Below are 72089 nucleotides of genomic sequence, written 5' to 3'. Positions count from 1 at the left end.
TCTTTGTCTTTGGCCCTCATTACGACCCAGGCGGAGGACCATGGTGCTAATAGCACCATGGTCCATGCCGGTAACTTACCGACTCCGCCATGGAGAAAGGGGGATTTACCACCCCATTACAAGGTTGGCGGGGCGGTAATTCCCCCTTCCTCCAATGCCCTTCCCCATTCCCATTTTTGCCCCATAGGGCTCAATAGGAATGGGGAAGGCGCTAAGTACGGTGCCGCAAATTTCGGCACCGTACTTAGCACCAAGGTCCCTTTGCGGGTCCCTACTTTAACGGCTGGTAAAACCAGCCGTTAAGGTCGGTTTCCGCAAAGGGACCTCGTAATTAGGCGCTAATAGATTAACGGCGCTGCAGCCTTTTACGGCGCCGTTAACCCATTAGCGCCTGGGTCGTAATGAGGCCCTTTGCCTTGGTCTCGGTTTTCCTCTTTGCCTTGTGTCTGTGTCTTCCTCTTTTCCTTGGTCTGTGCCTTCCTCTTTGCCCTGGTCTATAGGCCCGCATTACGAGGTTGCTGGTAACCCGCCTGTGCTACCTGCAGGTTGCCGGCAACCTTGCATTACCGTTACCATCACCTGATATCCCTGTGCTATCAAGATATCACCGGCGGAAGCGGTAAAGTAAGTTGCCATATCCATGGAGTCCCATAGGATTCTATATGAATAGGGACACTGAAGCACCAGCACCATTTTTAACGGTGGTGGTGCCTCAGTGTAAAACCTGCCGTTAGGGCCCTGAACTACCGCATCTCAGGACGTTCGGTTGTTCAGTGCCCCTACCGGCAGATTCGCAGTGAGTCTGTCTGGGAAAGGTGACCACAAAAGTGATGGGTGGAAGGTTTCGAATGAATCTAAACCACTGGCAATTGCTCTGGGCCAACCTTCCACACCACCGTTTTTTAGCCCGTCTGCGCCATTGCAAAAGGGGACCAGCCATGTGCAAATCAGTCAGCAGCTGCCGCCACCGAAGGTTTCGGTTTCCGCAAAGGGACCTCGTAATTAGGCGCTAATAGATTAACGGCGCTGCAGCCTTTTACGGCGCCGTTAACCCATTAGCGCCTGGGTCGTAATGAGGCCCTTTGCCTTGGTCTCGGTTTTCCTCTTTGCCTTGTGTCTGTGTCTTCCTCTTTTCCTTGGTCTGTGCCTTCCTCTTTGCCCTGGTCTATAGGCCCGCATTACGAGGTTGCTGGTAACCCGCCTGTGCTACCTGCAGGTTGCCGGCAACCTTGCATTACCGTTACCATCACCTGATATCCCTGTGCTATCAAGATATCACCGGCGGAAGCGGTAAAGTAAGTTGCCATATCCATGGAGTCCCATAGGATTCTATATGAATAGGGACACTGAAGCACCAGCACCATTTTTAACGGTGGTGGTGCCTCAGTGTAAAACCTGCCGTTAGGGCCCTGAACTACCGCATCTCAGGACGTTCGGTTGTTCAGTGCCCCTACCGGCAGATTCGCAGTGAGTCTGTCTGGGAAAGGTGACCACAAAAGTGATGGGTGGAAGGTTTCGAATGAATCTAAACCACTGGCAATTGCTCTGGGCCAACCTTCCACACCACCGTTTTTTAGCCCGTCTGCGCCATTGCAAAAGGGGACCAGCCATGTGCAAATCAGTCAGCAGCTGCCGCCACCGAAGGTAGCAGCCCAGCCCGAACTGCTAGGCCAGGTCCCCTCTGCACAGAAAACCAAGCAACCCCAGACATGTTTTGGCCTTGTTGGACCTCCTCAGTGAGGTGCAGCCTGGTTCCCTGTGGCACAGCGAGCAAGGGACCCACGTCTGGGCATACCCTCTCTCACAAGGAGAAACAAACTGAGCTGCTACCTTTGGTGGCGGCAGCTGCTGACTGATTTGCACATGGGTGGTCCCCTTTTGCAATGGCGCAGACGGGCTAAAACACGGTGGTGTGGAAGGTTGCCCAGAGCAATTGCCAGTGGTTTAGATTCATTTGAAACCTTCCACCCATCACTTTTGTGGTCAGTTTGTTTCTCCTTGTGAGAGAGGGTATGCCCAGACGTGGGTCCCTTGCTCGCTGCGCCACAGGGAACCAGGCTGCACCTCACTGAGGAGGTCCAACAAGGCCGAAACATGTCTGGGGTTACTTGGTTTTCTGTGCAGAGGGGACCTGGCCTAGCAGTTCGGGCTGGGCTGCTACCTTCGGTGGCGGCAGCTGCTGACTGATTTGCACATGGATGGTCCCCTTTTGCAATGGCGCAGACGGGCTAAAAACGGTGGTGTGGAAGGTTGCCCAGAGCAATTGCCAGTGGTTTAGATTCATTTGAAACCTTCCACCCATCACTTTTGTTTTCAGTTTGTTTCTCCTTGTGAGAGAGGGTATGCCCAGACGTGGGTCCCTTGCTCGCTGTGCCACAGGGAACCAGGCTGCACCTCACTGAGGAGGTCCAACAAGGCCGAAACATGTCTGGGGTTGCTTGGTTTTCTGTGCAGAGGGGACCTGGCCTAGCAGTTCGAGCTGGGCTGCTACCTTCGGTGGCGGCAGCCGCTGACTGATTTGCACATGGCTGGTCCCCTTCTGCAATGGCGCAGACGGGCTAAAAAACGGTGGTGTGGAAGGATGCCCAGAGCAATTGCCAGTGGTTTAGATTCATTTGAAACCTTCCACCCATCACTTTTGTGGTCAGTTTGTTTCTCCTTGTGAGAGAGGGTATGCCCAGACGTGGGTCCCTTGCTCGCTGCGCCACAGGGAACCAGGCTGCACCTCACTGAGGAGGTCCAACAAGGCCGAAACATGTCTGGGGTTGCTTGGTTTTCTGTGCAGAGGGGACCTGGCCTAGCAGTTCGGGCTGGGCTGCTACCTTCGGTGGCGGCAGCTGCTGACTGATTTGCACATGGCTGGTCCCCTTTTGCAATGGCGCAGACAGGCTAAAAAACGGTGGTGTGGAAGGTTGCCCAGAGCAATTGCCAGTGGTTTAGATTCATTTGAAACCTTCCACCCATCACTTTTGTGGTCAGTTTGTTTCTCCTTGTGAGAGAGGGTATGCCCAGACGTGGGTCCCTTGCTCGCTGCGCCACAGGGAACCAGGCTGCACCTCACTGAGGAGGTCCAACAAGGCTGAAACATGTCTGGGGTTGCTTGGTTTTCTGTGCAGACGGGACCTGGCCTAGCAGTTCCGGCTGGGCTGCTACCTTCGGTGGCGGCAGCTGCTGACTGATTTGCACATGGTGGTCCCCTTTTGCAATGGCGCAGACGGGCTAAAAAACGGTGGTGTGGAAAGTTGCCCAGAGCAATTGCCAGCGGTTTAGATTCATTTGAAACCTTCCACCCATCACTTTTGTGGTCAGTTTGTTTCTCCTTGTGAGAGAGGGTATGCCCAGACGTGAGTCCCTTGCTCGCTGTGGCACAGGGAACCAGGCTGCACCTCACTGAGGAGGTCCAACAAGGCCTAAACATGTCTGGGGTTGCTTGGTTTTCTGTGCAGAGGGGACCTTGCCTAGCAGTTTGGATTGGGCTGCTACCTTCGGTGGCGGCAGCTGCTGACTGATTTGCACATGGCTGGTCCCCTTTTGCAATGCAGCAGACGGCTAAAAAACGGTGGTGTGGAAGGTTGTCCAGAGCAATTGCCAGTGGTTTAGATTCATTTGAAACCTTCCACCCATCACTTTTGTGGTCCGTTTGTTTCTCCTTGTGAGAGAGGGTATGCCCAGACCTGTGTCCCTTGCTCGCTGCACCACTGGGAACCAGGCTGTACCTCACTGAGGAGGTCCAACAAGGCCGAAACATGTCTGGGGTTGCTTGGTTTTCTGTGCAGAGGGGACCTGGCCTAGCAGTTCGGGCTGGGCTGCTACCTTCGGTGGCGGCAGCTGCTGACTGATTTGCACATGGTTGGTCCCCTTTTGCAATGGCGCAGACGGGCTAAAAAACGGTGGTGTGGACGGTTGCCCAGAGCATTTGCCAGTGGTTTAGATTCATTTGAAACCTTCCACCCATCACTTTTGTGGTCAGTTTGTTTCTCCTTGTGAGAGAGGGTATGCCCAGACGTGGGTCCCTTGCTCGCTGCGCCACAGGGAACCAGGCTGCACCTCACAGAGGAGGTCCAACAAGGCCGAAACATGTCTGGGGTTGCTTGGTTTTCTGTGCAGAGGGGACCTGGCCTAGCAGTTCGGGCTGGGCTGCTACCTTTGGTGGCGGCAGCTGCTGACTGATTTGCACATGGCTGGTCCCCTTTTGCAATGGCGCAGACAGGCTAAAAAACGGTGGTGTGGAAGGTTGCCCAGAGCAATTGCCAGTGGTTTAGATTCATTTGAAACCTTCCACCCATCACTTTTGTGGTCAGTTTGTTTCTCCTTGTGAGAGAGGGTATGCCCAGACGTGGGTCCCTTGCTCGCTGCGCCACAGGGAACCAGGCTGCACCTCACTGAGGAGGTCCAACAAGGCTGAAACATGTCTGGGGTTGCTTGGTTTTCTGTGCAGAGGGGACCTGGCCTAGCAGTTCGGGCTGGGCTGCTACCTTCGGTGGCGGCAGCTGCTGACTGATTTGCACATGGCTGGTCCCCTTTTGCAATGGCGCAGACGGGCTAAAAAACGGTGGTGTGGAAGGTTGCCCAGAGCAATTGCCAGTGGTTTAGATTCATTTGAAACCTTCCACCCGTCACTTTTGTGGTCAGTTTGTTTCTCCTTGTGAGAGAGGGTATGCCCAGACGTGGGTCCCTTGCTCGCTGCGCCACAGGGAACCAGGCTGCACCTCACTGAGGAGGTCCAACAAGGCCGAAACATGTCTGGGGTTACTTGGTTTTCTGTGCAGAGGGGACCTGGCCTAGCAGTTCGGGCTGGGCTGCTACCTTCGGTGGCGGCAGCTGCTGACTGATTTGCACATGGATGGTGCCCTTTTGCAATGGCGCAGACGGGCTAAAAACGGTGGTGTGGAAGGTTGCCCAGAGCAATTGCCAGTGGTTTAGATTCATTTGAAACCTTCCACCCATCACTTTTGTTTTCAGTTTGTTTCTCCTTGTGAGAGAGGGTATGCCCAGACGTGGGTCCCTTGCTCGCTGCGCCACAGGGAACCAGGCTGCACCTCACTGAGGAGGTCCAACAAGGCCGAAACATGTCTGGGGTTGCTTGGTTTTCTGTGCAGAGGGGACCTGGCCTAGCAGTTCGAGCTGGGCTGCTACCTTCGGTGGCGGCAGCCGCTGACTGATTTGCACATGGCTGGTCCCCTTCTGCAATGGCGCAGACGGGCTAAAAAACGGTGGTGTGGAAGGATGCCCAGAGCAATTGCCAGTGGTTTAGATTCATCTGAAACCTTCCACCCATCACTTTTGTGGTCAGTTTGTTTCTCCTTGTGAGAGAGGGTATGCCCAGACGTGGGTCCCTTGCTCGCTGCGCCACAGGGAACCAGGCTGCACCTCACTGAGGAGGTCCAACAAGGCCGAAACATGTCTGGGGTTACTTGGTTTTCTGTGCAGAGGGGACCTGGCCTAGCAGTTCGGGCTGGGCTGCTACCTTCGGTGGCGGCAGCTGCTGACTGATTTGCACATGGATGGTCCCCTTTTGCAATGGCGCAGACGGGCTAAAAACGGTGGTGTGGAAGGTTGCCCAGAGCAATTGCCAGTGGTTTAGATTCATTTGAAACCTTCCACCCATCACTTTTGTTTTCAGTTTGTTTCTCCTTGTGAGAGAGGGTATGCCCAGACGTGGGTCCCTTGCTCGCTGCGCCACAGGGAACCAGGCTGCACCTCACTGAGGAGGTCCAACAAGGCCGAAACATGTCTGGGGTTGCTTGGTTTTCTGTGCAGAGGGGACCTGGCCTAGCAGTTCGAGCTGGGCTGCTACCTTCGGTGGCGGCAGCCGCTGACTGATTTGCACATGGCTGGTCCCCTTCTGCAATATCGCAGACGGGCTAAAAAACGGTGGTGTGGAAGGATGCCCAGAGCAATTGCCAGTGGTTTAGATTCATTTGAAACCTTCCACCCATCACTTTTGTGGTCAGTTTGTTTCTCCTTGTGAGAGAGGGTATGCCCAGACGTGGGTCCCTTGCTCGCTGCGCCACAGGGAACCAGGCTGCACCTCACTGAGGAGGTCCAACAAGGCCGAAACATGTCTGGGGTTGCTTGGTTTTCTGTGCAGAGGGGACCTGGCCTAGCAGTTCGGGCTGGGCTGCTACCTTCGGTGGCGGCAGCTGCTGACTGATTTGCACATGGCTGGTCCCCTTTTGCAATGGCGCAGACAGGCTAAAAAACGGTGGTGTGGAAGGTTGCCCAGAGCAATTGCCAGTGGTTTAGATTCATTTGAAACCTTCCACCCATCACTTTTGTGGTCAGTTTGTTTCTCCTTGTGAGAGAGGGTATGCCCAGACGTGGGTCCCTTGCTCGCTGCGCCACAGGGAACCAGGCTGCACCTCACTGAGGAGGTCCAACAAGGCTGAAACATGTCTGGGGTTGCTTGGTTATCTGTGCAGAGGGGACCTGGCCTAGCAGTTCGGGCTGGGCTGCTACCTTCGGTGGCGGCAGCTGCTGACTGATTTGCACATGGATGGTCCCCTTTTGCAATGGCGCAGACGGGCTAAAAAACGGTGGTGTGGAAGGTTGCCCAGAGCAATTGCCAGTGGTTTAGATTCATTTGAAACCTTCCACCCATCACTTTTGTGGTCAGTTTGTTTCTCCTTGTGAGAGAGGGTATGCCCAGACGTGGGTCCCTTGCTCGCTGCGCCACAGGGAACCAGGCTGCACCTCACTGAGGAGGTCCAACAAGGCCGAAACATGTCTGGGGTTGCTTGGTTTTCTGTGCAGAGGGGACCTGGCCTAGCAGTTCGGGCTGGGCTGCTACCTTCGGTGGCGGCAGCTGCTGACTGATTTGCACATGGCTGGTCCCCTTTTGCAATGGCGCAGACAGGCTAAAAAACGGTGGTGTGGAAGGTTGCCCAGAGCAATTGCCAGTGGTTTAGATTCATTTGAAACCTTCCACCCATCACTTTTGTGGTCAGTTTGTTTCTCCTTGTGAGAGAGGGTATGCCCAGACGTGGGTCCCTTGCTCGCTGCGCCACAGGGAACCAGGCTGCACCTCACTGAGGAGGTCCAACAAGGCTGAAACATGTCTGGGGTTGCTTGGTTATCTGTGCAGAGGGGACCTGGCCTAGCAGTTCGGGCTGGGCTGCTACCTTCGGTGGCGGCAGCTGCTGACTGATTTGCACATGGATGGTCCCCTTTTGCAATGGCGCAGACGGGCTAAAAAACGGTGGTGTGGAAGGTTGCCCAGAGCAATTGCCAGTGGTTTAGATTCATTTGAAACCTTCCACCCATCACTTTTGTGGTCAGTTTGTTTCTCCTTGTGAGAGAGGGTATGCCCAGACGTGGGTCCCTTGCTCGCTGCGCCACAGGGAACCAGGCTGCACCTCACTGAGGAGGTCCAACAAGGCCGAAACATGTCTGGGGTTGCTTGGTTTTCTGTGCAGAGGGGACCTGGCCTAGCAGTTCGAGCTGGGCTGCTACCTTCAGTGGCGGCAGCCGCTGACTGATTTGCACATGGCTGGTCCCCTTTTGCAATGGCACAGACGGGCTAAAAAACGGTGGTGTGGAAGGTTGCCCAGAGCAATTGCCAGTGGTTTAGATTCATTTGAAACCTTCCACCCATCACTTTTGTGGTCAGTTTGTTTCTCCTTGTGAGAGAGGGTATGCCCAGACGTGGGTCCCTTGCTCGCTGCGCCACAGGGAACCAGGCTGCACCTCACTGAGGAGGTCCAACAAGGCCGAAACATGTCTGGGGTTGCTTGGTTTTCTGTGCAGAGGGGACCTGGCCTAGCAGTTCGGGCTGGGCTGCTACCTTCGGTGGCTGCAGCTGCTGACTGATTTGCACATGGCTGGTCCCCTTTTGCAATGGCACAGACGGGCTAAAAAACGGTGGTGTGGAAGGTTGCCCAGAGCAATTGCCAGTGGTTTAGATTCATTTGAAACCTTCCACCCATCACTTTTGTGGTCAGTTTGTTTCTCCTTGTGAGAGAGGGTATGCCCAGACGTGGGTCCCTTGCTCGCTGCGCCACAGGGAACCAGGCTGCACCTCACTGAGGAGGTCCAACAAGGCCGAAACATGTCTGGGGTTGCTTGGTTTTCTGTGCAGAGGGGACCTGGCCTAGCAGTTCGGGCTGGGCTGCTACCTTCGGTGGCTGCAGCTGCTGACTGATTTGCACATGGCTGGTCCCCTTTTGCAATGGCGCAGACAGGCTAAAAAACGGTGGTGTGGAAGGTTGCCCAGAGCAATTGCCAGTGGTTTAGATTCATTTGAAACCTTCCACCCATCACTTTTGTGGTCTGTCTGGGAAAGGTGCCAGGGACATGTCACTGGCACCTTTATTTCTGGACCGGCTCACTTACAATGAGGCCCATGTATGTTGTCCTCTTTAATTTGGTTGATGTTTTTCCCTCTGCAATGGCCATTGCATTTGCCTTGGCTTTCCTCTTTGTCTTCTTCTTTTGCTTTGTCTTGGTCTTTCTTTTTGTCATAATCTTGCACTGTGACTTGGTCTTTGTCTTTCGCTTCGCCTTTGCCATTTCTTTGCCTGTGTAATTGCTACCGGGGAAATCACTGTACTCAATCTCAGTTGGATTAAGAGTAACTACTTCGAAATTACCGAAAGGAATGCCCACCCTCCGTAAGTACTTGAGGTTAGGATTTTCTCTTCCCAGTCTAGGATTTTAGATGATGCAATATTCTTTAGTTGGGATGTGATCCTGCCGCTCTCGTAGGATCAAGGCTTGCACCCTAAACTGTCTTCTCCTTACAACATCTTTCAAAGCCTGACTCCTGCCATCATGTGGTCCATATACCAAGAAGCCTCTCTATTCTAGCCTTTCTATTCAACCTGCCCTGGCATAACTAGCATAGTCATTACAAAGTCTTGGCAACTCTATCCAGTTGGGTTTCCTGCGTTTGCCAAAACACAGGTTATGACTATGTTCTGCTCCTTCAGTTTCTGCACCCCAACGTTCTCTCTTGAACATCTTGATTCTACACACCAAGTCAAGAAACTTAAGTTACTCATTATATAGAGGTTAATTGAGATACACCCCAACTTTCTCTCTTGAACATCTTGGTGCTAGGCACGCAGTCAGGAAACTCATGTCACTCATCATATAGAGGTTAATTGAAATATGGATTTAAATAGTGTTCTGGTTTGTGTGTTCATCTTTCCCCATCATTACACGCATTCACATTTTAATGGGGGTACCTCCGTCTCATGTGTTTGGCTTTGGAATGCCTTTGTTCTCAGGTATTGTGTCTTTTTCAATAATTGTAGTTTCCATGCACCCTACGCCCTAGAAAATGTGCTTCCATGTCCCCTCATCCCACTGCAGGAATTCAGCAAACTGTTAAGCCCTGGCAAAGAGATCGGCATCTTTAGGCGTAACCCCAAAGATGCTAATAAGGGCCACTAGCCATCAATAGGCCTGACCATGAATGAAGTGCAGTCTGAACAGAATAGAGTTCATGTTCTCTTGGGTTAGCTGAGGAGAATCTTGAGAAAAGGTTAGTGCCTCTGCTTTGATCTTTAACAAAGGACATGTTATTTAAGGCTGTGCAGGACACAGTGAAAGACTAAAGGAGAAGATGAGTCACAGTGGGGACAAAAGACCACATTTCGATGGTTTAGGAACACATGTGTAAATAGGTTTGGGTAGGACACACCTTTCCATATAGAAGGGTTTTTAAAGCAATTGCAGAGACATTACATTATAGGTAAAGAACGTTTTTATGAATATATTAGGGACTAAAAAACATACTTCAGTAGACATAGCTAACAGAAGTAGCCATTAGAGGCAAACAGTATAGACCAAGGTTGTCCAACTGAAGGTTTAGAATGAATCTTACCCAATGGCATTGCTCTGAGCAACCCTCCAGAACATTGTTCTTCGTTGCCAAGCCATTACAAAAGTGGAAAGACAATATGCATATCAGGCTTGGTCCCACCCCCAAAGGGCTTCTCCAACCCAAACTGCTAGATCACATCCCTTCTGCACGAGACCACAAGCATCCCCAGACATGTTTCAGCCTTGTTGGGCCTCATCAGTGAGGAGTAGCTTGGGTCTATAGGCCCAGCAGGCACGGAACCCACGTGTGGGCATACCTGTCCCACTCGGTTTGACAATAGCAAAATAAAAGAGGTGATGGTTGGAAGGTTTAGAATAAATTTAAACCTCTGGCATTGCTCTGGGCAACCCTGCAGACCATAGTTCTTTGTTGCCAAGCCATTACAAAAGGGGAAAGACAATATGCAAATCAAACTTGGACCCACCCCCAAAGGGGTAGTGCAGCCCGAACTGCTAGATCACATTTAGAATCGTTGCATGCAAATTTATCTCACAAATATGAATGAGAACCATCCTGAAAAGCTGTCAGGATACTGACCAGCCAGGCATGGAGATGGACACCCCTGGTAAAGACATTGGGCCTCATTCCGAGTACGGCGCTAACCAATGGCGCTATTAACGCCTTGGTTGACGCCGTACCCGGACCGGCAGCGCCTTGGTGGTTGGCGGAATTACCGCCCCATTCCAAGGTTGGCGGGGCGGTAATTCCCCAATCCCCATTTACCCTTCCCCATTCCCATTCTTGCCCCATAGGGCATAATGGGAGTGGGGAAGGCGTCAATTACGCCACCGTAAATTACGGTGGCGTAATTAACATCAAGGTCCCTTAGCGCCATGGTATTTAACGCCTGCTAAAAGCAGGTGTTAAAAGCACCATGGCGCTAAGGGAACTCGGAGTATGGCGGTAAGGGATTACCGCCACCGCTCTCGTTAGCGGTGGCCGCTATCCCTTACCGCCATACTCGGAATGAGGCCCATTGTGTACATGTTGTGGTCAGCGACTTATTACCTCTTGAAGAGATTCCACTTAGACATACCTTAACTCAGTACTTACGAAGGAAAATCAGGAACCTAATGTCCAGATGGACCTTTCAAGGCTTCCAAATGTGTATAAGAAGTCCAGAGTTTGGGTTGGCCCCTCAATCAACCACAGACCACATGACCAATTAGCAAGTGTCAGGATAGTAATTAAAGAGCTAAAAGGTAAAGAAAAACAACCTCTCGTTAAACATAGAGGAAAGAGCATGTGGCATGCAGAAAGGAGAGAATTCAGAGAGAAGAAGGTTCAGACTTGAGCTCTCGGTCTGTCCCAGCCCTTGTCCACCTAGACATAGCAGCGGGATTTGCTTTTCATATATCTCCTCTTTATTTCCAAGAGCAAAGCCCATTTAGTCGAGAGAATCTGACTGTAGGAGGTGTAGGTTTCTAGGAATCTGAGGGGCAAAGTAGCTCCAATGGATCGGGCCGAGTCAAGGCCTGAAAAAAGACAGAAGTCTCTCTTTCACTCACCAAGAACAGCACAGCTTACATAGGCCTCATCAGGAGTTGTGTCTTACCGCTAAATGCATTGGTAATGCTATTAACACTATGTTTAAGGGTTGGCCCAATCATGAGCTGGGTCATAAGTGGGAGTTTTACCATCAGCTTTTTGCTGGAGGTAAAAATGTCCCCTTACTGCACGCTTTTGGCCATTTTTGGTGCTATTATCACTGCCACAATTACCACCAGTGGTAACAGTGCCCCCCAATTCCATTGGGTCCAATGGACCCAATGAAGGATGGGAACTTACTGCTGTACTGCTACTTGTGATCCGGCGCTAATTGCTCAAGGCCGAGTAGCGGTAACTATATTTGTGCTGGCCGTATCCCACTGGTATTACGGTCGGGATACCGCCAGACTCCTGATGAGGCCTGCACAATCCTCTGCAAAAGAAAGCCTTTCCTCCATACCTATGACTTCAGAACTACATCCAAGGTCTGTTTCTATCCTAACTTGAAGGCATCTTTTCCCACCTTACAGGCAGCCCAGCGTTCAGCCTTGCACCCAGGAATTCCTCCCACCCTCCCACAAAGAGACGAATCACATAATAAAGAAGTTCAACATTGCAATCGAAGAAACTCAAGGTATCTGGTGTCCAGCATGAGAAATCAGGGCCTCGTCAAATTGGAAGCCAAGAACTGAGGTATAGATACAACAGCGAAACAAGTCTTTTCCTGAGAAGATCCAGTCTTATGGAGAAGCCTGTCGACCTCAGGCAAGCCCCTGCATCCTACACTTTAAGAAGGCACACCTTGTCAAATGCTAGCTAGGCAAGCCTCAGTCCCACCCAATCCTCTTTAGCTACTCTGCTGCTAGGTCCATGCTGAATAGCCACTGTAGATGAATAGCTATGTTTCAGATACAGTCTAGAGGTGTGTGTTTATATAGAAAACAATCACACAGATGGCTTGTTACTTTGACACACATTATAGCCAGCTGCGTCCCATTCATTTCTGCCATCTTAACTGATTTCACAGTGAAACCCTGCAGGATATGGCACCAAAGGTGAGTTTACGAGAAGCTCCCCTCTCTACACGAATGTACACACATACCTCCGAAGATGAAGCAGGAGTGCAGATCTGCCCCCCCCCCTGACCCTGGAACACCTTCTGCCAATCTGCTTTGCTTTGTCCAATTTGTTCAGTTTAAGTTGCTGAATTGAGAGCCATCAAGGTTATGCACGCCCCTCTGCCTTTCTCATTTTCGAACCCTGCCATCATCCTTCCCAAGTCAAATATGTGTGTACTATTAAATAGGTGTATATCGACTTGCATTACATAAGTTGTACGTGGATGTAATCTGACATGAAGCATTATATCCACGCACAGGTTATGCAATAAACTTCGTTATTCACCAATTATTATATGACTTTGCTTTTAGCCAAACTAAAAATAAAATCACTATTAAATCAGTTGTGTGACAACTTCTATTGTAATACTCTGTTTCTGTTAAGTGGTCCATCCCACCACATGATAGGTTATTTATAACACGCTTAATACCCAGAGGTTTATAAGCGCGGACCCGGGGTTCGAACCAGTGTTGTTCTGTGTCGTTTTGCTTCCAAGGCGAGCACATTGCCCCTGAGCTATCCTCCCGAATATCCAATCGCAGGTACAGTCATATGTTCCATGTAACATCATTGCCAGTCCTTTGACATCACTAAAAGTTGGGATAGACCTGCCCATTTATTATCATCTGATATTAATGGGCTGCACTACTACTGTTTTCTTTCTGTATCATAGCAAAATTGCAATGTCCATCTTTTCTGCCCATTTTCCCAAGAGCGGGAATAAAAACGGTTCCATTGCCCAGATTCACAAAGGTTTGCACTGCAGCAAATGATGAGCTTTCCATGGACATATTGTGGGTATAGTTTATACCCGATTCACAATGCTCAAAAGTGTATCAAGCTTGCAGCTGCTTTGAGATGCTCACATGCAAATGTGATTCGCAATGATTTGCTAAAAGGAATCTCAGTGATGATCAAGGCATGTCCAGATTTGTTCCAGTTTCATGCTCACTGAATCTGATCAGATGTAGGGTAGCAGGTGCAAATCTGGTGCAGTAACTGACATGACTAAAATGTAAATATTTTTGAATCAGGCCCAACATGTTTCAGTCCATTTTCACTTCCATCGGTGGCCATTCACCCTTCAAGGCACTCAATATATGACCTGGGCAAGAGAGTTAAAAATGTCTTCAGGATCACAAAACTGTGCCTTCCGTCAGCACCGTTGGGCGCTGATAGCGACATTAAAGTTAATCGCCTCCTCGCCAGGTTCATGATTCATGGAACCTTCCTTCCCGCGGGAAGCCGCTGTATTTCATGCGAAAAATTGTGACACGTTTGCAATAAAAGTTTACGGCGTCTTGTTCGTATAATTTAGAGCGTGTTTCAGCGGGAGAACATGAGCTCGAGAAGAAAGAGAAGAAAAATAAACTCAGCTTGTTTCACAGTGTTCCTAATGCATTTATTTAACAAATATACCACCTAGAGAGTTATGGCTAACCGGCGTGCATAAATCGGGGATTACCACAGCTTTCGTTCTGAGCTCACACCTGGGTGGAAACAAGCTCATGAATTCCTATATCTCTGAGATTACATAATGTGCAGGTGTTCTGTTATGAGGTATATATACTGCAATGATTAATCACTTAGGGGAATTATGGTGCTGGGTTTTGTCCTAAATGGATCGTATTGTTCCACCCTCTACAGTGAAATGAGACTGTAATCTGTGAACTTAACAGTGAAGTAGAGGTATGGTAGAGGTAAGAGAAGAGGTTGTGGTTGAAGCGGGGGTAAACAATGTCGTATAAATTGAGCGAGACATTGCGCCTCATTACAAGGCTGGCAGTAGCCGTGCCTGTAATACAGGCACAGCTGGCGCAGGTATTCATTTTTTTCCCGGCGCCCAGAAATGGGCAATTACTGGGTCGTTACGGCCTTGCCGGACACGGTATTTGCCCATTCCTGGGTGCTGGAAAAAATTCTTCCCCATTCCCATTTGAGCCCCATAGAGCTTGATGGGAATGGGGAGGTCGGATATAAACGGTGCCGGTGCATCCGACATGCTGTGCTCGTGGGTGCCTTTCTGCCTGCCAGATCAGACCTGGCGGAATGAAAGGCATCCGCGAGCACAACTTGGAGTTTGCTGGTCCGGATACAACGGTGCAGGAATGCTTACCGGTACTATTGTATCTGGACTGGCAAGCTCGTAATGAGGCCCATTGAAAATTAATGGAAAGGGTATTGTGGGTGTGTTAGCGGTTTGGGTATGTCGGACCGAATTCAAACTAGTTGTGGCAAACTAATCGTAAATCAATTCGGTCGGCGCACATTTTAAATGCATATGTGTTTTTTTTTTGTTTTTTTTTTTCCCCTCACCTCCAATTTTAAGGAACCGGGGGACAACCCTGCACCACCAATATTGCTGAATACCAACCATGGATAGCGCGGGACACCCGCAACCCACGCTCTCCAGGTTTGGTATGTACCAATATATGCGATCTAATTGGCCCAAAGGCCAAATAACCCATATCATATTCGACCAAATTGGTCGTTCGGTCAGTTTGCCACGGTCAGATAGGCTAATAGCTGTGTGCTAGTAGGACCATTTGTGTCATCATTGCTGTTGAATCAGACAACCTGCTGATCAGAATCGAGGACATACAAGGCCTGCTCATAGAGCCACACGATTTCTGTGATGGAAAGATCGAGTGCAGTGTTGTGCTACGCAGCACACTGTTCCTCAAACACTGGTGCAGCATGGCGAAAGGGCTTTGCTAAAGTATCACAATACGTTTTTTACAGAATTAGGTTTAATTGACATTTCATGAATGAAGAAAATCGTTTGGAGACACTCAATGCGTTACCAACAGAAACATGTAATGCTTATTTTAAATGTGTGTTGTAATCGGTAGCTGTGTGGTTATTTACTGTTGTGATGCTAACCGATATGGCTGATGCCGAATAAAGGTTATTTTGACTGACTGACCGTAATCGGTCGCTTTGGTGCATTCGGACGTAGTTCCGCATTTATGGTGGGCTGCTGGGAATGTCTGGACTAGAAACAAAAGAAGGATTCTGTTAAGTGCTTCTATCCACCACCGCCTGTGACTAAATAAAGGATCGCTCAGAGCACCTGTCCCGTCATCACTGGCTTCTTTAGGAATGCATCTGATGCTTAGCTAAAGGTCAACTCTGCCTGTGCTTTTGCCGCTTATTTTTCAGTGAACATTTTAGATTTTTTTTGGTAATGGTCACAATTTTAAATCAGTGTATCAGCAAAATACGGGGATCCCCCCAAGTGCCTCCACCCCTGCAAACCCCCACCCTAATTAATCCACTAAATCCCTTTTTCGTATTTGATATGTGTAGCTTTTTTTAACGAACACGGAGCTTCCAATGGAGTTCCATTGGAAGTGGAGCGTTCCATGACGGGCTGACTTGGATTCTAGCTCCTAGCTTGCATAAGCTTGCCGATGGGCTGCCCTTTTTCCTCTCACTGCAGCTAACACGCACCTTCACTGAGCTCCTCACTATGGGGGCGTGACATTTTCACCCATGAAGTGAACAGTGCAGAATCCCCACTGGACTCCGATTCCGCCGGCTCAGTGCACTCCACATTACTTTCTGCTGCCACTGAGATGTCACCCGGTTTCACGTGCAGTGTGGTGCCTCGTTCCCATGTAGGTTTTGTGTAGAGAGACGAGAATCTTTGGCGCAGTTTTTTTTTTTTCATCCAAGCTAGTTTCCTGCGGCGACACGAGAAACTTCACACGTTTTTTTTTGGTTTGTGACGGGTGCATGCAGCGACATAAGAAACTTTGTGCAAGTCTTTCATCGATCAGTGCTGGGTTCATGACAAGGTAATCTATTTGTGGGTCCTTTTTCGATCTGTGCCAGTTTCGCACAACAACATGAGAAACTTCACACAGGCTTATTTTCAATCTGTACTAGTTTTGCATTGCAGCACAAGAAACGTTGCTGTGCTCTTTTCGATCTGTGCTATTTTTGCGCAGTAGCACAAGAACATTTGCACAGATTATTTGAACTGTGCTAGGTACTTGCATTGGCAAGAAAAACTTTGTGCTGCTCTTTTCGATTCACGCCAGGTTCACATAATGGCACAAGGAACTTTGCACAGTTTTTTGTACTATTTGTACTAGGTTCCCACTCTTTTCCATTCATACTAAGTTTGCGCAGCAGCACAGACAACTGTGTGCTGCTCTTTTCGATTCATGCTAGGTTCACGCAGCGGCATGATAAACTTGGTGCCACCCTTTTTGGTTTGCGCAGCAACCCAGGAAACTTTGCACCGCTCGTTTTGTGCCCCGAGACTTACGAGAAACATGGTGCCCACTTTTCGATATGCAAGAGAGGCAGACCGCACATTTTGGTGAAACTGATCAAAATCTTTCAGATTTTGCTTCCGCAGCAGGCAGAACAGAATTTTTAACATTTTGCCAAGACCTTCACCTCACTGGTTTAGGCGTGCGTGCCATTAAACCTGAATTCGTATTCTAATCTGCTTCCAGTTTTCAAAAGGGTGTCTCTCATGTCTCCAGGTCAATATATGGATTCCTCTCGGATTCAAGCTGGGAAGGAACGCCAGTCCTCCTAAATGGACACAGAGGCAGAGCCCTGTGTATTTTCCTATCCCCTACACTCCCTGCTTGAAGCTGTGATTTAAGGATAGGACGCAAGCCCCTTACAGCGTACGGTCTGCCTTCTAAGTGCAATTTAAATTCATATTTCAATCCTAATTGGACTCCTTTCACCCCTTTGTTAATAGATACTGTGCCACACGTGTCTCAACTTTTGAATCCTGCGTATCTGAGGGTATTTCTTTCCTCTGTTTAATTTTTCTAGCGCCTAGAGACCCCTTCTGGTGTACAATAAGGAGTGTTCTTTAAACCAATAAGACGATCTTAATCATTACATGGAAGACGGTGCATAACATTTGTACAACACGGTCCTGCCAAGTCCTACTGTAGCACAGTCAAATTGACTAAACATTCCATGTGAACAGCCAGAGAAAAGTCCCACAAACAGGATTATGGGATCAAAGCCCTAGTGTTTTCATGCAATATCCCCAAAGGAAGGGTTGTAATTTCCTCCACAGAAGCATCCCAAGGGCTGGAAGGCTTCTCATCCACACTCAAGCCCAACATCCTCCAAGAATAAGAGAAATTCAGATGTGTTTGAAATCTGTGAAAATAATGGGTTTGTTGTTCCTCTCCTCGGGTGGTTCCCTTTAAACCCAACATGCCCAGACGCTCTCCATTTCCAAAATGTGATACAGGAGAAGCCGGCGCGGCGCGACCGGCTACTGTTTCCACAATAGTCAGCAGTCGCGCAGTCTTGTCTGAATTTTTGAACGGTGTTTGGTTCTTTCATGATTTATTTCTAAAACAACAAATGTTGAAAGTTAATAAAGTCGGCCCAGGCGAATTTATGCTCCCTTAATCCACATCTGCAATTCACCTAATCTGACAGCAACCTTCTACTGCCTTTCAACATATATGTGAAAGTTTCTGAAACAATTTATATGGTAACAACAGCAAGGGAACAACCGGTTCTGTCTATAACAAGACATGGGTTGGATTTACATCATGGCTGGCCCTTCAGCAAGCAGGGAGACAAGAAATCCATCCTTTTATCCTGGTTCTAAGCTTTGTGAGAATAGGTCAAGCTCCCTTTCACAAGAGACCTGGGTAGTTAGAACCACAATGACATCTTTATGACAGAGTTGGTACACATGGTCGGAAGTGGTTTCACCATCCTGGTGTCTGTAGTAATTGTTTTGTCAGGGAGATTTGATCAACACAACATAATATAGACTGAAAGATAGATGTGTAGATCGATAGATAGATCGATAGATAGACATGGTATTAGGGGCGAGACAAGGGAAGGGCTGGGGACATGGGGCGGCCCCCATTATATGATAAAAGAAAGCAATTATATGGCAAAGCTAAATTGCCACAACCCAACAGTTCACTATAGAAATTGAGAACAAACCACATGGAACTACTGCACCCATCACAGTCCCATTATGGTGTCATGCTTGTTTGCTCACCTATGCGTACAACTTGCCAGCGATGGTTTCAAAGTTCCTTAGAAGGTAGTATGAGTGGCACTTCAAAGCAGCCTATGGGAAGAGGGGAGAGGTAAGAAGGCTACAAGGCAAAGGAATGAGAGGATGGGGTGAAGCAAAGAGAATGTGAGGTTAGAAAGCTTAAGAATTAATCTGGGCAGTGGAAAAGCGTCAACCTTAGTCAAACGGGATCAAGCCGCATGTTAAGATGGATTTCTGAACTCTGTCCTGGCGGCGCAGAAGTTCAGAAGGCCAATCTAATTACTTGGAACAGGGTAACCTCTGGACAAGCCAGACCAATCAGGGTAGCGATCGCGGCGGTCAAGACTAGGTCTCAAGAGGGGTGAGGGTGACTGAAAGCCTGCAATGAGCACACAAAGCAAGGACAACTACAAACGACTCCAAACAGGTGTTATATTAAAAATATATACACATTTATTCCAAGGCCTTTAAAACAATGACCGTAGCGAGAAATCACAATACAACTCTAGTAAACCAACACATACCATACCAATACAATATATATACAAATACAACAAGTCTCAAGCGTTATATGCACGAAATGTGTAGTCCACCTAAAGGGGAAGGAAAACAGGCAGTGCGAAATAATGCTTAGACCCAGTCCGCCTTCAGAGGCACCTAACTAAAAGGAAGTCCGAGCCCTACGAAGAGTGGAGCCTTGTGCTCAAAAGTACCTGCACACGCTGGTGCCAACGGGCCAAAGGGGAGTCTCTTCGAGGGAAATCAGGCAGTTCAGGTTAGTGCACAAATGAAGAAGAACAGTGTTCCGCAACTCAAGCGCAGCCTTCACTGTGGGCAGAAGCAGAGCGCGAGTACGGAAAGGCGTGCTGTTTTGACACAGCGGGGAAAAGCTATGGGCTCCTGCAGGAGGGCGACCAGTTCCTAGCTATGCTACTCACCGGTCCCCGATGCAAGCAGACCCAGGCTTCTCCGCGTCAGTTTCAGTCGCAGGCAAGTTCAGAAGAGAAGGGGACGTCTCGTCGTCGTGTTGAGTCTGCAGCAGCAGAGTTGAGTAAAAGACGTCCCAAACGAAGGAACCCGCACAGTTTGTTACCACAGCAGGGCAACGGAGCGGCCGTGTGTATCTGAGCCAAATGTACACTACTCACTTCAGACCTGGGAACGCCAAGTGTACGAAGCGTGTGAGAGTGACAAGGACTCGAAATACTATACAACCTGGCGGCAGTTACAGAGCAAGACTCCTGTGTAAGCTGGTCAGTCTGCTGGATGGCCCAGAGACGCTTCCGAAGGCTTACTTAGCAGGAGATGGTGAAGATGCCGAGAATAGCTGTTCCCGCTATTCCAATGGTCGAAGTACCAGTACAGGCCTTCTGGTTCAATCAAAGGTGAAAAGGGTTTCACAAGGCGACAGCAGTGCAGAGGAGCAGTCATTCAGCGGGTCACCAGCGATTCCTCGGTCCAGCCTCTTGCTTGCAGGATACTTGGCTCCTGTATTCCTTCGTTCGTGAGAACTCAGGAGATCGACATGGTAGTGGTGTTTCCAGCACCCTCTTATCCATGGTTCCCTTTGCGCCAATAGGAGGGACCCAATGGGAGATCCGCTCATCAACACTCACACCATTCGTGGACCTATCACGGACCACGGTGGTCCCAGGCATTCTCACCACCCTAGACTCTCTGGCACCCAGGATGTGTATTGGGACCAGACATCCCAGCCCACATCCTGGAGGCACACACCAGGCATGTAGAAGCCCGCGAAAGCATCTGTGTTCCGCGGGAAAGTACATGCCCAAATAAGGAAGGCCCCGGGTCGGCTCGACCTGGGGAAGGTGAAAGGAGCAAAATGGTCAGCGGACAGGACAAAGGAGCCTCGTGGTCTGGCCATTTTTGGGAGCCAGGCCACCATTTTGGGTTAAGCGCGAGAAACGCGCTTAAAACGCCAAAAGGAGCTCAAAACACAAGAAACGATCGCTGCCACCATTCCCGTCCGTGAATCACTTGCACCGATCAGTTACAATCCTAAACAAGTATCTAGGGCCTGTAGAAGGCTAGAGACCCAAGAGAGCAGTAACTTAGCTTACAGTGCCCTCTTGTAACATGTTGCACGAAAGCTGCAACATGATAAAAGAAACTACGGAAAACAGCGTTTCCCGGTACTGACTGTCTTAAGGGCATGTCAGTTTCCCCGTAAGAAAGGAACGAAAGCCCAGAGGAGTGCGGCAGAAGGCTGCACTTCTCTGGCAAAGTCGAGAACAAGGTGAAAAACAACAGCAAAAAGTTTAGAGGTTGCCACATGGAAGGAAAATTACCTACAATTACAAAATCTTTCCTAACACTCGCCCCTCCCAGACTATGGACAGGGGGAACTAATCCACCCCTGGATGAGTCTCTTGTTCAGGTCGGTTAAACATTCTGGACAACCCATCAGCATTGCTATGTTGGACACCTGGCCTATGCTCAATAGTGAAGTCGAAGCCTTGTAGACTTATGGACCACGTAAGCAACTTTGGATTCTCCCCCTTCATGTCCATTAGCCACTTTAAGGGCTTATGGTCAGTTTGCACAGTGAAGTGGGTCCCATAGAGGTAGGGCCTCAGCTTCCTTAGGGCCCACAGAACAGAGAAACATTCTTTCTCTACCGTGGACCATCTGAGCCCTCTGTCCTTAAGCTGGCGGCTAATAAAACCAATAGGGTGTTCCTTACCCTTCTCATCTACTTGTGATAGTACAGCTCCTAACCCAGTGTCAGAGGCGTCTGTCTGCACGATAAAAGGTCTTTGATAATCAGGGGCCCTGAGGACAGGGGCCTGGCACAAGGAGTCTTTTAAGCCATTGAAGGCCTTCTCACACTCGTCGGTCCAAGTTACCTTCTTGGGTCTCTTCGGAGTGGTGATGGCAGTCAGAGGGATAGCTATGGTGCCATAGCTATCCCTAGAAGGCTCTCACTTTGGTTTGTGTAGTGGGGGTAGGCCAGTCTTGTACTGCTTGTACTTTACTGGGAAGAGGCTGTATCCTCCCTCCACCTACTTCATGTCCAACGTAAACCACTGAGCCTTGCACAATCTGGCATTTACTAGCCTTTATGGTCAAGTGTGCTTTCTGAAGAGCCTGGAGCACAATCCCGAGGTTTTTCACACGGTCGTCCCAGGTGGCACTGAAAACTGCTATATCGTCCAGATATGCAAGACAGAATTCGTCCAACCCATTCAGAACATGATTCACAAGCCTCTGGAAAGTGGCAGGTGCATTTTTCAACCCGAACGGCATTACCCTGAATTGGTAAAGGCCGTCTGGAGTAGAAAACCCTGTCCTCTCCTTGGCATGTCCTGCTAAAGTTATTTGCCAATAGCCAGCAGTGAGGTCAAACGTGCTGAGGTACTTGGAGGCACCCAAAGTATCCACCAGCTCATCTGTTCGAGGCAAGGGGTGTGCATCTGTCTTGGTGACAGCATTCAGAGCCCTGTAGTCCACGCAGAACCTCAATTCAGAAGTGCCTGCCTTTGGAACCAAAACCACAGGGCTGGACCAAGGACTACTAGAGGGTTCAATCACCCCAAGGTCTAACATCTTGTTGACCTCGGTCTTAATATAAGACCGTACTTTGTCTGACATCCTGTATCCCCTACTTTTGGTAGGTACACTGTCTCCTGTGTCTATGTTATGTTTGCACCAAGGTGTCAAACCAGGCGACTGTGAAAACAGGGGGGAAAACTGCCTAAGCAAACTTTTCACCTCAGCCTGCTGATCAGAAGTCAGGTGAGGGGCCACTCGGACACCCTCAAAGGAGCTATCTGAAGGACCACTTTGGAACAGGTCGGGGAGAGGTTCAGACTCCTCTTCCTCAACATCTGAAGCCAGTAGCAGTGCTGCGATTTCGACTCTTGGGACAAAAGCCTTCAGCCTATTTACGTGAAACACTTTTGGAGCCTATCCAGGCCTTCCAAGGTCCACTAAATAGTTAACCTCACCCAGGGGCCCCACCACTGTGTAAGGGCCTGACCATTTGTCCTGTAAAGCTCGAGGCCCTATGGGATTCATGATCACGACTTGCTGACCAGTTGTAAAGTTGATGAGGGAAGCTTTCTGGTCGTACCAATGTTTCACCAGCGCTTGTCCTGCCTTCAATTTATCACTAGTCAAGCCCATCAGAAGTACCATCCGTTTTCTGAGCCCTAGCATATAATCAACTACGTTGGTAGTAACAGGGGGAGTGGGCATCTCCCATCCCTCTTTGACTATGGCTAAGGGTCCCCTTACAGGGTGACTGAACAGAAGTTCGAAGGGGCTGAAGCCAACACCCTCCTGTGGTACCTCTCGGTAGGCAAACAGTAAACATGGTAAAAGAAGATCCCATTTTCTTCTCTGGGGTTCTTCCAGAGCCCCAATCATGCTTTTTAACCTTCTGTTGAAACGTTCCACCAGACCATTGGTCTGGGGGTGGTATGCAGAAGAGAACTTGTAGGTAACCCCACATTCTTTCCACATAGCCTGCATGTACTTCGACATAAAGTTGCTGCCACGATCCGACACAACTTCTTTAGGGAAGCCAACCCTAGTAAATATGCCAAGTAAAGCTTTTGCAACTGACTTGGCAGTTACAGTTTTCAATGGGATGGCCTCAGGATATCTGGTTGCATGGTCGACCAGCACCAGGATAAACCTATTGCCTGAGGATGTTTGCGGGTCAAGGGGACCAACGATGTCGATCCCTACCCTTTCAAATGGTACCCCCACAACTGGGAGCGGTACCAATGGAGCTTGGATTGTCGAGCCAACCTTACCAGATAACTGGCAGGAGGCACAACTCCTGCAGTGACTTTCTACTTGCACCCCCATCTTGGGCCAGTAGAAGTGCATGGATAACCTTTGTTTGGTCCTCTTAATACCAAGGTGACCAGCAAGGGGCACTTCATGCGCCAACTGCAGGAGGAAGGGCCTAACAGCAAGGGGAACGACCAACCTCCTATGGTCTCCTTCTGTAGACTCTGTGGGCTCACTATACAGGAGTCCACCTTCCCAATAAATCCTATGCGTCCCAGGAGGTTCACCCTCAAGCTGGGAGCAGGCCTGTCTCCTTAGGCCAGTGGTCTTCAAACTTTTTTGGCCAGGGCCCCCCTGAGCAAAATTTGGGCAGGTCGGGACCCCCCAGAAATGCCAAATGGACAGTATATATTGCGCGCCGTCACCTGCTCCCATCAAAGTCGCTGGGCTCCCTCATCCCACTCCTACCCAGTCGCTGGTCTCTCCCCACCCCATCACACACCCAGGGCTCTCCCCACTCTGCTCCCATCACTATCCCATGGTTCCTGCCCATTGTGCTCCCACCATAGTCCCTCGGTTCCCCCATCCCGTTCCCAACACAGTCTGAGTGCCAGTGGCGGCTGGTGAATCTTTTTTAAGTGGAGGGGCATTAAGAGGAGGTTCGGGGGGGTTTACCCCTGTGAATTTTTTTTTAAATAATAGGTTAAAATGTTGCATTGTAGAGCATACTTTTAACAAAAAATGGGTAAATAGCCAAACAGTTTGCAATTGTTGCTGGGAGTCCAGGGGGCAGGCATTGATATTTTATTTCTATTGCGCTCGTACACAAGTGTTTCAGAGCGTGACAAGGCAAGGGAGGGGAACAGAGGAGAATAAAACAGCGATCTTACTAGGCCCAGTGACATTGAGAACGCGCAAGTGTGAGGGGAAAAGTGCATGGAAGGGGGGAGAAGTGGAAAGTGCGAAGCAGCGAAGAAACAGATAAATAACAATAAATAAATAATAAAGGCAACAAACAGTGGTAGTGCAGCCAGCAATTTGCAAGTGCTACGTTTAAGGCAGCAGACAGGGTAGGTCTGATAAGTGCAGGAAGAAAGATGGTTCTCCTCAAGTTTTAGAGTGGCAGGGCGCTGTTCCAGAGGGAGGCCCCAGCCGAAGACGGAGATCTACCCCCAGCTCGTTTCTTTGATGACCCCAGCTTTGTTTCTTTGATGACCCCAGCTGCTCTGTCCGTATGTGCGAGGAGGCGCAGGAGCTCCCCCTCGGACATACAGACATGCAGTGCCCCAGCCAGCATTTCCAATGAGCTATGCAATGCTGGCGAAGCAAAACGCCCCAGCACTTGCATGGCTCAGTGAGCATGTGCGGCTGGGGAACTAAACTGAACTGTCAAAGGGAAACAGTGTTTCCCTTTGACAGTTCAGCCAGCCCAGGAGCACTCCATTAGCTGGATAAAGCAGCTGAGGGAGTGCTCACTGTTTCACTGGGCTGGCTCCTTAGCTCCTCCATAATGGGTGAGGGGCCACTGGGTGGGCGCCTCTTGCCATTATGGATGAGCCGCCAGGCTCGGACAGGCCTATAGGGCAATGCCTGTACCAAAAATGTAAAATGCTAGTTTGGGCCAATCAAAATGGGCCACCATTTTGGCCAATGTGGACCATTTTGATGAGTTACTTAACTATGCAGTTAGTAATGTTGACCATTGTTGCTGAATATATCACAATTTACTTACATTTTAACACAAAGCACCCCTTTGGGTACTATTGAAACAGTGGGCTTCATAACTACTCTGGCGGTAGCTGTGCCGGTAAAACCGGCACGGCTGCCACTGGAGTTGCATCCGGGTCTGGCACCCGCGAATGGGCAATTACTAGGTCATGCCGAGTTAGGCGGACATGATAATTGCCCTTTCGAAGGTGCCGGTAGATCCCCATTCCCATTTGAGCCCCATATGGCTCAAATGGGAATGGGGAGCTCGGATGCACCGGCACCGTTAATAACGGTGCTGGTGCATCCGACGAGCTGAGGTCAGACCTGGCGGGGGCTGTCAAGCACCCACGAGCACAACTCTTACTATGGCGGAACGGTAGCAACGGTGCCGGTAGCTTACCAGCACCGTTGTTACTGGTCCGCCATAGTAGTAATGAGGCCCAGTCTGTGACTAAAGGAATGAATATCCATTTACAACTGTGGGCCACTTTTTCATTGTTGCCTGAGACAGTTTCATGCTTCAGCCCGCCCATGTGGGCCACCCCTGCCCATTTCTTCCAATCTAAAAAAAAAAAAAAAAAAAAAAAAATATATCTTTTTTCATGCTGAGCTCTCAGGGCCCCCCTGGGATGCACCCGCGGACCCCTAGGGGGTCGCGACCCACAGTTTGAATACCACTGCCTTAGGCCTTCCAGAGATGGGCACTCACGTTGGCCTTTACTGAATTCATCCCTATCAGGACCTCCTTCAACTAACAAGTCTTTTAGTTCAGGATGATCGTTGGGGTCAAATACTTCAGGCATCGCCACCTCCTCGTCAGGCCTGGGCGATTGACCAACTTCCTCCACCGCAGTGGTAGCGAGCTCGGGGGAATATTCTCTTTCCCTCGTCTTTCCCTCGCCTTTCGCCTTGGGTTTCCCCTTCGGCTGGGGCGGCGTATTGGTCTTGGCCAATGCTGCCCATGCTTGAGACCGTGTGTAGGGTCTTTCGGCAGTGTCTCCTACGAGCCCTAAAGCTCTGAGATCATTACCTAACAAGACCTTTCCTGGGACGTTTCTCTGAATGCTCACTGGAATCCTGACTGCTGTACCATTTAAAGTAAGATTTACAGGTATTACTGGGAACATACGGAGTGGGCCGTCAGCCAACTTAGTGGGCATCAGAGTAGCTCTGGCAACTTCCTCTGAGTCTACCAAGGTAGAATCCACTACAGTGCGACTGCACCCACTATCCCTAAGAGCTGGAGTATCTACTCCATTGATCAGCACAGTGTCTTTAAAGTAGTGCTTGGTATTATCTGGAATCCTAGCATAAGCCTCTGCGACTTTAGGCTCCCAGGATCCAGGGAAACTAAAACTACCTCAGCCTCTATCCCGCTGGGAAATGAGTCTGAGGAGAAGGATGCTCCTGTAATTTCTTCTTCCTCGTAGGAGGAGAAGGCCAGATTAGCGGAGTGGACCCCCAAAGGTCTAACCTTACACCGGGGATACCCCTTCACGTGGTCAGTTGCTCCACAAGCAAAACAAGATCCATTGGGTCTGTTTACATAGGGAGGCTTATTGTAACCAGAGTTCTGTTTCGGAGACTTACCTCCACTACCCTGCGAGTTCTCTTGTGTCTTACCCTTATTTTTCTTTTTGTGGCCCTTTTGAGAAGAAGATTTATCAGATTCTCCACCCTCCTTATCTTTGGACTTTTTCCCTTCCTCCTGCTTACCAGGATGAGTTTTGTCCTTATGGGACACTCGATGTGACACCCATAAGTCTGCTGCAATGGCCAGCTTCTTAGGATCTATCTCCTTCGAATCGGCCAAATGCTGCTTAAGCTCCGGGGAAGAAGATGCAAAAATGTGTTCCAGCATGACAAGATTTATCATGCCTTTGAAGGTAGAAACCTTATAACCTTCGACCCAGCCAGTTAAGTTTTTCAAGGATTCGGTGACATAAGATACCCAAGTACAACCTTCCTTTTTCTTATACTCTCTGAATCGTTTCAAATATTGGGCCAGAGTCTTCCCAAACTGTAAAATGAGAGTTTGCTTTAACATTGCGAAATCAGCTCGCTCAGCCTTCGACATTTCCATAATGGCACTACAGCCAGAATGGGGCAGTTTGCTGAGTAACCAGGCAATCTTATCAGCATTGTCAACTTGTTGAACTTCGCATCCATACTCAAACGCATTCAGCCAGTCCATAATGTCATTCCTTTCCTCATACACACTGAGCAGATCTTTCGGAAACCGTGGATGAGAGGAGGCCCCAGACCCTTGTCCAGGACCCTTGGACCCATTTGCAACCTGAAGCTTGGCCAGTTCCAACTGGTGATCCCTGTCTTTCGGTTTTTCTGCCTGTTCGGTTTTTAGTTTGGCTATGCTGAATTCAAGCTCCTTCTGCCTAAACCGCAACTCTTGCTTCTTGAATTCAAGCATAGCCTCTCCATCAGCACTGGCAGAGGAAACATTAGACATCTCATCCTCCCTGCCCACGTGGTCGCGGTGGATCAGTGCAGCGGCAGAACCGTCGGTTCTACCAGTGAGAGCAGCCCCACCTCCTTCCGCACTGTCCTCAAAAGTTATAGTGTCAAGCTGCGCTTCTTGCCACGCCACGATTCTTTGGATCATATCCAATTTCGTGCCTTGAGAGGAAACACCTCTCTCCGTACACATCTTTTTCAATGTTTCTGATTTGGAAGCATTTAAAGTTAACAAGGTATTTGTTTCCATACTGTTAGATAGGACTATGGCCTTTTTAAAGTTATACTACAACAATTCACTACGTGTCCTGGTAGGAATAATTTGAAATGCCTTAGTTCGTGCGCAACACTGGATACCTTCAGTCATATCCCACCGCTGTACACTAATTTGTTAAGATGGATTTCTGAACTCTGTCCTGGCGGCGCAGAAGTTCAGAAGGCCAACCTAATTACTTGGAACAGGGTAACCTCTGGACAAGCCAGACCAATCAGGGTACCGATCGCGGCGGTCAAGACTAGGTCTCAAGAGGGGTGAGGGTGACTGAAAGCCCGCAATGAGCACACAAAGCAAGGACATCTACAAACTACTCCAAACAGGTGTTATATTAAAAATATATACACATTTATTCCAAGGCCTTTAAAACAATGACCGTAGCGAGAAATCACAATACAACTCTAGTAAACCAACACATACCATACCAATACAATATATATACAAATACAACAAGTCTCAAGCGTTATATGCACGAAATGTGTAGTCCACCTAAAGGGGAAGGAAAACAGGCAGTGCGAAATAATGCTAAGACCCAGTCCGCCTTCAGAGGCACCTAACTAAAAGGAAGTCCGAGCCCTACAAAGAGTGGAGCCTTGTGCTCAAAAGTACCTGCACACGATGGTGCCAACGGGCCAAAGGGGAGTCTCTTCGAGGGAAATCAGGCAGTTCAGGTTAGTGCACAAATGAAGAAGAACAGTGTTCCGCAACTCAAGCGCAGCCTCCACTGTGGGCAGAAGCAGAGCGCGAGTACGGAAAGGCGTGCTGTTTTGACACAGCGGGGAAAAGCTATGGGCTCCTGCAGGAGGGCGACCAGTTCCTAGCTATGCTACTCACCGGTCCCCGATGCAAGCAGACCCAGGCTTCTCCGCGTCAGTTTCAGTCGCTGGCAGGTTCAGAAGAGCAGGGGACGTCTCGTCGTCGTGTTGAGTCTACAGCAACAGAGTTTAGTAAAAGACGTCCCAAACAAAGGAACCCCCACAGTTTGTTACCACAGCAGGGCAACGGAGCGGCCGTGTGTATCTGAGCCAAGTGTACGAAGCGCGTGAGAGTGACAAGGACTCGAAATACTACACAACCTGGCGGCAGTTACAGAGCAAGACTCCTGTGTAAGCTGGTCAGTCTGCTGGATGGCCCAGAGACGCTTCCGAAGGCTTACTTAGCAGGAGATGGTGAAGATGCCGAGAATAGCTGTTCCCGCTATTCCAAGGGTCGAAGTACCAGTACAGGCCTTCTGGTTCGATCAAACTTGAAAAGGGTTTCACAAGGCGACAGCAGTGCAGAGGAGCAGTCCTTCAGCGGGTCACCAGCGATTCCTCGGTCCAGCCTCTTGGTTGCAGGATACTTGGCTCCTGTATTCCTTCGTTCGTGAGAACTAAGGAGATCGACATGGTAGTGGTGTTTCCAGCCCCCTCTTAGCCACGGTTCCCTTCGCGCCAAAACGGAGGGGACCCAATGGGAGATCCGCTCATCAACACCATCACGGACCACGGTGGTCCCAGGCATTCACACCACCCTAGACTCTCTGGCACCCAGGATGTGTATTGGGACCAGAAATCCCAGCCCACATTCTGGAGGCACACACCAGGCATGTAGAAGCCCGCGAAAGCATCCGTGTTTCGCGGGAAAGTACATGCCCAAATAAGGAAGGCCCCGGGTCGGCTCGACCTGGGGAAGGTGAAGGGGGCAAGACGGTCAGCGGACAGGACAAAGGAGCCTCGTGGTCTCGCCATTTTTGGGAGCCAGACCACCATTTTGGGTTAAGCGCGAGAAACGCGCTTAAAACGCCAAAAGGAGCTCAAAACACAAGAAATGATCGCTGCCTCCATTCCCGTCCGTGAATCACTTGCACCGATCAGTTACAATCCTAAACGAGTATCTAGGGCCTGCAGAAGGCTAGAGACCCAAGAGAGCAGTAACTTAGCTTACAGTGCCCTCTTGTGTCATGTTGCACGAAAGCCGCAACATGATAAAAGAAACTACGGAAAACAGCGTTTCCCGGTACTGACTGCCTTAAGGGCATGTCAGTTTCCCCGTAAGAAAGGAGCGAAAGCCCAGAGGAGTGCAGCAGAAGGCTGCACTTCTCTGGCAAAGTCGAGAACAAGGTGAAAAACAACAGCAAAAAGTTTAGGGGTTGCCACATGGAAGTAAAATTACCTACAATTACGAAATCTTTCCTAACACCGCATAGGGGCTTTAATTCACCTGCGGCATCGAGAACGAGGAGATGCCTGCGAACAACTCTTATCTGAGAATCAAGCAGGGATGTGGGAGCTCCTCTACTGTGAGCAAACCTGGGCCAAATCCCCTGTTCTCTGGAATTACTCAGGAGGGTTTCCAACCACGTTTTAGCTCCCTGCACCCTTCACAGAGGAGAAATAACTATTTGCATATCAGTCTGGTCCCACCCACAAAGGCAGTCCAGAAACACAATGCTATGTATTTTAAAGAGGCTCAGCTACACATCATTAAGGAGATCCAACAAGGCTGAAACACGTGTCTGGTGTTGCTGTTGGTTCTCTTGTTCTGAGGTGAATTGCGTAGCATTTCGGTGCTGGACTGCTTTGGTGGGTGAGACCATGCAGATTTGCAAATGGATATTACTCCTCTGTGAATGGTGCAATGAGCTAAAACTTGGTTGTAGACCCTCCTGAGTGGAAGAAAGACCATAGAACAGGGTATTTGACCAATGTTCGTTCTCAGGGAGGGGTTCCCACACTTGTTTAACTCTTATTTGCACCTGCACAAATCACCAGCTGAAAACTTAAGTAAATCTGGAGACAACTGCAGCATCACTGAGATGCTCAAATCCAAACACAATTCAGAAATATTTACTCAAGAAAATCTCAAAGATGCTTCAGGCATCTGCAAACACAATACAGTTGTTGGCTTTGCTCGTAAAGTCTTTGGTTCAAATTTGAGTTGTTCATTGACATCATCTGATTTTCTCCAGTGCACATATTTATGAATTAGGAAAAAAAGGCATTGGGCCTCATTCCGAGGTTGGCGGAAAGTATTGGTTTTTACCGGCATGGCGGAAAGAGCGAGTCCGAGCTGGTACCACGGCGCTATTTACAGGCTATTCCGACCTCGCGGGCACGAGCTTTCCGCCATGCCGGTAAATCCCCTAGCGGCATACCGCTAAAGGGCCCGTTAAAACCCTTAGCGGCATGAAGCGAGACGTTCTTTACAACACCGCCATCGAAGCTTCGCCGTCCGTAATTAGCGGTGACCGTAATTTACGGTATCCGTAAATTACGGTCACCGCTAATTACGGATACAGAAATTACGTCATCGCACAGGAACGGGAAGGAGCACGGCAGCCATCTTTAAAAACACAATCAATTGCCATCCTCTTCATACAGGACCCGGAGGCATATTTGGATCGGAAAAATAGCCATTAGAGATCAGCATCATGCCGAAAGCACTGAAAAGGGGTGCCACCCGCATAAGGAAGGAGCGCTTTACACAGGACAAGCTCCAGGTTCTGGTGGACACTCTGCACGCACATGCAGAGATAGTATTAAGCAGTGACATGCGTAGGCCCACCGTCGTCAGGAAGAAGGAGATCTGGGACTTGGTTGCACAGAGGGTGAGCGCCGTAGGAAATACCCCCCGCACCACGAAGGACTGCAGGAAACGGTGGGGTGCGGGCCATCCTATCGGCCAACCGAAGTCAGGCCCTGGAGACAGGAGGAGGCCCAGCTTCTCCCATCAAAATGATGCCCTGGGAGCAAACGTGTGCGGACATGATGGGCACAGAAGCCATAGAAGGGGTTGGCGAAATGGAGTGTGGTGCTCCGTCATCCGCTGATGGAGGTGAGTGTCATGAGTCATGACAGTAAATGCATTCCTAATGTAAGGCACCGCCAAGGGCTGGGCAAGCTGTTACATCATGTATGGGAAACACCCCCCACCCCCAATGAAATCATGCCGTAACAAGTGGGACCCAGGCTGATGTCAGGTGCAAGGCTGCAACCCATATTGGCCATACCACACAAAGAGGCTGTCAATGTGAGTCACCACAGTACTCCGCCAACATGAGTGACCCAGACATCTGCATGCATTTTCCATCCAAGCCCAGATCACTGTCCCACTCACCACCCAAATGTCAACAAAACGCTGCAATCCCATTGTTATACCATAGGCTTGAAGAAATGCTGACCCCCAAATCATTGCTCATGCTGTCTCTCTCTTCCCCCCCACAGGCAGCGGGCATGAAAGTGAGGACCAGGAAGCCACCCAGGCCAGTACCTGCAGGCGCAGAGCCAGGGGACACCGCATACCTGCAAGCAGGAAGAAAACACATGCAACACCACCTGCTCCAGCAACCCCCATGGAGGGTGCACAACCCCCACCCGCACCCCTACCCATGCCTGCAGTGCCGCCGGACACATGCCCCACGGTGCACTCTGAGGAGTCCAGTGTGGCAGGGGAGAATGCTGCCATGTGCCTCCTCGGTGTGCCAGATAGCCCAACATCAATTTCCGTGGCCAACGTGGAGGACCCCATTGACATTGGACATAGCCCAGACACTCCTTCATACAGCCAGGTGGCACACAGCCACTCTGGGGAGAGTGACACCCCAGGGCTCACAGGCCAAGGAGTACCACCTGCCTGTCCTGGATCCACTTCCCCTGCAGAAAGTCCCGAAAGGGCTGCAGGCTCAATACCAAGCCTGCCAAGCACATTGGCCACACCGGCCATGGATGCAGTGCGCTCCCAGCACCTCACGGGCCTGATTGAGGAGTTCATCCGGGACAACCGTGAATCAAGGTTGGAGTGGCACAATGACCTTCAGGCTCTGGGCGAGGTGATTACTGCGAGCACAAACCGGCTCTGTGAGGTGCTGGGCCGGATCGCAGATGCCCTGGAGGCAGCACCCCCCAGACCACAGCTCCAGTGGGAGTACCCACCCTCCCAAAGCTCCTCCACGCAGACCAGCCCTGTCCGTCGGTCACTGCGTACATTGCGCCGCCACAACATGGATCCCCCTGGCTCTGGGAGTGCACATTGACCATACTGCCACACACATGTGCCCTATGTTGCACTGAAGGGACTATTTTGGGGTTGTTGTGGGGGGAGGTGAAGGGGGCTGAGGGTGTGTTTGGGAGTTGGGGTGAGGGGGAGAGGGGTGAGGGTGTGTGGGAGTTGGGGGGAGGGGGGTGAGGGTGTGTATGGGAGTTGGAGGGGAGGGGGAGGGGGTGAGGGTGTGTGTGGGAGTTGGGGAGGAGGGGGAGGGGGGTGAGGGTGGAGGTTTTGTTGTACACGTTTCTACATTATTATTCAATACACTGGTTGATCATCCCTAAAAAACAGAGTGGACATTGATCATTGTGCATGTGTCTTTTAATGTCGCACAGTGCATGGTGTACATGTATCCCCACATCAGGTGCCCAATGTCCTGCCATCCTCACACCCTCAGCCGACTTGTGAGTCAGAAATATTGTCCGATCAATGATTGCCGCACGGAACATCCCTCCTGTGCATCGGCACCGTGATGCTGTCCTGCCATTCCTTCCTCCTCCCCTTCATCATCATCTGGTGGTAGCAGTTCCACGTCAGGGGGCAGTGGCACGTTCCGAGGGATGCACATGTTGTGCAGCATTACACATGCCATTGTGATCTTGGACACCTTCTCGTGGCTGTAGATGAGTGCCCCACCCGACCGGCTGAGGCAACTAAATCGTGCCTTCAACAGGCCGAAGGTCTGCTCTATCACCATCCGTGTACGGGTATGGGATCTATTGTAGTCCTCCTCGTGCCTGTTCTGTGGGTTGCAGAACGGGGTCATGAGCCACGGCTTCAAAGGGTAGCCAGCATCACCCGCATGAGAGTGTAATGAAGGTAAGTGTTTGTGCATTCATGGTGGAGAATTGTACTAGTCTTACATGGCCGCAGGTGATTACTGGCCATACACACATGTCCCAGGATACAGTCACCCCATTACTGGCCCAGCTATGTGTCATGTGCAATGGAATGATGGAGGGGGTAGCTTCTCCCTGATGGGTCATGGTGTGCACTCACGTCTTGTTGCATGTGCATCGTATAATGTTGGACTGCATTCATTGATGTCTTGCGCGAGACTTGGTGAAAGCGGGTGTTGGCTGTAGTTGGTAGCATACTCGTCATTCTGCACGGATCCCTACCATGGTGACTTGCAGCAATCCTATGGGGGTGCAGGACCAGTGACACTCTGTAGGATCCCTGTTAGACTCACTTCTATGCACTCCCAGGGATGACTGTACTGTGTGTTGAGATGCAGGAGTCAGCGACATGGTGCTATTGCACTGCCTGGTGCAGGATGCCGCTACGGTGTGTAAGGTCTGCCGATGAGTGGTGCATGTGTTGTGGTATCTGGCCAGGTTTCCTGTTAGTCATGTAGTGTTAGGTGTCGGCTCAAATTCATCACTGTGTGGTTATGTGGTCATGTGCCGTGTCACTTGCCTTGGGACACAGTGTGCTGTGAGGTGAACATAGTGCACTGGCGTGGACATTCCCACCCAGGTGGAGTATGCATCCCCCCCCTTTCCCACCCAGGTGGAGTATGCACCTCCCCCCCTTTCCTACCCAGGTGGAGTATGCATCCCCCCCCTTTCCCACCCAGGTGGAGTATGCAGACAACCTACTCACAGCCCCAATGCACTGCCATGGCCCATTCAGGTTACTCACCAAGCAGCCAGGCACGTCGTCCAGCATCTCGCTCCATGTCACGTGGTAGTGTTGAGTTCCGCAGGACCAAGGTGTCATGAGTTGATCCGGGGTATCAGGCATTGCAATGTGTGATGGCTTTACTGGCATTACACACCATCTGGACGTTGATGGAGTGGTATTGCTTGCGGTTGCGATACGGCACCTCCATGGCATGCGGGACCACCAATTCAACGTGGGTGCAGTCGAGGGCACCTATGCAATTTGGCATGCCTGCCAGTGCATGGAAGGCAACTTTGGTGTCATATATCTCCTGGGGAGTCTGGGGTAGGGATATTTAGTCCCTTGTGTGGTTGAGGAGGGCATCCAGCACTTGGTTGAGTATCCGTGAAAATATGGGCTGTGAAATGCCATGCATGTGCCCCACTGTATGCTGGTAGGTGCCTGTGGCAAGGAAGTGGATCACAGACACTAGAGGGGGGATGGCAGTGCTGATTTCTATGCGGCTCACTATATCGTCATGTATCAGGTCCACTATGGTGGTAATGGTGTCCTGGTCAAGCCGGTACAGGGTGTGGATCTGCTCTGGTGTGAGGTTGAAGGGGGTTGTTCTGATGCGGGGGATTGGGGGCTGCCGGCGTGGTAATGGTGGCTGCACCGGTAGGGTATGCTGGGCCTGTCTCACCCTCCTTCTCCTCCTGTGTATCCTCTGTGGTGGGGGCTGTGGTTGTTGTTGTTGCTGTTTTTGTAGTTGCTGCCTTGCAAGCAGGGCCTCCAGCTCCAGGAATGCTGCTAAAATTGGTATCATCTTGGTGTGGAAGGGGGTGTGGTGTGTGGGTGTGCTCCTTTTGTGCTGTGCCAGACTCCATTGCCTCCACCTGTGCTGATTGAGTGCACCTGTTCCTCTTGGAAACACTGCTCAAGGTTCTTTACACCTTCTCTGCGATGCCGGAATTTACTCCATGGCGGTAAGGTACTTTGCAGTCTTGTGGAGGCCGTTTTCTTCCATGTCCGCTTTACTTGGGATCAGCTCCGGTTTACGACATGCCGCTAATTTCGGCATGGCGTGTCGGGCGCGCGCCACTAAACCGATATTTACGGCCTCTTACTTTACGGCGCCGTAAATAACGGTCTGGTGGGTCAGAATGGGCCGTAACGGGAAACGATGCCAGTAGTCATTTACCGGCATCGTTTTTCCCTTACTACCCAACTCGGAATGACCCCCATTGTGTGGAAAGAGGACATTTAATAGAGAAATGCCTGACACTTGTACAGAGAGAAATAGCACAAGGGTATTACAACCTGCCCACCCATGTCCCACCCCCTACCTCATGCTCCAACCAAACCCTATTTTTAGAGAACTGCTTCCATAACAGGGTAATCAGAGTCTCTGCTCATAGTTAATTTCTGAATAGATTCCCACAGGTAGAGATGTGAAGGAACTCTTATCACTAATTGGTGGTTGCCAACAGCCGATCATTTTACAGCCCTTCGTGGAAGTTTTATGTCTTGAGATTAGTCCGAAGCTCCTGGTATGGACATATTAATTAAATGATTGTAAGAAACTGATCTCAATAATTCAATAATCTAGGTGCAGTGTCCTGTTGAATAATATTCTTGATAAAACTATGGCAATGAGAAACTGACGAGACGTATGGGGTTACGTTGTGATACAGTATCTCGCGTACCACTGACACTGTTGCCAGGCCAATCGAAAATATTCTGTTAGTTCAGCCATTGTGTTATCTCAAAATGGCTTTTGTCAAGCATACTTTTATAGTTCTTGGTATAATAGGCAAAAACAAATTATACCCATTGACTCGAAAATAGATGGTTTCGACTATTTTTATGAAATCTCATGGAGAATCCTCAAAATCAAGAGGATAAGAACTTAAAATAGTAAATCCTGATAGTGTCAATGTTTTTTTCTGAAGCCAGCACCCGATGCTAAAAATCACTCCAATATGGGAAGCCAAATTGGCTGATGGGACTTGAAAGGTCATTGGTTCCCCTTCCGTGGATGGGAGCAGACAAAAAAACTGCAATGCCAGTCACAATCAAGGGAAGTCCTATGGGTTATATATATAAATTACAAGCTCATAGTTTCTTGAGCTTGATTGTAAATACTCCTAAAAACAGATCAATTACTTAGCGAGGGTTCCCTAGACCTTGTAACCTCCCCCGCCCCACATTACCCAGTCTTGCAAGTCAATCCACTCTCCCCACTTTCACCTTGAATTAGTTTATGCAGATTCCCATCATCCTCATTTCATTCCTATTACTTATTTATTGCTACTAATGGAATACAAGGTTGAAAACTATAAAAGTAGGTTTAGGAAGATTTTCCCGCATCAAAAGGTTTGTATGAACCTTTTGATCTAAAAATGCTACCACCAAAGGTTCGAACACCAAAAGTTTGAACCTTTGGTGGTAGCATTATTAAAAAAAACAGGGGCTGCGGTGGTGTCCCCCCAGCCTTCCGTAAAAAAAAAGAAAAGAACCCTGCAGCACCAGTTCCCGATCACGGAAGTGAAAGGGAACTGGCGCTGCATAACCCAGCGTGAAAACAAGGTAAGTGTGGTCTGTTTATGTTGGGGGTGTGGATGGGGGTGTGCTGAGGGTGTGGGTGGGGGAGTGTTATTGGTGTGTGGGTGTGAGTTTGTATGTGTGTTCGCATGAGAAAGGTGCCAACTTTTGGTAGATTGCACCGTTTTCATGCAAATGATTTGCTTGCGGTAATTTCAGCAGCGGGCAAATCATTGGGTTTCATAAAAGTACGATCCAAGAAGTACAAAGTTGTCAGTCATTGAGATGCAGTTCCAGGAAACAGCAACTGCTGTCAACAAGGACTTTAAAGAGCATGACAGAAAGAGAAGCAGCGCTAGTCCTACTGCAAACCAGAAAGGTTGCAAAATTACACTTCCTGGAAAACTTCTACTGTTGCTGGTGATGTCTCAGGTAGGGCAGGGTACAAATGTTAAATTCCGTTTCACCAGCCGCAGAAGATTTGTAAGTTGTCGATTCGTTTCACCGTCATTCGTCATTCCACCCCCGTTGCATATCAAAAAGACTGGTGTGAAGTCTCTCGTGCTGTCAAACGGGAAATTATATTGTGCCTCCTATTGCAATGAATATATGTACATTGGCCTATGCCAAGCTGCTTGTAAGCCATTTGTGAAGAAGTCACCCTGTGAGTTAAAATGGTGGACGATGTCATTCCAAAATACAACATTGCCGTCTTGACCTCTGCGTACAACTAATATGTAACTTGCCTGCAGGCCACTTGTTGGGGTCGTGAACTGAGACCTTGTCCTTCGCTGACCTGTGTGTATAGGATTACTCGCGCCAATGAAACTAATCCGCGAGCATATGTTAAGAACAATGTATCCAAATACGGAACTGAGAACACTTGTTTAACTACATTGTATTAATGTTTGAGAAGACCCTATGAGAAATCTTAAAATACACTGTTACCGTGCAGACTTGTTGGCGAATGTATTAAAGGCAAACCCTAAGCATATAGATGTATGAACTCGGCATGAACCCTAGATCAGTAATGTATTAGAGGAATATTAACCCGCAGTAGGGTTGGACATCATGTTCGCAAAGGGTATAAAAGTGCGACTAATTCTAATGTACAGTCCCACTCGCTGAGCACACAGAACCATGCTGGAGTTCGCTGTGTTGTACTGAGGGCCGATAGCTATCTGATTGTTTTGTCCTTTGAAACTGTCAGTATAAATTAAAGATCTTTGTATGTTCCTTTGTAACCTGTGTTCGGTGTATTTCCTTTTGGGGTACTCAGCCTCGATATTTTCACTTTGTTTTCACAGTGCTGCTGCGGAAACCTAGCATGGATTGAAAAAACTGTGCAAAGTTTCTCGTGACACTGCGCGAAACTAGCACGGTTCGTATCACCCACACACATCTTCTTGTGTCGCTGCACAAAATAAGCACGGATACAAAAAAACGACGTGTGCAAAGTTTCTCATCATGTTACACCAAACTAACATGGGAAAGAAACACCACGCTCCATACAAAACCGGCCGAAATTTCAGTGGCAGCGGAACAGTAATGCTAATTTCTCAGAAGGGGTTGAAGCGGATTCCTGTGTGGATGCCACACTTTTAGCTTCAAGGTTGAACATTTTGCTCACCCCTATTCTCAGGAAAGCTTTCCTGCCAAAGACACGTGGATGGTGGTCTCTCTCAAGAATACTTTCCTGACAAAGTTCACAGGCTTTGTCAGGAAAAGTTAAGATCCTACAAAATGATCGTCTCACAAATCCAATAGTCAGATGAAGTATATAAGGAAAAACTGGTCTGACAAAGTCTCTGAGGAATGCTTGCCAGACAGAGCCAATAGGCTGGGTAAGTCTCTATGGTAAAACAAGCCTGACAAAGCTGAGAGCTTATAGAATCTCTGAGGGGTGTTTGCCTGAGTAATCCAAGAACCTGCTGGAGTCTCTGAGGAATGTTCATTTAAGAAAGCCGAGAACAGGGTAGAGTGTCTGAGGAATGCATGCATAAGAAAGCCAAGAGCCTGGTGGAGTCTCTGAGGAAATCTCGCATAAGAAAGCCAAGAGCCTGGTGAAGTGGCTAAGGAATGCTTGCCTACGAAAGACAAGAGGCTGGTGTAGTCTTTCATCACAGGTGGTTATCTAACTGCATGACAAAGTCAAGAGGCAGATGAGGTCTATACATCAAAACCTGTCTCAAAAAGGAAGTATGATTTTGTAGTCTCTGAGTTAATTATAATCTGTTAAAGCCAAGAGGTTGGTGAAGTCTATGTGGAGTGCATTCCTGACAATCTTTTTAGTTAATATGGACATTCATCAGAGTGCCCAATCACATCGAATGTTGGAACCCGTCATCGCATGCTATCCATTTAGTCCATTTAGTTCTTATATATGTTTTTTGTTTCCTGCAGTTAATGTGGCTGTCTTGTCTAAGTGCGGAGACCTGATTTTATCCTCCAAACTCGGCATTGCTAGTCGCAGGTAAAGGAAATTAAATAAACAATGAATAACCCTAGAAAGAACTTGAGACTTGTTTTTTTTTTTCATCAAGTCACCGGACAAGACTGGATTCTAAATTCCTTTGCTTAGAAATATCAGTATTTATAGTTTGTGTGTTCATTCATGTTTGTGATTTAAAACAAATCTTATTCTATTTTCAAATGAACTGTGAACATGTGTACTCACTTGTTCAAATGAACAAGGTCAGTGGCCAGTGTTTTGGATTCATTCAGTGCCACATGAAATAGATATATTCACTGCCACTAGAGAAGGGCGTGTTCAATATCAGATTAAATAGATTCGCTCAGTATTAGAGGAGGTGAATACAGACACTCTCAATGTCAGATGAGAAGGATTCGCACAATTTCAGAGGAGATGGACACCCTTAATGTCAGATGAGATGTATAAACACAATTTCACAGGAGATGGATATGCCAAAAAGTAAGGACTAACAGATGTGCTCATTGCCAGATTAAATTAATACAGTCATTGCCAGCTGAGGTGGATACTCTCAATATCGGAGGAGATCGATACACCCAACATCAAACGAGATGGATAAAGTCAATAGCACAGTATATTGATACGTTCAAAGCCAAGCGAAACAGATATGCTCAATGTCAGATGAGATGGATAGAACCAATGCAAGATGAGGCAGATATGCTCAATGTCAGATGAGATGTATACAATGAATGCAAGACAAGGAAGATATGCTCAATGTCAGATGAGATGGACACAATGAATACAACATGAGGCAGATATGCTCAATGCCAGATGAGATGGATACAATCAATGCAAGATGAGGCAGACATGGTCAATGTCAGATGAAATGACTACAATTAATGAAAGATGAGGCAGATCTGCCCAATGTCAGATGAGATGGATAAAATGAATGCACCATGAAGAAGATATGCTGAAAGTCAGATGAGATGGATACAATCAATGGAAGATGAGGCAGATATGTTCAATGTCAGATGAGATGGATACAATCAATGTAAGTTGAGGCAGATATGCTCAATGTCAGATGAGATGGATAAAATAATTGGAAGTTGAGGCAGATATGCTCAATGTCAGATGAGATGGGTACATTCAATGCAAGATAAGACAGATATGCTATATGTCAGATCAGATGTGTTCAACCTATGCACAATGTGGTAGATATGCTCAATGCCAGATGCAATGGGTACAATGTAAGATGAGGCGGATATGCCCAAATCAGATGAGCTCAGATGAGATGGATATGTCCAATTTATTTATTGTTTATTTTTTTATTTTACTTGTAACAATTTGTTTGCAAACAAACATTAATTACAAAAGGAAAATTCATGATAATTTTAGAACTCCTGAAAAGAGACACACTGCCACTTCAGAATTCTCAGTTAATATTCAATTCATCATTCAGAATCTCATCCAAAAAATCAACGACTGCACATGTTAATAATAAATTTAGACTCGATATTATATAAAACCACCAATTTTCCATATCGCCATTTTGCGGAGCGTATTTCAATAGATAAAAAGAACGGACATTTGTTAATTCCACACATTCAATTGTAAGATGTTTCGTTGACTCAACTGAAGATTTACAAAATCTACAACAATTGTCACTTGTGTTTTTGTCCTGTCTGCTATACAAAATTTCTCTTGTTTTGTATGTATTTACACGAAACCTTAAAAAATGATTACGGTGTTTCCTTGAAGGAAATTTCTCTAAATATTTTGGTAATTTGTCCAAACTGTTCATTACAGGCCCCATATATAAGGCTGTTTACAACTTTGAAATCCTCTCATTGTTTTGCAACCAATTCCACAATCTTAGTTTCTTTTTTGCTATCTGTGGTGTAAGAAGTACTGTTTCCCATTTTATGTCTGCCGATGCTAGAATGCTTTTGATCTTTGACGACCACAACAGCAATAATCCTTGGTGGGGCTTTTCAGCAGTCGAGCTTACTAATTGATAAACTGGGGGGAAGTTTTCCAATGGCATTTTTCGCAAAGCAGTAATCGATCGCCACAAAGCAATACCATACAATGAATCAATTCCCAGCTCATGTCTCAGTAAATTCATTGAAACATTTGTAGATAGATTGAGAACACGTCTCCAAAAAACACCCTCTAAAATAGTCCATACCCAGTTGTTTAAATTCCAACCAGCCTCTGCACCAAAGATTATAGAAGGAATGACTTTCTGAATATAAAAAATCAAAACTGGCTTTAAAGTAAATTTACCAAATTCGGCATGTAACTTCGCTCCTTGAAGAGCAAATGTTGTCATCCTATGCTTCAAATCCATATACCAAGCATGCTCTCTAATTGAGTTATTAAATTGGATTCCTAGATATCTAATGGCAGGTACTACCTGAATTTTTGACTTGGTCAAATACCATCGAAAAGACCTCTCTCGTCGCTTCATCGATCCCCCAATTTCAACAATCTTGGTTTTACTTACATTTATTTCAAGCTATGGAGATAACATTGTAGCCTCGTTAAAAGCCTCTGGAGGCCAATTTGTGTAAAATCAATTAAAACAATGTCATCTGCATATATGAGACAACTGATCGTATATCCATTTATTTTAGGGGAAAAGGCCTTTACCTCTAGCAGGGCATCTGAAATCTCTGAGATGTATAACTTAAACTAGAGTGCCGCTAACGGGCATCCCTGTTTAACACCTTTATTTGTTGAAATTTTGTCTGAGAGAACACCGTTGTTATTAATCCGTACCCTGATTGAGGTATTTTCGTGTAATGCTATTATGGGAAGAAGCACATTTTTTGGACAACCCCATTTCTCCAGCTTCTTCCACAATCGTGACCGATTTAAAGAATCGAAGGCTTGCTTCATATCTACGAAGGCACAAAACAATTTTTTCTTTTGTTTTATTGCCTCTAATTTTAAGGTTGTTAATATCAAGAGGTTTAGCTCTGGTCCCACTCCTTTAGTAAATCCAGATTGACGAATATCTAATCTGCCAGTAACTTGAGCCCATGCAGCTAATTTTTTGTAAACAAGTTGCAAAGATTTTACCCACTATATCCAACAAGGCAATTGGGCGATAGTTCGCCGGATCGTCCCGATTACCCTTTTTGAAAATGGGAACTATGATTGCCGTTTTCCAAGTCTTGGGGAGCTGCATAGATCTTGATATTGCTTTGAAAAGTTCCTCAATAAATAGGTCCCATTGATCAATGTTCGATTTCAACATCACGTTTGTTAATCCATCGGGCCCTGCAGCGCGGGAATTTTTCAGCTTTTTAATAACCATTGCAATATCATGGGCATTTACGGTTGCATTCCAATCATTTGCTGGCAGGATTTCAGAAAAAGACTGTGGGTGTTCGGCATTGCAAAAGACCTGACTAAAATGTTTCTGCCAGGTCAATTTTCCAATTCCTGTCACCATTTTTGCGTCTTGGGACACCGCTTTATTATTTATTATTCCCCATATCTCTTTAGCTTGATGACATAGGATAGGTTTTAATATGTATTTGACACGCTCTTGATCCCTCATTATAGCAAAGCCTTTGAGCCAATTTCGGTATCTCTGCTTACACTGTTTAATCAAATGTATGTTCTTAATAGTCATATGTATTCACAACATTCTGATTTCCTTTTGTTTGGCATTTTTCCGCTGTGCTACTTCTGCACTAAAAGCACATTTTTTACTATGTTTGCTTTTACCTGTCACATATGATTTTGTTGCTAATCGTGCAAACAATGTGGGATAGTTTAATTTGCTTTCATCAGAAGTTAACTCAGAGAGCATTTCAACATTAAGCCTTTTAAGTTGATGAACATTTATATTCAATCTGTTGCCACGCTCATTTACTTCCAAGGGCAAACTATATTGCATCTGTGGTGGCATTTTAGAAGACATTCATGTTAATTCAAGAATATTGTGATCGCTATTGTTGGAATGTATCACTTTCAATTGATCGATTTTTGACCACATGGATATCAAAGACCAAATATAGTCTAATATTTTCTCACTTTCATCACAATGCCACGTACAATTGGGAGGAATTACGCCCTTAATATTGCCATTTAACATGTGACAATTCCTTGCTGATAGGGCAGATTTTATCAAAGTACCTCTGAAATTATTCCCCCTTGACGTGACAGCATTAGAACATAAAGGTTTTTTTTGTTATCACCAAATCATGATAGATTAAAGTCACCACATACAATCACAAAAGGATCATTATATTTGCACATACAAATGTCGATCAGGGTTGTAATGGAACTTATACATTCAGTAGTAGAAATCATAATTGGATTCCAATAGGCATTGATCAAGAGCATCTGTTTAGTCTTGTTTGATTCTTGTGAACATTGTAACACTGTTCCCTGAACAAACAAGTTTTGGATTCGAGCAGTCAAGAATAGACCATCCGTTGGCATTATTTATCATTGTGAGCAGACCACAGAGTACGGGCGACCAAAACGTTTTTTTCCAGCTGGATTTAACAGTATGGAATACCCGTATTTTACTGGTGGTTCTCTCATCCACGTCTCTTGAAGACTTATTGCAAAGTTATTATTAAGGGGAATTTGGAAATCCTGATACAAATGGGAAAAGCCCTCGTATTCCAAGATATCAGGACAGTTTTTGTCTCCAGCTCAAAACAACTTAGTTAAGCATTGCAAGATTTTTTAACATTTCTTGGGTCTACAATAGATCTTTCTGGTTGAGCATCATCGACTTCTCTGTTGTTCACTCTGATTTTTTTTTCGTAAAACATCTCTCCGTAACTCATTTGAACTTCTATGAGGACTATTCACGACTTGAAGTTGCGACTCACTTAGATCGCAATTTTTCTCAACCATTAAGTCAAACCCACAGGCTAGAAGCTCCTCCTTTGCGGCCATAATTGTGTTTTCTACCGCTTATGAATTAATGTGTAGAAATACCTTATCCAGGCAATCTTCCGTCAAGTATTCAACAATCTTGATATCAGCTGACCTAATTGTTCTTAGGGAAGGAAAATTACGTAGAAGACACATGACATTTGCACTATTTAGATTCATTTCAGAATCTTCGGTGAATATATTTTCCACATGTATTTTCCAGCCTTTGTATCTTCTCTCTCTCGAAGCAATCACATGATTTCCTCGATTCACATTGTTTTCCTTCCGCATTTGAGCAGCTGTCATTTTTGGATTCATATTGGATGAACATTTTTTCTGAGATACTTTTTTTGCTTCAACTTGATCTCGGAAACTTCCTTTCAGGGGTTGGTTTAGTGCACTATATTTTAAGATGCTCTTGGAAGGAAAAAACTTTGAATTTTCCACCCCTTTAGTGCACAGTTTAGGCGGCTGCGCTAACAAGGCCGGAACATGATTTGACAATTAGTTGTTTTCTGATGCATTAGAGCTGTCGCTGGAATCCACAGAATATGTGGGGAGATTACATAGATCTGTGTCGCTCATAGTCGAATTTTGGAGGGTCTCTACAAATTCAGTCCTTCTCTGTTTATTCAGATTTCTTGCCGCCATTCCCTTCAGTTGTGGATCCACAATTGTCACCGTACTCGACACCTCGACTCCTGAGGCGGACTGGGGCAGACTGGGACTCTTTCACGGGCTCCGCGCTCCGAAAGACCTTTTAAATAGGAGTCTCTGTTAAAGTGCCAAGCACCAATTTAGCAAAACAAAACAAAACGCGTAGCTGCAGCTCCTCTCAGATGTGGGGTCTGGGGCAGACTGGGACTCTTTCACGGACTCCGCGTGGCGCTCCGCGCTCCGAAAGACCTTTTAAAGGAGGAGTCTCTGTTAAAGTGCCAAGCACCAATTTAGCAAAACAAAACAAACGCGTAGCTGCAGCTCCTCTCAGATGCAGGGTCTGGGGCAGACTGGGACTCTTTCACCGACTCCGCTCGGCGCTCCGCGCTCCGAAAGACCTTTTAAAGCAGGAGTCTCTGTTAAAGTGCCAAGCACCAATTTAGCAAAACAAAACAAAACACGTAGCTGCAGCTCCTCTCAGATGCAGGGTCTGGGGCAGACTGGGACTCTTTCATGGACTCCGCGTCCAATTTATGATGAGAATGATGCAGCCAATGTCACTGTATATGCTCAAAATCAGGTGAAACACACAATCTCAATGTCAGATGAGATGAATATGCACAATGTTTGATGAGATGAATAAAATCAATGCCACTGTAGATGGCTATGCTCAAAGACAGGTGTAAAAGCTGTACCCAATGTCAAATTAGGTGGAAACACTCGATATCAGATGAGATGGATAAGCTCAGTGTCAAAGGAGATGCATATGCACATTATCAGAGGAGATGAATATACACAATAACAGAGGAGATGAATATGCACAACATGAGAGATGGATACAGTCAGTGTCAGATAAACTAGACACACTGATTGTCAGATGAGATGTATAGGCTCCAGATCAGTGACGATGGATACAATGAATCACGGTGGAGGTGTATACACCCAATGTCAGATGGATGTCCTTAGTGCCAGTTTATTTTGATATTTTCCATTGCAGATTATTTAAACGCCTTCAATGATTTACCATCTGAATACTCGAATGATGGTTATGATATGATATTATATGATATGGTATTTATAACACACCTATACACAAGTGTTCAAGGTTGTATTTGCTAGCTCCTTTACTTATGTCGGGCCCTGTGTGTGCATCTCGAGGTAACTAAACAATAGTATGCATTTCACAGTTTTATTAGCTAGTAAGATAGCTTAGCGAGTTCAGCAGTCATTACTACAATCTGTTTGTGATCTGAAGCTTCACTCAGCCAGTTATCCTTCTGAAGTCAATAAACGGGACTTTTCTTCTGTTAGTTGTATGTAAAATGTTGTATGCACATCGATTTGGTAACAAAATATAATCATTATATTGTTTACATGCTAAAATCCATCAATGTTACAATGTTACTATATTCTTAATTTGAAAAGTCATCAGATGCATATATCCAAATGTTTGCGTCTCCCCAAAAATGTAATAATGAGTAACAACTCTGCCCTGTTGTCAAGAAAGATGTCCACTTAATGAACACATTCAGCCTAGTTAAAGCATCATGTACAACCTCCTACCATAGGTTACCAAAGGCAATAAAGCCCCCTGATAGTTGAGGTTGTGAAGGCATTTCATGTGTGTACAAAGGACCTAGAAGATGAAAGAAAACTGAATCTACTGTTCTTGCAGTGCTGCAGAACATTGAAGCTCGATGCTTCAATCAAGAACATTACCACTGATTCTAAGGATGAGCTGTACATGGGATTGTCCCTTACGCGAGACAGTGGCGAAGAGTTGAGTAAATTGAGCATACAGAAGAGAATCTTGGTAGCAAATCACTGCTAGACTTAGAGTAGTCAGTGAACATGTGATCATGTGCTGGACACTGACAAGAAATTCCTTAATGATATGAAATGAGAGAATGCAGAAAATCAAGAGTAGGAGTCTGCAACCCACAGCCCTCCAGGCGTTTTAGAGTGTTACACTCATGATCCCTCACCTTTGACTATGTTGGCTAGGGCTGATGGTTGCTGTGGTCCAAAACATGCACGTGGTTCCCATGCACTTATACGTTCTCAATGTCACTGGGCCTAGTAAGATTGTTGTTTTTGTTCTTCCCTGTTCCCCTCCCTTGCCTTGTCGCGCTCTGGAACACCTGTGTACGAGCTCAATATAAATCAAATATCAATTCAATTCAACATCTGGAGAACCAAGAATTGCAGATCCTATAGAAGCCCATGTAATTGTCGCCTATGTTTTGACACTGCCTTTGTGCCTTTACCACACAAAAGAAGACCACGGTGCAGAGGCCCCCCCGGAAAATCTTCAGATTTCCGTATAGGCCAGTCCACCCATGACAACGGTGCCGGTAAGCTACCAGCACCGTTGTTACCAGACAGCTAAATACGAGTTCTGCCGGTGGGTACCCTCCTGCCCACCAGGTCTGACCTGGTGGGTGGAACAACACCTGCCCGCAGACACTGACAGTAGCACCGGCACCATTCAGAATGGTGCCGGTGCTACCGTCCTCCCATTTCCATTGAGTCCTATCAGATTCAAATGGGAATGGGGAGTAAAATATTCCAGCACCCAGCAATGGGGAATTACCAGGTCCGCTGGGGCTGGAATGCCCTGGTGGATTCCCATTGCCGGGTGGCGGAAAAAAAATGACTCTGGTGGCAGCAGTGCTGTTTTTACCGGCACGGCAACCGCCGGACTCATAATGAGGCCCAGTTGTTCTTTTACTTTGTTTTAACGACTTTGCAACATGTAAGGGCTTTCTTGTGCAAGCACTAGAGAGTATTGCTTATGTAGCTTTGGAAAACAATGGAAGGGTTACACGCTGGAACCTGCACGTAACCCCTAGAATTGGGATCATCTAGACAGGTCCCTATTGATAATTAAGGACCAGAAACTATTGATTACATTATTACTTTCCTTCACGCCTCCAAATATTTGATTATAATAAAAAAATAAGCATAAAGTCAATGATTGCTATGAAACTTAAATCAAATTTGCTTATGCTTCAAATATATCTTGTTTATGTATGTTTGCAACAGATGAAATGGCAGCTATTTTCAGGGACGTCATTTCACCAAAATGCCTGGGGTAGCGGAAGTGACATCAAACTACCCTTGACCTCTGATGACATCACAGGAAGTGATGTCATTGAACCCCACTCCAAAGTGAAATTACAGGAAGCAATGGAACACAGCCTTTCAACCCTTGATAAAACAGTGGTATCGTTCCTAAGTACACTACGAAAAATATGGTTACGATATCACTAATGTGATAAACATTTCATGCACGAATGGATCACCATATCTATCGTTAATATCAGTGTGTATAGGCCCATATTACCAAATAAGTGTAAATGCAAGCAGACGTCCAAGGCCAAATGATAATCATGTGTTGTTATATAGCACTTACGCTTAAGTGCTTTATACAGAACAAATATAAATACAATATCACCCAACCTGTGTCGGTACTCATTTATTGACCTCAGAAGGATGAAAGACTGAGTTGGCATTGCTGGGATTTGAACCTGCAGATCACACACACATTTCAGCAGTGAACACTCAACCCAATGAACCATTTTACCGGCTCTTGCTTCTTACCAGCTATAGTAAAATGAGCAATTACATGTTTGAATGTTCTCAACGTCAGAAAGCAAATTACACTCTGTAGTGGATACCATTAAACAGGTAACTGAGATTTAACAGCTGGGCAGTTCATCTGCAGGTCTGGTGCAAAGTTGGCCATATGTCAAGCCTGCGTGGATCTACTTTTCAGACTTCAGAGGTTTGCAAAATACGTATCATTGGGAGGGTTCATAACTGTGCATTAAAGAATTTAGAGTAGCGCTGGGAAAGCTGTGCACTCAAATGACATCCCGCACTCGTTATCTCATCCATGCAAACAAACATCCTGAACAGCATGCCAGGGAGATGGGAAAGATAGGCACATTACAACAAGTATTTTGTCAAGTGACGAGGACACCGAGATGGAATGTCTTGTGATGATCATAATAGGGACAATGGCAGGAAAAAAATCTTATAACTGCAACTTGCCAAAAAGGAAAATACATAGTCCAAAATGGATGTTTATTCTACGTTAATTGCTATTTGGATTTTTTTTATCTGCAGTGTGCATTTGAAGTCTTTAAGAACATACTAAATCAGTGACTCACCCCCTGAAGTGTGCCTGAAATAAACCTTTAATGAGTCTGGCAATTATTGTATAGAATTCCAGAAAGACAAATTACTTGTTATTCCTATTCTTTCTTATTTAGGGTCACTGCTCAAAGTGTTAAACTTGTGGAACCCCATGTTTTCTTTAAGAGACCTGAACAGCCAATCCAGAAACAAAGAGCCACGTGTCTATGGCCACAGCCCAGGAGCTTCTGTTTAGAAATATATATATATATATATATATATATATATATATATATATATATATATATATATATATATTAATTTTATTATTTCTTTTTTTAGGGGTAGAAAGGGCGACCATAGGGTGGCAAGGGAGACCTCAGGTGTCGCAGTTGAGACCCCTGGCAGCCCCCAAATGACTTCCCTGGGTATTTTATGTCTTCACCGGGATAGGACAACATGGAGTAATGCAGTTTGAATTACCTAAACATGGACTCAAAAACACCAAGTAGAATAATATCTAAAATACACTTTATAATTAGAAAGCACACCTCAATAACAGAGTCCAAATTATTTTTTTATTTTTGAACGATGATTGCTTTAAAGAGCTGTAGTCTATTGTTCACGCTGTGTGCTGAAAAATAGTACTTTTCCTTGGTTTAATGTAGTTTTCCAAAAGTAACTTTAGCCCTTTGTAACAATGTTCTATTAAGATTGGCCTGTCAAATGTTATAATAATATTATCACTGCAATAATAATAATAACTACTATTATGATTCCAAAAACGGACTCCCATGTGCATGTTAAATCATGTACTATTCTCTTTAGTCCACCAATGTTATTCAGATGGGGGAGGGGGAAATGTGATTTTATTCCAATGAGGCCAAACTGATTCCTGTTTAGAATTACAGCGGTCATGTGATTTTATTGATTTTTCAAAGGAAACATTTTCTAATTAATAAGAAGTGCTGCCTAAAGACATTGCAAATTGAAAGCTTAATGTCTTCGAGAAAAAGTTAATAAAGTTCAGTTGTTACATCCATTTTAGAAAGACATGCGTGTTGTTTATTCATTGTATGTTAATAGTAGGTTAAAGTGTTTGCAACTTTTTTTAAATGTATCACGGATCCTCTAGAACTCGTAATAAAATAAGTTATCAGTAGTAGTCCAAAAAAGGAGCGCACCACACCAGGCAAGAAGTTACTCTGTTTATTATAGCTTGGTGAGCACAAATAAAACAGCACAGTGGAACAGAACTGATTGATGAAAGATGAAACAAATGGGCTCACAGCGGACAGTAGTTTTATATCGCTAATACAATGTTTGTACAATTAGAAACAGTTGCACTTCAGACTACGTGTCTTCTTGATTCTCAAGAAGCGCATCTCCTCCACGTGTGCCACCACATTACTTCCTGTTCCTTTCCGCAAACACTTTGCAATTAGTAATAGTTATAATCATTATTGGTTATTGATTATAATTGTGCTGACCTCAGGGTCTTTGTTCATCTGCCATTGGTCAGCACCAGAAAGGAAGGAACACGAAACTCCATGAACTAGTGGGAAGGGAGACATTCACACTGCACCTGCGAGATAGTAACCTTTGCAAACACTGTTGTGGACACGCTGAAGGCTTGTTACTTTCCAGTGACACCAGAACTTACCATCTGATTGGCTCTTCTTCGAGTGCCCCACCATTCCACATCCTTGTTCCCATACCCGTTGGCCAAGGGGTGATTTTAAACCATCTTAGTGCCATTGCGAGTACGTCTCTGGGTCAGGTTGATTTCCCTAGCTCCCACGAGAAGTTGTGGGACTGTCTTGTCAGCCTTGATTACATCACCAGGTGCTGTGACCAGCTACAGCAGTCTGCTGGCAACAAGCAGCCTGAATTCAGCTTCCCCCTCCCTCAGCTGCGGTCCAAGGGCCATGTGTTCAAAGCGGGCCAATGAGGAGTAGCCAACTAGCGGTCCCCTCTGGAGAGCGCTTACCTGTTGCTTTGCTTTTCTCATTTGTGCAGCTACTTCCCTAGTGTCCATGTTAAGATAAAGACAAAGGTCCCGATTCATGGAATTGTTTGCACAGTTCAAAGTGACTTTGCCCTGCCAACACAAACCCTGATTCATGGAACTGTGCAACGTGTATTTTTGCTGTGCAAAGTCCATGCAAAGTCATTTTATACTGGAAACATGACTATGCACTGACTTTGCACAGACTTTGGACAGCAAAAATACACTTTGCACAGTTCCATGAATCCGGATTTGTGTTGGAAGTGCAACCTAACTGTTCAGCAGTGCAAAGTCACTTTGAACCATGCAAAACATTCCACAAATTGGGCCCTAATGTCCCCGTTTGCTCTCCTCAGCGCCTGGGTCTTGGGGCTGGCTACAGCTCCCTGTGGCCCCCTTGTTTACCCTCTACAGGGTGTCCCAGCCCAGGCTCCTATATCCCACAATTGGAAGTTGTGCCCTCCTGTATGGCACTGAATCAGCACCTTCTTTACAACATATAAAAATACAAATAATGAACTCTGGGAAACCACAAGCCTGAAAAGCTACGTGGACTTTTCCCCCGGACTCATATAAATGAAAGACCACCGCACTATGTGTGAGTATTACTATTTGTTCATAAGCAAAGAGGGATTCAGACTTTCATTAAAGAATTTCTAGCAATTTTAATGTAAATGTTATTTATAAAAAATACAAATATGAAAAATACAACAATATTAACATAATTAGAAAACATTACTTCACAGGTGAAGTACTTTTTACTTACTATATTTATTTCTTTTTCATATTTGGGTTTTTTTAAACTAAGATTTTTTATAAAAATTGCTAGCAATTCTTTAATGGAAGTCTGAATCCCTCTTTGCTTATGAAGCAATAGTAATACTCAGACCTATTGCATTAGTAGTGCAGATTTTTAACACCACGGAATAATGGTGAACGCAGACTCAGTAGCGCAATATGACGGGTGGACTACATGGATAGGGTGACCAGATGATACCATGTAATTGGGGACACAGTAGCCCCGTGTTGTCTCTTTAAACCTCTGCTACCCTTTCACTCTAGCCCAAATGGGTCCCTGCTGGGGGACCAAGATTACAATACCCAAAATCCACTGAGATATTACACAAAAGAGCAAAACGGCTCACATTCTATTTCATTACATGTGGGATAAAGTGCCCCCTACAGTACGTTATATTGATATTGATATTTTATTAGACACGGGAGGGTAACAAGGAGCAACAAAAACAACAATCTTACTAGATATTATAAAGACTTCAAAAAAGGTAGCAGGCGCTCCTCTCCAGAGAGAACATGGCCTGATAACCTGTTCTGAGAGGAGAGTTTGCAGCGCACGCTTTTTGCTCACTGTACCTTTTACAGATGGGAAATCTCCATTTGCATATCAGTCTTTGTCCCGCCCACATGGGCAGTCCAGCACCGAAATGCTATGGCAATTCCTCTCTGAACAAGAGTACCAACAGCAACCCCAGACACGTGTTTCAGCCTTGCTGGGCCTCATCAGTGAGGTGAAGCTGTGCCTCTCTGAGCACAGTGAGCAGGGAGTCCACGTCTGGTTGCCCCCAAATAACTCAGGGTGACCAAACCCAAGTTCCTTGCAAATACTTCAAAAAAGGTAGCAGGCGCTCCTCTCCAGAAAGAACACGGCAAGATATTATAAAGATGTTGCAAGTCTCAGAGGAGTTTCACAAACAAAACGAGGAAGGAGGCCGAAGGCAGAGTTCCTTTCTAAGGTCACCGGAATCCAAGGCGACTTGCAATGTCCGTTTTATGTATAGTTGGGGGTACATTATTCCTTATAATGCATGGCCACACACTGCCGTTCCCTTTAATACCTCGTCTCTTGCTTAATATGTTGCAAGAGATCTTCCATTTGCACATCCATATAATCAATATAGAATCTGAATTTAAAAAACCCAAAATATGCAGCTTCGATTGCGTTGCAGAAAAATATTTCAAGCAGTTTAATAAAATATATCAATACAATGTTTTCTTTTTGTGGTTTAAAATAAGGAATAACATGCAGATTCTTGCTCACATGTTTTAAGCTCTGGAAGGGCACAAATTAAACAATGTGCCATAAACAGCTCAATGTCAATCAAGGGCAGTAAAATGACAAAGAAAACAATTATGTAATTATAATTGTTCTTTTATAAAGTCCTTAACAACAGTCAGTAAGTGACAATGTTCCAAGAAGTTTGGTTACTAAGTACCTAATATTAAACATACTTAAAGATTATGTACAGAAAGAAATGTGTTAATACATGGAGTCTTCTGTATGTTTTTATGTTTTCGGCTACTAGGCACCATATAAAATGTCTGAACAAATATATCTAAAAAATTGCTCTGTGTTTCCCCATCTAAGTAATTTGCACACTAATGTGATACACAGTGAAAATACAATGTATACAATAACTTGTTGCTTAATGGTAACGCGGACTAAGCATGAAAAGTAAGGTTATAATTGCATTAGGAAGGCTATGTTGATTATTTCACCGAAGTTACAAAAATAATTTGATATTGTTACATATGAGTTTCCATGGGCAATTGGACCCAGTTCCCTGAATTAGGGAGCTCGATAATAATTTGGCATTTCATTCAGATCTCTATTTCATCATTAAAAGGATTCTCAAAAGGTTTTTTCACATGATACATGCTTTTGCGTGTTGAACTATTGTTGCTATGGCCTTTGAGATTATCAATGAAAAAGCATATATACACAGATCACACGCTATCGTGACACAAAATAGGGTAGTGGTGTCTACGAGTCCGTTTTTAGTGTTTAGGAACGTGAGTATCTCATAAATAGAGATAGTCCCTCACCTATGTCTAGTACCGTATGAAGCCGGAGGAGTTGGAGTGGCACTAATGTGGTTCCGCTCTGTGACAAGCATATCGATAGACAGCTAAAGGTAAATACAGGTTCCTCCTAGTAGGGGCTGTGTCATACTTTATTCCTTGATGCATTAAATGTTGATAGATGGAGGCAACCTTCTGTGAATAGTATTTATTTTGACCGCTCGGCACCGTCACGTTGAGCGCTTCCGTACGAGTACCGCGGCTACATGGATAATCTGTGGAGACTTTATCCTGTTAACTTACTTTTCCCACGTAAGCATTTCACACACGTGTTATGGAACTAGAGTAATTTGGGGGTGATGATGCTTCCACGGTGCTTTTCTATACATTGAGGTTCGGTAGCCTTAAATTGAGGGTTCCCTAATGAGTTCCGTGATTACATGTGAAATTTTTGGGAATTGTTTCTCCCACTTTCTAGCCTTGTTTGGGCTCGCACTTTTTACGACATACTAAAAATGGCGTGCATAGGGCGATCCCCACTCCTTTGTGGGTTCAAACAGGGCACTATTTTACTTATTTTCACTTGGTGGCTAATAGACTCATGTACACGAGTGTTAGAATGGGGATGTCTTCTACATCTCGTTATACATAGATGCTTACTCATATGGCTCATAGATATATGTGGGCTTTCTTTTGGCAGAACTTTGTGAATGAGACATCAAGTGTGCGATTTATATGCTGCGTCTTGTAGTGGTGAGAATACGACGAATGGTTTCGAGCTACACTATGAACACATGTAAGTGTGGCTTCTTGTGTGTTTTAAATGTATTATAGGTTAGGGATTGGAGCCAAATTCTTGAGCTCGACACATATTTTGAAATATATGTTTGTATTGGTTCCACAGGTTCAGTACTTGCACTGATTCCAGTGGAGGATTAATATCCCACATCCCGTTCACTTCTCCTCGAATTGGAACTTGGGGTTGAGTAGGGATTTAGTGTGCTGAGAAATCTATAACACACTGTGACATTATAAGTCACCGATTTAAAGAAATTGGTATGACACTCTGTTTTTATGATTGTTTATAGATTGGTCACGGGCCCCTACTTATTAAGAACTGGGCGAAGAACCTTTGCTTTGCCTTACGTCCTGAGGAAGGTCTCCGACCGAAACACGTGTCGACGTTTTTTGTGTGACAAATACCTGACCCAAAAATCTGGTGCTATATACACCATGACACCTAATGTTAGGGACTGGGTCTATTGTTCAATATAAATGAAGCTCTGTTCTTAAAACCTAATGATAAGTGAAATATCATGGGCTGTTGTGTTCTGTGTAAATGTATGAATGAGATTTGTATGTGGTTATGAATGTGGATATGAAATGTTTTTTATGAATTTTTTATAGAGAAATTGTTATTTCATATGATACATTTATTTAATAAAATATGAATTTGTACTAATGAGTGTCATTCCATCCTACTGATCCAATCTCTGTATATTTACCCAAAAGATCACAGACAAGAAACTGTATTGTAGTTTTCTATAGACCCCTTAAAAGATTTTTGCCATGGGAACGCTTCATGAATTCAGGGTGCTTGTGCACCCAAAGGTTACTTTTTCACTGACAGCGCTTATAGAAACTCAGTCTTCTAGGCACCCAGTGCTGCTACTTTGCTGTACTCAATGAACTGCTTGTGCCCAGCAATGCTAATAGAACTGGAAATGATAGCACAGCGAGTAGAGTGATCGCTTTGACATCTGTGCAGAGCTTGCTGACACTGGTTCTAAACCTGGCAGGGCCAAACCCAGCCGTTCATCCTTCCGAGCTCGAAAAACGAGCACCACACACCGTGGGTAAACATGAGCAGCGCTCAGATGCCTGAGGGTTTGTAGCTATATATAAATGCTAAATTATTATTCTTACTTTTACACATTACCCTGCTATATAGTGTGCAATGGTATCATGTTCCTTACCTCTATTGTTCTCCCTACATTTTATTTTCGCTATGTTAGCGCACTGAAACTTTTCACATTGTGTGGGGCGCTCCGGTGCTGCCAAAAATCGCAGTAAACGCTATGGACGATCTAGAAGATGAATTATTTCAGGAACACAAAAGTGATGAGTGGAAGGTTTCTAAGAAAACTGTACCACTGGTGTTGCTCTGGGAAACCTTCCACACCACTGTTTTTTAGCCCATCTGCGCCATTGCAAAAGGGGTCTAGCCATATGCAAATCAGTCAGGTACTGCCACCAATGGTAGCAGCCCAGCCCGAACTGCTAGGCCAGGTCCCCTCTGCACAGAAACACAAGAAACCCCAGACATGTTTCGGCCTTGTTGGGCCTTCTCATTGAGGTGCAGTTTGGTTCCCTATGGTGCAGTGAGCAAGGGACCCACGTCTGGGCATAACCTCTCTCACATAGTGAGACAAACTGTGACCACAAAAGTGATGGGTGGAAGGTTTGAATGAATCTGTACCACTGGTGTTGCTCTGGGCAACCTTCCACATCACTGTTTTTAGCCCGTCTGCGCCATTGCAAAAGGGGTCTAGCCATATGCAAATCAGTCAGGTACTGCCATCAATGGTAGCAGCCCAGCCCGAACTGCTAGGCCAGGTCCCCTCTGCATGGAAACACAAGCAACCCCAGGCATGTTTCGCCCTTGTTGGGCCTCCTCAGTGAGGTGCAGCTTAGTTCCCTATGGCGCAGTAGAGCGCTCGATTTGACATCTGTGCAGAGGTTGCTGACACTGGTTTGAAACCTGACAGGGCCAACTCCGCCTTTCAACCTTCCGAGCTCGATAAACGAGCACCACACACTGGGGGTAAACATGAGCAGCGCTCAGATGCCCGAGGGTTTGACGCTATATATAAATGCTAAATTATTATTCTTATTTTTACACCTTACCCTGCTATAAAATGTGCAATGGTATCATGTTCCTTACCTATATTGTACTCCTTACATTTTATTTTCGCTATGTTAGCGCTCTGAAGCCTTTCACATTGTGTGGGGCGCTCCGGCGCTGCCAAAAATCGCAGTAAACGCTATGGACGATCTAGAAGAAGAATTATTTCAGGAAAGCTCAACACATCTGTTTACCCGAGTTTAAACTGATTGTGAATGGAAGACATTGTGCTAAACCATTACAAAGTGCGTTCAAACAAAACGACTTCCAAATTAAATTAACCCCCCACCCACTCCCCTCCGCCTCCAAGCCCCCACCAAGGTACTGGAAAAATGACTGTCGGGTAGGTCTCAGGACAGGCTCCCCCCTCGTCCCCCATGACAGCACGAGGCCTGTCATTAGGCACTCTGGTGTCTGGAGGGGCACATGAGTAAACAGGCCTTCGCGCTCAAATGCGTGGGAAAGAAAACAACATCGGATATTGAGGTGGAACTTGGGCCGAGGAAGCTAACTCCCCTTGGAGACTCAAGGAGGAGGTGTGTGGGGGGGGGGGTGCAGTGGCAGAGGGGTTTGTGTGGTAGGTTGGTGCGGTAAAGATGTTAACACCAGGCTTTTGCACACACGCACGTACGCAGGCAATCTCTGCTAATACAGTTCGATGGAAGCCCGTGGGACTGGCTCGCGCTTCCCACAAAAACCGCGGGAAAAGCCCACACGGGAGCAGGGACCTCTGTTTACCAGGCAACCGATAAGGCGGCATTGATCCGCGCCCTTGGCAGGAGGGGCCGGCGCTATCTCCTGATCATACAATTGATTGATGGCTTTTACAGGCGAGGGCACCCAGATAATACTGGTTTACACATGGTTTTAGGACCAAACGTCTGCACCTGGTGCAAAGGTAACGCCTTCAGGGGCTTTTTCTGCATGCTCTGCCCACATTTCTACCAATGTTGCAGAGGAGCTCGCCCTGTTGCAATGCATGCAGTGCTGGGATGTTACAGATCAAAGGGCCTCATTGCGGGGTCTGTGATGTGATAAAGTGGGGGAAATGGTATTACTGCCGCTTTTACCGAACCTCTGAATTCTGAGTTTGACCTTGAAGTGGGCGATTTAGCCTTACCATAATACCAAGGGTAAATCCTGCACTTTCAGTCCAAACACTGCTTACTCCTTTTTTTGTACACCATGAATGCGATGGTCTACTTAATATGCGACCTTTTATCCCAAAGCTTTCTAACCCCCATGTCATTACTCCCTTCTTTTGTGTGTGCTCCTATCCCCTCTTTGTTATCCTCCGCTTTCTTCAGTACTATGTTCTTTCATCCACAGTTATTTTTTCAAATAGTTTTTTTGCCGAAAATGTTTCAATGAAAAAAAGACATCATGATTTAAAAAAAAAAATATGTGTTGGGGATCACCCATTCCCCCTTTCCCTATTATTTACTCCCTATTCCCTAAACCTTATATCCCCTTAACCAGCCACCCTATATTTTCTGATGAGGTTTTTCGTTGACAACTGTTCGCCAAAAAACTCATTGAAAAATGTCCTGGCATTGAGCCAACATCGTACGCTTTCTTCTGCTCCTTTAAACTAAGGTCTTGAAACCCCAGGCAGAGGCCCAATACACCAACCTTCAGACAAGTTTACATGCTGTGAGACCACCACGGTGGTGCTTTGGCAAATTGGAAAAGCTTTGCAACATAATAAAACATGTAGTAAATGATCCTAATTCTTTCTGTGTTTCGACTCGGATAGAGCTGCATCAGGACTATTGACCTATGTAAAAGCAGTCTAACATTCACATGCTTTGTCCAACTATTTCTAAACTGCTCGGCCTTGCCTTGTGTGTTTGAAATCAGTTTCACAGAGTTGGAGTACAATTTAAGAATGTGTTCTTTACCAGTCATTGGAGGGGGGAGGGGACTTTGGGGGTGGCTGGAATGGTCTGACAGAGTGACAGGAGTTAAGGATGTGCCTAATGTTGCCATGTTAGCATCAAGCAAAACCCGAATGGATGAATGCCCAACACAGGCAAGCATTAATCCGTGCAGGTCAAGAAGAATTATCAATGTGGTGGAATGAACATACCATAATGCATGGTTACACATGTTGAGAAGCACACCAGTGCATTATTTCACCAGCTTTCAGCCAACACTGAAAAGGGATGCTAGTTCATGCTTGTTCCTTGCCCGATCCTCGAAGGAACAAGGTTCCGGAAATATTGTTGCACTTGCCCCACCCCTCAAAATGCAATTGAGCTATCCCCTAATTATTGCCCCAATGACCCTCCCCTTGCATGTTTTCAGTAATGTAATGTCAGCTTGTGAAATTTGCCCAGTATAGGGAAGTGAAAAGTTTATTTTTTTTTTCCATTCTGCCTGTTCTATCTATATTACAAAAAGAGGAAAGGAACTAAAAATGCTATTACTCAAAGCATTTTACAGTGTCCTGGAGGTCCATTCTTCAAAGGATTGCTGTCCACATTTCTTGCGTTCCCTCGCTAAGATTGGTCAGGACTTGTACTTAAATCTCAGCATGTTCTCCCAGTCACAGTTCTGACTCTCCCAGATAACAGAATCGTTGTCTCCTAATTCTAAAATTCACTGATTCACATGCTCGTGTATTTAACAAATGCCGATGAGAATCGACCTGAAATCCCAGAATTCAGTGTTTCACCTCTGAGTCTTTTAATCAAAATTTAGTTGGTACATTGCTATCCATTTGAAGAGTTATTGTGTTTCTCCCCGTAGTTTTTTCATGCGAAGGCAGTGGGAAACTTGCCTTGATGTTGGAGAGTTCAGTGTTTCTCCTCTTAGTCTCTTCATGGTAAGCCAGTGGGAACCTTGTCTTGAAGTTCCAGAGTTCATTGTTTTTACTCTTAATCTCTTCATACAAAGACAGTCAAAATCTTGCTTTGAAGTTCCATAGCTCAGTGTTTCTCCTACTAGTCTCTGCACGTGAAGCCAGTGGGAACCTTGCCTTGAAGTTCCTGAGTTCAGTGTTTCTACTCTTAGTATCTTTATGCAAAGACAGTCAAAACCTTGCTTTGGAGTTCCAGAAGTAAGTGTTTCTCCTATTAGTCTCTTCATGTGAAGCCAGTGTGAACCTTGTCTTGAAGTTCCAAAGTTCAGGGTTTCTCCTCGTAGGCTCTTCATAGAAGCCAATGAGAACTTTGCCTTGAAATTACAAAGTGCATTGGTTCTCCTCTAATTCTCTTCATTAGAAGCCTGTGGGAACCTTTCCTTGAAGTTCCAGATTTCAGTGTTTCTCCTCTTAGTCTCTTCATCAGAAGCCAGTCGGAACCTTGCCTTGAAGTTCCAGAGTTCAGTCTTTCTCCTCTTAGTCACTTCATGGAAGCCATGTGGAACCTTGCCTTGAAATTCCAGAGTTCAGTGTTTCTCGTCTTAGTCACTTCATCGGAAGTCTGAGGAGTCTTTCCTTGCAGTTTCAGAGTTCATTGATTCTCCTCTTAGTCTCTTCATCAGAAGCCATTGGGAACTTTGACTTGATGTTCCAGAGGTCAGTGGTTCTCCTGTTAGTATCTTCATTGGAAACCTGTGGGAACCTTGCATTGAAGTGCCAGAGTTCAGTGTTTCTCCTCTTAGTTTCTTCATCCGAAGCCAGTGGAACCTTGACTTGAAGTTCCAGAGTTCAGTGGTTCTCCTCTTTGTTTCTTCATAGGAAGCCAGAGGAACCTTTCCTTGCAGTTTCAGAGTTCATTGGTTCTCCTCTTTGTCTCTTCATTGGAAGCCTGTGGGAACCTTGCCTTGAAGTTCCTGAGCTCAGTGTGTCTCCTCTTAGTCTCTTCATCAGAAGCCAGTGGAACCTTGCTTTGAAAAATCCAGTGTTCTTGTGTTTGTCCTATTAATCTATACATCAGAAACCACTCGGAACCCTTGCCTTGAAGCTGCAGAGTTCAGTGGTCCGCCTCTTGGTCTCTTCATTGGAAGCCAGTGGAAACCTTGCTTTGAAGTTCCAGAGTTAATTGGTTCTCCTCTTAGTCTCTTCATTGGAAGCCAGTCGGAACTTTGCCTTAAAGTTCGAGAGTTGAATGTTTCTCCTCAAACTCTCTTCATCAGAAGCCTGTGGGAATGTTGACTTGATGTTCCAGAGGTCAGAGTTTCTTGGCTCAGCCTCTGCTTCAAAAGCTACTCTATCTGTACTTTAGCCCAACATGTTAAGAAATGCAAGAAGACATGCTTGGTTGTTGGGTAAGGTAACTAGACAGTAAGTGTCCCTTCCCATCCGAGAACACATCTGGATAGCACCCAAACCGCCAGAGCATTTTACTGTCAAGATCCTCAGCAAAGACATTGGAGAGGATTTTGATTCCCCATGTATATTGCATGGAGGGGATCACCTCTGTTTTGACTTTGGTGCAAAGGTGCCCCCTTTGCAATATTCCTCATTTCCACCATATGGTGTAAAACTGAAGAGTAAAAGAAAGGGGATTTCCACCTTTACGCGTTCCTTTTCCAATGCATGGTGGGAAAGTCTATATTTCTCCAGAAATTAACGCTTTTGTGGGAGGCGTTTACAAGGGCTACCTATGGAATATGCCTGCTTGTATAGGTGCCATGATAGGAACAGTGCATTAATGGCACAATGGAAATCCAGGCTGGCGCTAAAGCACACACATTGTAAGGTGGTGTGGGTAACAGGGCGATAGAGCATTTTTGCTCCGCTCCCCAACTTACCTTTCTAATGCAAATATAACTGTGGGCCGCGGGCGCATTACCTGAATAGGTAATGCCACCGCCGCTCGGGGCATATTGTTTAATTAATATCCTTAGCAGAAGTTAGCACCTCGAAACCATGTAAAGGGCAGATGGTGCTTTTATTTTATTTTTTTACAAACATTGAGCAACTTATCAATAGTTAACTTTTCATATCAAGTAGAAGAAAGAGCCATTCTGTGGCTTGTTACTTTTTGAACCATGAAGTGAAAAAAAAAAATGGCTGATTCCTACGTAAATAAGGATTATTTCAGAATGGAGTTCAGAGTTTATGGCGGTGTGTGAGCAGAACTTGAACGACGAAAGAGCAATTACAGAGATATGCACATTTGGAGGAAACACGATTGATATGTGTGAAGGCACATAGCCCAGAGTGTACATGATGGTGACATCTACAGGTTCGAACATTAGCATTGAATGCCTGCTTAAAGACTTTTGAGAAATACCTCTCAACCCTGATTCATAAATCGTACATTCCAGAGTGTCAGGGGGCGAGCTGGCAATTAAAATATCAACTTTTGAAGTAACGCTGAGTTTAGCAGGCAGGGTTTTATTTCATAGTTTGGGTGAACCAAAGAAATTAAAATGTCTGGGGTTAATCCGGGGCACCACACTGTACGAAGCAAGCGGATCACGGAAAAATGTGCCCCGGGCCTTCTCGCGCCACGGTGGGGCTTTATTGAGTACAGGAAGCCAAACTTTAGCCAAATGCCTTGGAAAAGTAATTACAGATGGCTGTACATTTCATAGGGCAACATCAGAGCCAACACGAACATTGGCACGCGCATGGCCGATCTGACCACAATGCATAAGGTGGCAAAACATTGCCAGTATATATCAAGTGGTGTATGGAACATGTATCATGCAAATCCATGCGATTAACTGGATTTTGATTGGCTGAGGCTGATCCTAATTTATCAAGCAGCCAATAGGATCCAAATGGTGTGAATGACCGAATTGTTGACATTATTATATTCAGAAAAGACCCTTTAACCAAATATCCTTATTTTTCATACAGTAGCCTTATAAATGCTTCTTAGCTTAAAAACTTGTTTAGCTGAAGTGGGGTCCACTTAAATGAGGCCAAATTGCCAAAAACAGACTAGTGTACATGCCCGTGTACGCGGGCCAAAGTGCAGGTTTTCATTGACACAGTAGAACCACTATTGAGCCTAACCCTGCCTACCCTCTAGCAGTGACAACAGGCGAAGCCATGCAAATTGGCATTGTCTCGATATATCCTAAGGCAACAGCTCCCTCTAGTGGTGACAACAGGCAAAGATACTGCATCAGACAAACATACATCCGCCCTTCCATTATATCAATCTGCAAACACACATTTACTTCTTCAAAAGAAGAGGGACACTGGCTATAGGTATTGTCAACATTTGGTTTGTAGGCCACAGGGCTGCAATATTCATGTATGCATCATGAACATGGAACCCACATGGTTCTTCAGACTATGAAACCAGGGCCACTAATAACCTAGGAACTAGAGCAGTGGTGAACATTTAGGTTCGGCAGTCATGCAGCACCATTTGACCACAAATATGGCCACTGTAAAGAGAGTGAATCCAAGTTCTGTATGCAATCTGGTAGGCTCGACCTTGCAGCACCGGAAAGGGGAGTACAATCTTGACTTACAATGGCAAGACTGGCATATCTTTCTCCGAACCACAACTCAGTGATTCCAATTGGTTTCAGTAGGGTAGTATGAAACATGGCACTGCCCTGGTCTGTCGAAAATGCAGTGCAACTCTGCTCCAGCTGGCAGCTAAGGCTCAAAGAAGCTTCCACACAAGTGATCCATGCATTTTCGCAAGTCACCAGATTAATTGTTTCTTCCCCCATAAATGAAGGTGATTCACGTTTGGTGCTGCTAGTCAGCCTCTGGCAAAACACTTGAGTAGCTATATTCCACGCCCATCTATCACTGATCTGCTGCCCCCCCACCACAACCAGAAGAATAGCATAAAACATGTCTACCTCCATGCCAAACAGCACTGAAGGAGGGGGTGGGCTTCCAAGTCTCAGTAGGAAGTAAGACCTATAATAGGGTCCTGAGGATGGCAGCAGCCTTCCCTCCTTTGCAGGGTTGTGTGCCCTAGAACCCATGCGAATGATACTCCAGAAAAGTTCCAAACCTTTGCCGGACATCATACACCCAAAATTCTTGTTTCAAAACTTGTTCGGACAAACATATTTCCCAGTACAGACATTGATCTATATCCAAGATGCCTGCATTTGCAACATACATGAGAGATTCCTAAATCAACAAGTGAGTATGCTAAATGGGGTATTACTAAGCCCAATACTTTAAAGTGCTAGGAGACAATTCATTAGTTGTGTGGGTAATAAATATGGTCAAATGATACAACCATGCCTGTTTGGTTGACCTTTTTTTTTTAATTTTCAATTTTTATGTGTATATAAGGCCCAGGGGCTTCTTATAAGCAAACAATAAAGAAATAGATAAATCAATAAATACATATTAAATACATGTATCATGGGTCAGCGACACAGATCGAAGGACAACCGGATCCTTAACGCATAAGTAGAATATTCAAATCTTTGAAAAAAGGAAATTTCATTTCGAATGGAGAAAGGGAAGGGAAACAATATATGAATTTTGAATTTTGGAAAAAACCCTGCGATAAATTGGGGTTACAAAAGGATTCTCTCCCGATGAGCCTATATAGAAAAGAGGTGAAACACGTGTAGAGAGAGAAACTGAGAGAAAAAAATAAGTGTGTAAAAAGCACAAAAAAGTGCGGAATTAAAAAAATGGTTGACTTTCTAAAACAAAAAGGTCTGGAGAAATTATTAATTGAAATGAATTTTGAATGAATGAATGGCATCTTGGAAGATAATTAACATTTGAAAAAAGCCCAGCTGGAGCAAAAGGATAATACCTCGAAACAAAAAACAGTAAAACTATTGGACAGTCAAGATAGGGGTATATACTTTTGCAGACTACTGGAAAACAAAACAACTCATAAGACTCGCCAACTGGTAGAAAATTGACTGTAACTCTTGTATGACCAAAATGATATCACTATGCCTGTTTGGTTGACCTTTTTTGGGATTTATCACTTCTTGTGTGTCTCTAAGGCCCAGAGCCTCTTATAAACAAACAATAAATAGATAAAGAAATAAAACAATAAATATATTTAAATACATTTAAATATTCATCTGACTCTCCGATTGATCCCAATCCCCGTGGATTTCTTTGGAGCTTACATGAAATGCCCATTTAATATGGACACTCCTCACTGTTAAGGTTCATGTGTTGATTTTAGATTTATTTGAATACCATATCCCAAATATCTTGAAACTCTGTATAATCAGGGTGATTTAGTGGAACTCTGAGCTCCAATTTGAGCACCTATCTTGTTCCCTTGAAGTATTTCCCATTAAGTACTCTTATTCTAACGGATACTAAAGACAGCGGTCTGGCATGGTCTGTTAGGTTTATAGAAATATCCAGAATGAGGATTATGAAGCAATACAAGATAGTTGAGTCTCCCTGATCTGACACTGTATATACCACCAGGCAGGACAAGAGTGGTTAGACGGTACCTGGCTTGCTCTCAAGTCGGCCGGTTTTTCTCAACAATACAAAAAAAAAGGTTTTACTTATCTGCCACAGCAGACCCCCCCACCCTCTCTTATTGTGGTGAACTGAATCAAGGTGTCAGCGTGTCAACGGCACACGCCCCCTGAAATGTTCCATTTATCCAGGGATTTCCCCCACTCCAGTCACTTATGATGGAACCATGTGTCTGTTTGAGGTAAATTATATGTATGGCGGCCCGGCTGATATGGGAGATGTAGCCCCTGCCTTTGGTTGGTGTTCCTGGCCACAATTTGTGGTACAATGTCATTTCATGGGCGGATGTTTTTTCGCTGGGTTTTTTACCACAGATTTTTTTTCGAAAAAAAATCATCTAATTTTTTGGGGGGGTTAAAAAAATTATATAAATTGGGTATCGGTGTACGGGGATATAAAAAAATAAAATAAAGGGGATTGGGGTTTGGGGGTAACCCCCTCAAAATAAATAAATAAATAAATAAATGTGATGAGTTTTTTGGGGAAATAAATCTGCGGTAAAAAACCCTGTGAAAAAACATTCCGCAATGAAATGACATGGATCCCAATTTGTATGTAGTGACATTCTCTGTAGCAGCTATCACAAAATGCCCTTTTTGTTGGGCACTAAAAAGAACAGATTGAAGAGTGAGTAGAGGACCAATAGTGCAAGGTTTTCTATTATTGAGCAAACTACGTTTCCAGCCGCTCAACGCAACAAGATACTTTTGGAATGTCTCTGATGGATGTTGATCAAGCACATATCTCTTGCAAAATTGTCACGTCTAAGGCTTGACAAAGTTAATTTGCCCCAAAGTCACTTCAGTTATTTTTTGCCCCAAAAGGTGCGTAAAATTATCCCCATGAAAAAGACTAAATCCAACTCGCCCAGCTCTCTTCGTGGGTATTTCAACTAATGCTATTGTGTCTTAGGCTCTTACATGATTGGTCTTTAGGTGGTAGAAACCCCTAGTTAACATTTCTATAGGTGTCTGAGCAAGACCTCCATATGATGGAGATGCATACTGTGTATAAATCGAGTGGCTGAAGGCAGACCTAGTTAAGACATTTTCATTATATCAGCAATGCCTTTATGGCTCCAATTAAGTCTTTAGCTTTTAGAAGACTGCTTTAGTTTGAATTGTCACCATTGTATGCAGCATTAGTGCTTTATTTATTTATTCATAAAGTACTTAAGCGCTTAAGCTTAAGACCAATGACAAGGTAGATTTCCCACTAGCAAACAGCATATTACATGGGGAGAATTCCACCAGTACAGGTTGCACATGTAATCGTGATTTGTATAGTGCCTTTCACCGCTGGTATGGTCCTGGCGTGCCGCAGCGCACATATGCAATATGCACTACCAAACATTATTTGAAAAAGGCCAAGTGCAGAAGCACGTGTAAACCAAAGGGCATAACTATTAATAAATAAACGTGGCGAAATCTCAGAAGTGGTAATTATTTCTACCACTGGATTCAAAATCGGTCCCACAGCGTGCAGCGTGTGTACATTCCGACAACAAAATTAAGCAAATAATGTACTGTTTTTGTTGTAAAAGAATTTGGATTTGAAATATCTTGTGATGTGCTTTTAAACAACCCGATCTCTACTAGGCAATTCAGTGATGCTATTGGTTGATAAAGCACATGTTGAACGGTGTTGCTTGCTTAAACCAACACCGCGCTCTGTTTGTCAGAGCACCACAGGTAGAAATTGGGCAACTAGCCATTCTTGTTCCGTCTTGCTTGATATATGACCCAGATGGGTTGCAACTCAATGCAGCACAGGAGGATTTCAGGTTCATAATGAAAGGGCCCAGAGGCTGGATCGCATTTGGTTGCAAAACCCGCGAATTTTGGGTGACCTAAAGGAAGCCTTTCAAATTAGGAAGGGTTGTGATTAAGTGGGACCAGATGAAGTGTGTTGCAGTGCAGAGAGACCCTCAACCCACGGGTCGCCTTCAGCAACTCACAATAAGGAAACCAAGGGTGCATGGGGAAATCAAGGCTGATCTTTTCACGCAAAGAGTGGTGAACATCTGGACCGCGTTAGCCGGGGACGCATTAATGCACACACTGTGGATGTGATCTGGTGAGCACAGCTGATGGAGAGCTTTCTCTGAGGACTGATGGTGGATATCCCAGAGTCAATGTGTGCGGGGACAAGATTTGGCCTCTGGGCACATGTTCTACCATTGACTTCTCAACATCTCCCGCTTGGTCAACGATAAGAAACTGTGCAAGACCTGGAAATTAGGTAAACATTAACTTGGGCAGACATTCACCATCGTTGTTAATGGGGCTGAGTGGGAAATCAAACCGTAGAATCAAGGCACGGGAGGGGCAGAGAGCAGAGATCAGATCTTTGCCGTGCTCACCTGCTACGTCTCATGCGAGTACTTCGCTTCATGCACGCATAAGATTTCAAGCAGGAGTAAAACAAATTGATTCCTATGTAATCCGCCTCGGTTTAGCACCTTGTTAAATCAATGTGGATTCCAAAAGAATCCCTTAGGGAAGGAGGGGTTCAAAAATGTATTTGCAGGCGGCTTTACTATTGCACGAGACGGAAAGGCAAACGGAAGAGAAAACTGTGTTTGCCTCACTTTTACTTTCACTTTCCACTCTGCCTTATCGACCTTTAAACCTGCACATAGCGGGCCCCACAACATGTAAGTGCTGTTGCTTGTGGTCCCCTGATTGCAATTGACGCTTAATTTAAAAAAGCTGCTGAGATGTGTCTTTTTAAAGTGTGTGGCGCAACTTCATATAATAAGGAGTGGCATTAACCCTTTAACTGCCAGGCTATTATGCAAGGCTATGCAAAAAGGACTAGCATACTCGTCCTTGGAACTTTTAAAGTACATCAGCACATTCAAAAATGCTTGCATTGTGTCTTCCCTGGTGCTAGTGCAATTGGACAAGTGCAAATAATATTTGCATGCATCCTAATCTGACTGTGCATGTGGACGTTTACTTTGAGTGTGGCCCAGATCCTAAAATAGGCAGAGTGTTGTGGATGGTATCGCAGATCTTGCCTAACACATCTCTAGTTTAAAGGTCTCATTTTGGGTATGATGGAGATGTGGTGCATGGGGCTCTGTGACGAATTGACTTCTGCCCTGCAGGTGTACAAGGATAGGTAGTGGCTAAAACGCCCACTCTGCCCTCACACTTCTACAGACCAAGAGCCAACACAATCATAGAGGTAAAACAGGCAGTCAAGAGGTATAGCTCTTTCGCCTTTTGTGGTAGCGTGGGCTGAGTGAAGGCTATACACTTAAGAGGAGTGTGAATGTGGTTCGGCAGCAAGCCAACCAGCGAAGTATTACAGTCAAAAATAAAACCATGTCTAATCAAGGATTAAACAAAAAAAAATACATACAATTTAATTAAACACTCCACGCACAATAATAACTAACTAGGAAAACACTACACAAAACCGACCCCTGAGGACAGAACACAGAATAAGCAAAGCGCAGAACCAGACTTCTTGGTACTGTGTGCAGTGTCAGGTAGGGTGGGGGATGCAGCAATCACCATGGCCCAATCGCATTGAGTCTGGGTCGAATGGAAGTTGGCTGCCGTCTCGAATCATCTACTTGCACTGTGCGGATTGGGCGGGCCCATGTTCAGTCAGCCGTCGCGGTTCAACAGCGGTTTGCTGGAACCAGGACGCACAGGCGATTGTATTCTATGCAGGGGCTCAAAACTCACTGTTTGGAGAACACCATTATTGATTGAATTATAGGAGTGGTGCTGAAGAAGCTGATGTTTCATATGGCAGCTCGACTAAGACAAGTAAGTGGTGCTTTGTGGTTTTTTGCCAAGGCAATGATGTGCTTTGCTGGTGTGGTGTAGTGGTGAATAGCCGACAATGATTCAGAAACAACAGACACAAAAGGGCAGCATTGAAGGGCCCTGCTAGAGTCATGGCTGGGAGTGGGTCATCATCGACAACAGGGGCCTTGACTGTCTGGCTTACAGGTGCTTTGAGTCTCACATCAGGGTCTCTAGGGTCATTGACAGTCCCTATCATGGGCTCCCAAAGATGGGGGGAGGCTGGAGTGCAACTGTAGGATTTCTCCAACACAGTGAGATACTGGATACTGCTGTGATTGGCAGAGAGTCAGGCATATGGACCAGCAACCCCAATGTTCCCGGGGATGGTCAGGGGGCAGATCTTGCTTCTGTCTTTGGAATTTCTGCCTTCATCCCACAACTGGAGGGCTTTAAAAAGGACTGCTGCTCTCACAACGGGGTTCAACAAGATGAGTGCAGATGATTCAAAGAAGTGGTGCAAGACCCCTTCTTTTATAGGCAAAAGACCCCAGGGGAATGGACTAAACCGAGCCTGCTTGAAATGTGTTGACCTTACCCTCATGATGTCATACCCAGAGTGCTTTACTCCACAGGAAGTGGAGAGGACAGGAAAGAGAAAGAAAGGCAGAGAGAATGAAGATGGCAGCACCTAACCCAAACTGTTCAAAACCCTCTCTGGCTCACCCTAACTCTGCCCCCTGACCCCTGAATAGGATCAAATGCAGCCCCTGGTGTGAGGCCTGGCTCTCTGTGAATAGGTGTGCCTCTTGGTTTCTGTTCTCAGGCCAGCGTCCTGTGGAGTGGCTGTCTAGGGGAAAATGGTGTTACCTACCCGCACAAAGGAACAAAGAGAAGCACTCCTGCAAGGCACGTCCGGTTAGTGTACAGGGGTGGGGTTTGTCTGGGACAAATGCACATAATCCTTCCACAGCTGAATTGAGCCCACAGGGCTGACACATGTGCAAAATTAAATTGGATGTGGCTGTAATAATTATGAGATTTGCATCCACCATACCCAACTCAGGTATAGCCTTCTTTTAAAAATGAGTCTGCCACCAGGAGGTAAACCCACAATTATAGGGTTTTTGGAAAAGGGGTGAATATGTCAAATGCAGCCCTTGTGCTACAGAGACTTGCATGTCAATGCAGATGTCAAGAGGTCGCCTGTGACCTGTGAACCTGCTCTGTGCCAATGACAGAGCAGGTGAGTGTGAATCAGGATACTGATGCAGCAGGGCACAAGTGCATAGTATGTGTTTGGAATGGACTCTATGAAAGGGGAATCATGGCTGGGTGAGCGGATTTCCCTTTCAGAGATGGAACTACCCACAATATTGTATTACTTAATAAAACATAAAAAAGGTTAGGGCATTCACACCCTTGCCAGATGACAATTCATCACACAACCATTGAAAGTCGTTCATGTGGTGCATTCTGCATTATTTACCCAAAGCTATGCAGTGCTTTCAATATACTACATTCAATAAATGCACCTTACAAAACCAACTCATAATTAATGGCATTTCATTAAAAAAAAGTTATTTAAAACACCACTTGTTTTTACCATTACCACCATACTTAACACAACATATGTATTCTAATGTACAGAGGTCTTGTATAACGCACCACTCCCATTTTGGTGGGCTTGTTTAGTATGGCCCTGCAAAAAAAAAAAGAGGGAACATTTTTGTCGTTTTTGATTGTGCAGGTTGGAAGTGCCCAGGTCTTCAGTGTTGGATTGAAACCATGTGGTCAGTGGTGGGGACTCCTAAGTACCGTGGAACTTCAAAAAGCACTTGAGATAAAGAAAAGTGCTAAGACAGAACTCATGGTTATGGGTGACAGGTGCACCATATAGCATATGATTGTCAGGGGGTTAGGGGTCACTTCTGCAAGTTGTGCAGTGTTGATTATTTTGGAGTGGGCTTTTCCTACTTATGCTACTTGAAGCCCCAGCCAGTGAAAAGTGAGCTAGCTCTCAAATGGATTGGGTGCCCATTTTGCATTTTAGTCAAAGAACAGAGGCACAATTAGCGATTCCCCATGTTGTTAAACTGTATTCATATAAATACTACCTTATTATGAATATTGGCCTAAGCCCATTTGCTCCAATTTCTGATCAATTTTGCCGCCATTTTAAGAGCTATCCGCCATTTTGATTTCGACTCATGCTTTGTGTCCTAAAATGGTGGACTGTGTTTTTAATTGCCGCCGAGCTGAACAACCTTTGAGTTATGTAAACATCAAGGCTTACCAAGAGCAGACTGTTTTTTCTATGTATAGAAACCTTGTGACTTGTATGAACTACAATCCAAGTGTTGTCTGCACTCACAAGCCTCATCCTCATATAAAAAATGAGACAATGTAGAGTAAACTCAAATCGTGTGGTTTGGTTGTAATATATTGTGTTCCTTCTTTAAACTAGGCTTAATATGAGCCGGAGACCCAATACTGCCATTTTAACTTCATGGACACGTAAACTTGTTAAATTTGTTGTAAAATATTGTAATATTTGTGATGTGAACTGGTCAAAAACCTTAGCATGTAAATTATTAGTTTGGAGAGGACTGGACAATGATTGTAAAACTGTATAAAATAGCCAGAGTTAAGATGTCCAGCACTCTCACCCCTCACTGTGTCTGCTGGTACACACTGCAAGGTGTTGGGAGCCAGATAGATATCTGTTTGCTTTGGATTCTGTACAGAAATAAAGATAGTTGTATCTTTCAACCCGTGATTGGTGTATTTCATTTTGTGGTACTAAGCATTGATATTTCTTTGGTCTTTCAGCTGGCGCCCGAATAGGGACCCTCAAGATTGATGTCTCCTCGCTGAAAAGAAGACACATCTATCGGACCGGGATCAGAGAGTGAGAAAAAGGGGGCTCCTTTGTATGAGACGCGACACCTCGATAGTACTGCACGATCCGATCTTTGAATGGTGAGCATGTGGTTCGAGAGGGCATCTTGACGAGGGTCCCCATATCGAGGTGGGCTCTTTGCCAAAATCGCCAACCACGAGGATCCTTTGTAATCTGATCGGACCTCCTTACACTTTGAAATCAGGTGAGTCGTGCCCCAATTCTTAAGAATCCTGATATTGGTTGTAGATTTGTTCTAATGAGTACAAACACCGCCAGGTAACACCAGTAATCTGACATGCCTGGGAAATTGTCTGCCTTTTTCAGGGGTTTATTCCACAGAGACAGTCAATCTTTGGGACGAGGTCAACCGGCGCCA

The sequence above is a fragment of the Ambystoma mexicanum genome, chromosome 14 (assembly GCF_040938575.1).
Source record: "Ambystoma mexicanum isolate Mex_15411 chromosome 14, UKY_AmexF1_1, whole genome shotgun sequence".
NCBI lineage: Eukaryota > Metazoa > Chordata > Amphibia > Caudata > Ambystomatidae > Ambystoma > Ambystoma mexicanum.
The sequence above is the reverse complement of the archived record's forward strand: the minus strand, read 5'-3'. Positions refer to the sequence as shown.